Here is a 72,089-nt window from a genome sequence, read left to right as displayed (position 1 = left end):
CATTTTTGACAATTATCGTCAATTTCCCCCTCCCCCTTGAAAGTTGCCCCCTTCCCCCCTTTTGAATATGTGATGCGATCAAGCAAAATCAGTCGGAACTCGGCAATAATAAATTTTCAGTTTCTTATAGGAAAGTAAAAAACATTTACAAAGCTGGATTTTGCAAAAACTCCATTGAAATTGAACAGCCAGTTCCAAAGATATGAGCAATCAAAGAGTTTGCAAAACAATGGAAAACAAAAGGAAATACTTCCTTTGTATGGCTATATCTCAAAATCAATATTTCTGAGTTCCGACTGATTTTGCTTGATCGCATCACATATGTTCTGGCTACACCACTGATGTGTCTTTTCTGCAGGACCACAGTTGCTCTATTGGCATGTTAGTTGTTCAATGATGGCTAATTTAGCATGGGTAAGACCCTCGACATTCAACTTATGTATCGCGATACCCTTACCCTTAAAGAGCGCCAAGCTGGGGGTCACGGCGCGCCGAGCTTAAGTCCTATCTTCGGTTCGACAAAACAAACTTGCTGAAACACTACCAGAGAAAGTATATGACAACATCTTGGGATTCCACGCTATAATACAACAACCAATACCCCACACGGACTGTCATTTGCTGGGTTTGGCAGGAAAAGGTGTTATGTATTTGAACAACATCCAGAGCTGGTGGAGTAGGAATAGATGGTGATTTTGGACCAGTTGAAGAAGACATGTTAAGGTGTTACAGGAGGCTTCTACGAGTGACATGGAAAGACAGGAGAACAAATTCCTGGATCCTCGACAAGATTGGTACAAGTCTAACCATCAGAAGCGGCATAATGGAGAGAAAGCTGAAGTACTTTGGCCATATTGTCAGGAAACATGGAGGTGTAGAAAACAGATTTTGCAAGGGGCTATGGAAGGCAAACGAGGAAGAGGACGTCCACCAACATCTTGGACTAATGACGTGAAGCTGGTTTCTAACCAGGGAATGCAAGGTGCAACGCACTTGGCATCAGATCGAGTGAGATGGCGTACTCTTGTGAAGACCACAGCAGCGCTACACAGCGCCACCTGACACAGAGAGAGAGAAGAAGACATTGGCATACTCTACTATGCAAATTGTCACTCAAACAAAATTCTCACTCAAAACAAATCCTAAATTGCAACAGCCAATACCCCACACGTTAAATGGTGATTTCTGAACAATTATCATCCATGCAGATTGTTTTCTCTCTAACTAGAAAATCTAGAAAAGTGTATAAATAATCGTTAACCCTGTTCTTACATTATCCCACCAGGTGCACCAAATGCTCAAATACAGGGTGTCCCAGAAAAAATTACCTGGCGAATAAATTTGGACGTAAGTCAAGAAATAGACATCAAAAACTCAAAAATCTAAACATCAGCGTGTAGCCCATTTTATTCTGCATCTTATACACCAATTTGACTGGAATCGGTTGATTGATCGCGAAGAAATGAGCGATCACATAACGCATACGTCAAGTTACTTCATTCCAAGTTTGAAAGAAAGATCATTCAACACAATGCACACTAGGGGTTAACTGTCAACGAGATTTTGTTCTGTGAAATCCTTTTCGTTCTTTTTAAACAATCTGTGTCTTGCAAAACATTTAATTAGGTTTTGTTCAAATTTGAAAACCTGCACATTGAAAATGAAAGCTTGCATGTAAATTGATGCTCAGTACTTGTAAATATATTTTTTTGTTAATGTTGATGTAAATGTTGCATACAGAATTATTGCATAAAGAATTCCAGCTGGCTTAAAATAATTTCTCACACACATTAATGTTTTTGGAATATTTCCAATAAATTGTAATGCAAAGTTTAAATCTTTCAAAACTTCAACATTAATGTTGCATTATATCGAAAATTAGACGTAAAGCTGTAAGCACTTGATCATTGTTATTCTTGGCTCAAATGTTCTTTGGAAAGTTAAAATATAACATATTTGCACGACATAAAGAGTTGAAGTTGGAAAGCTTCCAATTGCAAAAATCAAAGTTTTTTCAGACAAACTGTTATTTATCTTCAATGACATAATACCGTCGGATTATAACATAGATAATATAGACTAAATTTAATGAGATACACATAACTTTAGGAAGCGTTGAGCAAGTATGAAAAAAGCGCCTGTTGATCAAACTTGGAATGAACTGCATTGATGCAGGCACTAGGCAATCGTTCATATCTACACAACCAGTCAACCGAATCAAATACAATTTTCGTATGTGGTGCCCAACAAAATAAGCTATGTACTACATTTTTATTTTTTTGATTCTGATGTCTATTTTGAGACTTGCGGAGCCATAACAACAATCAGACTTCAAGGGCAGAGGAAATCCGCTGATATTTATTTTTGCTCTTGCCAAAAATTAAAGAGATTAAAGAGAGTTTAATGCTCTTCATTCATATTTAGCCACAAATCTGGGTTTTTTTTGTTTTCGATTTGAGTGCGGATGTGTGACATTTTAGGCAAAATCAATCATTTCTGGCCTATTACTTCATTATTTTGTACAAAATATCGAGTATTTCAGAGTTATGCTTGGGCGCACTTATGATATGATAGTGACGTCATTTAGATAATGCTGGTACTTATTGTTGGTATCATTGGACAGATGAGTCCTATGGCTATCCTTTGATATCAATATACAAAAATACATCTGTATTCCAGCAATACATTTAAGTTTGTATAATATGCTCTAAAATACCGGCTTCCCTTTTCTTTTCTCTTTTCTACACAAGACTTGAATAAAAAATGTGCACTCACCTATCAATGTTATGGTGATGATGAAAATAAAAGAAACATCAAATTCCATTGTCATATTCTTTTTATGTTCATCTTCTTCAAAGTGTAACGTTGATAGAGAAACAGGTCGTCCTTTAGTAACTCTTAAAGCGCTATGCTGATCAATTGATATCGAATGCTACAGTGGAATCAGTGGACTTATCTAGAAATGTCAGTTCTGCAACTGAATGCCACGTGTCTACTTTGGGTGACGATTTGAGTGGCGATTGGTTACAACTACACAATGACATTATATTATTAGGCTTATCACCATATTATAACATTTGTGAGGAGGACACCTTCAATTATTTTCAAAATTCTGCTATTCACGCGATTGTGTTGTATTTGAATAAACTAAAATTACTAGCTAATTTCTAGACTTAAGGTGGTACTACAAAATTGAAGATTGTTGTTGCTATAGTGATGTAGTGTGCTAGATAGGGTATTGGAAGCAATCCATATTAGAACTAAAAGACCCAGACTGAACCGTGACAAAGGGTTGGACATTGACCCTGTCTGGGACAACCTCCTGACCCCGCGGAACCAAGGGGGCGGCACAACATCTTCACGTTTGACGTCATCAACATCTGTGACGTCATAGGAGGTGTCCTAGAACTACATTACTAGCAACACATATCTTCAGAGCAATAACATCCGCTGGAGACGCTGGTTTACCTGAAGAAAGCGCTCCGGTGAGTGTACCGAAATGTTTGCTTTCTAATCATATTGGTAGTTTTATCATACTTATCAGTTCGTCGTCAATCTTTTTATAATCATTTGCCATATATATTCTCATTGCTGTTATTTTTATACAATACATTTATACAGCTAATGTACAGCAGGTTGGGAAGTAAATAACAAACAAGCAGTATGTTTATAAAATGAAACAAAATGTATGTGTAATTGATAATAATTAAATAAGACCAGCTTTGGTTTTATTAAAATAACTGTTTTAAGCTTCAAATACTAAATTTGATTTGGTTCTAAAAAGTTGACAATTTCTTGAGAATTTGAAATAATATAATATAATATAATATAATATAATATAATATAATATAATATAATATAATATAATATAATATAATTATTGGATTTAAACTTTGACTTACTTGACTTATCTGCATAGGACGTTGTGTCCCTTTGCCCTAAACTTATATTATACTATTATATATTTGTTTAACAGTTTTATAAAATTCATACAATTTACAACAAATAACACAATTTGATCAGTTATGTAAGCCTCTAATTCCTCTAATTTAGAAGATAAATTAATTTGATGAACGTACCTGTATTTTATTTTAAACCGCCCAATGAAAGCAGATATGTTATTTTAAAAACGTTTAATTGAATAACATTTAAATGTCGGATTATATAAAGGTAATGAAAACGTTTTAAAACGTTTTGTGTGAAAAATCACTATAACAAATTTTTTTAATGTTTTCCAAATGTTACTGTAAACTATTTTTGCAAACATTTTTGCCCAATATGCGGCCATATATTTTTCAATTCAATTCAGTTTTTCAATTTAATTCAATTTGTTTCCATCAAAAATACAAATTATAGGTTAATGAATGCGTCTTACTTGTTGATGGTGAAATTTTACAAAATAATGCATGCGTACCGAGATGTTGGTGCGTCCAATGCACGAGCCCCGATTGGGGAGTGCATTAGACGCAGCAACCTCTCAATACAAGTGGTTATGTGGTTCTAAGAGTGTATGAAGAATACTCAATTAACACCAAAATAATTTTTTTTTAAACAAGATGGAGGAGATGCAACAAAAAGAAAATGCCTGCAAAGGTGTTGAACCACCTTACAAAAAATAAACACACACCCCCCTACACACACCCCCACCCACACCCCCACATAACAACAAAGTGCGGAGGCCTAACAAACAAAGATAAATATATCAGTGTTGTTAATTTACCGGCACATTAAAAATGGCAGTTAATCAACCGGTAAATTAGCGTTAAAGGTCAGGTATATTGCTCGGACAACATCATGTCATTGGCAAGGTAATATTATGAGGACAATGAAAATGACTCTTTTTTGGGGAAAATAAGACGTTTAAAATCGATATTCCGCCAACATAAATTATAGATTGCAATACAATAGTCGTGTTCACACATTCGGATATAAGTGAGTTATTACCGGCAATAAGCGACTTATAACCGGTATTAGTGACTTATTACCGGTAATAAGTGACTTAAATCCGACTGTGCGAACACGGCTATAATCACACAGGGAAATCAGATACATGAGCTTGTGGACTTAACACGGTTTATATGCTAGTCTCAATTGATCACGATGAAATTATAACCTCAAATTATTTATTTATTTTTAGGCCTAATATTTCTCATGATATTGATATACATAAGGATTGTAATATCACAATTTACTAATATATAAAAAAGAAGCGGCTGATTTTATCCATATGTTTAAAAAACATAAATGTGTAATACTTAATTTCGAGTTTTTTCTCAGCCCTGGTCTTCATTGCATCAAGGAGGCAACAGGGTAGAGGGCAAAGCAGCACATCTTTTATCCCAAAAAGAGAAAATGACTTGTTGTAAATAAAAAACGAAAGCAAGGAACAGCAAAGTAAGAAAGTTAGACACATAATAAAACAAATAGGCGTAAATAACCAAGAAAATGTAATTGAATACATGAATCCAAAACCCACCCAAGTCCATGGGAAGTGATTTTGAGAAAAAAAAAACATGGGGATAATTTTAATTTCTTTAGTTAGATTTACCTGGTCAATATGGTAAGTTGTACGTGCAAATGGGTGGGTTAAACTGTATTAGGTATGACGTTTAGCATTTCAGGGACTTCGTGGGGTTCATTTTAAATTCTGGACTTATTCATATACAAAGACAATAATGTTGGAATGGGATTGCCAATAGTAAGATAATACAAAATAAAGCACACATGTATAATGTGGATAAGCATTCTGCCATGTAATATAAACCACACACTTTCCTTGATTAAACCCATTTTTTTTCAAAAGTCACTCTCCAGCAATGAATGTGTTACAAGTGGACTTTTATACATACTGGATTTCAATCAATGTACTTGGGTTGATTCTTTCATACATGCTATTTTTCACATGCTCAATAGACACAGAGGATGAATTTGAGTTGTTCTTTCATAAATATGACATGCCTATGTATAGCAACACTTTCCCATGCTTAAATCAATTTGGCCAATGTATGGACTTGGGTGGGTTTTGTATTCATATATTCAATTGCAAGTATGGCAAGAGAAGTCCTATCTTATATCCATTTTGTCCACAAGTTAATGACACTTAACACAATCCAAAGCTCATCGGTAAAGCCCATTCCCTAATCAAGTTTGTTATTTTGTAAGTAATCATTGTGGAATCGCTAATATTCATGCATGGTACGTGTACTCCTTTTCAATCGTTGAATTGCCAAACCTCCTCCGTGGGCAAAGTGAAAAACGGGCACATTTCTTCAAAAGTTTTGAGCTGATTGAGAAATATTTCTTTCGGTTTATTAAAGCTAACGAATAAAGTTTTCTTTACATACCAAAATATATTTGATTAACTGTTCAAAAATAGGAGAAAAAGAGGTTGCCATGAGGGTTTTGTTTTTATTGGGACACCCTGTCTACGCACCTGACTCACGAGCACGACATATCAAGAGCAGCAAGCGTGACCAAATCCTCACACCATTGAAAATGATAGTAAGTATTAAAGCCATATTATGACATTTTCTGAGGAGGACGCCCTGAATACTTTTCAAAATTCTGTTCTTTTACACGATTATATTGTACTTTATTAAATCAAGATACCCTGAAAAAATCAAGCCCCTAGGTGCTGTAGTTTTATCCAAATCCGAGATGTTGAATAAAACGCAGGAACCGTCGTTGTTACGATGGAAATATTAGTCTAACGCATACGCGATGTTCATAACCCTGTTAGTGCATGGCGTGCGGGACGGTGATCTACACAACAAAATCGTACCGTAACATAACGGAAGGAGTGATACGTATTGGCGCCATTGGCGCTGGTAGAAAATTCATTTTGTTTGCTTTGCCTTAGTTGTTCGGTTCAAATTTAAAAGGTGATATATCTGACAGAAAAGCTAACATTTTATGGCTAAGAAATACTAATCTATTTTGTATGATAATGTTATAATTATGGCTTTACTTGAATAGTAAAATTATTACACATGGAGGAACAAATTTTGAAAGTATTTGACGACGGAAAAATATTTTTCGACGGAAACGTTTACAATATAATTACAGGAGAGTCAGTTGATTCTACCTGTGGGGTAAATTGACTCTACATTCAGAGTCGTCGACGGAGTCAAGAAATTTATGATTCTTCAAGGGAGTCAGACTCAGTAATTGCTTGGCTCTTGACACCATGGAATGTATATTCTCCCATTCCAAGAGGAGGGTGGTCAACTAAATTTTCTACATCGTGTCGTTTGACAATAGCCTATGGCGTGAAACTCAGATTAAAGTCTCCTATTCCGGTAAGTCTTTACTTTGAATTGTTATCTTGATATATATCTATGTGTATCATTATTTTGTCTTTTTTTCGGACTGTCGGAGTGAAACTGTAATGGAGTCAGGGTACTCTATTAATATAATCTGGGTTGTTCTAGGAACAGAGTCCAGCCGCTACGCGACTCTATGTCTAAAATGACTCTATATTGGGAGTCAAATGACTCCTGTGTAGAGTCATCAACAGTGACTCTGCAGCGGAGTCAAGACATTTATGACTCATCAAGGGAGTCAAATGACTCCCAGTATGGAGTCATTTTAGACATAGAGTCGCAGAGTGGCTGGACTCTGCTTTTAGAGTCACCTAGACTCCAGTTTGGCTTTCAGTGGAACTTGTCCAATATAAGGTGTGGCAAAACACTTTTACTTCTCGGATGGAATTGGAACTCTCTGAGAATTTTGCCAGGGCACGTTGTCGACATGATATTATTAAGCTGAAATATCAGTTAGATCGGAGCATGTTTTGCCCACCCAGGCAGCAAATTTTCACAAATTCCCTACTATACTTGTTTGCTATTTCTTACTGTATAACTCTATATAGAGAAATCAGCAGGTACAACCTGGGAAACGTAGGCATTTCGGTGACATCATAGCCTATTAAACACATTGGTTACTTTGTTTAGACCCTCTAGAACATTTAACATATGGCACGTAGTCTGACATCGGTTACAGTATTTGTTGTTAAAGGCATGTACCGTATTTCCTCGAATAGTCCCCCCTCAAATAAACACCCCAACCACTTTTTTCAACCAAGATGTTTCAAAATGCTGATATTTCCATGCTATCTTGTGAAGTAAGCTTACCAAAGCTCAAACATGGTCGATAATGGCGTCGGTAATTGGCAAAAATCTGATCGGAAACCCGGAGGTGAAGCGGAAGTTAATCACATAGCAAGTTAAAAGGCCATTAATCAAGGAAATGCATTCCAACATTTGTACATAAACGTTGTTTTAAACCATAGAATAAATATATTCTCTCTGATTTCGTATTCATAAAATGTAAACATACATAAACCAGGTTAAGTTTTCATCGTTGACAATGTATGTGTTATCAACACTAACGAACGAGGAGAGAGAGAGGACTAGAGGGCCTTATATTTGTACACAAGTACGACTATACCCGCATGTTATCGGTGTAGACAAACTTATAGTCATTATTTGCTGAGGAATTAAAATAAAGAAGTTGTAAAAAGTCGCCCAATTGGGCAAAAAATGTGTAAAAAGTGAAAGTCCAAGTCACAAGCTTTAATTTAATGTAGGTTGCACCCTCGTAGCACTTAAAATAAAGAAATTGTAAAATATCGCCCAATTTGGTGAAAAATGTGGAAAAATTGAAAGTCCAAATCACAAGCTTTATCTTCATGTAGGTTGCACTCACGTACAACTTAAAATAAAGAATTTCTAAAGAAAGTCGACCAATTGTGAAACTGGGGGCCCATAAAATATTACATATGAGGCTATGTACATATGTATATAATAATCAATATCCCCTATACACCAGGCACAAAAAGAAACTCGTCAGTTACAGTCATCCTTGCTGTTCAACAACCTGATAATTTGGGATTATTCTGAAATATACGTTTTGCTAATTGGACTTTGCTTTCTCATTTGACACCCTGTTCGTGAAAATGGAAAGACCTTACCAAGACATGCGCCTACAAACCCTCAAACCCCAAAATCAAAAGTTGCAATTTTAACGATTCAACTGTGCCTGTTACATTGTGTGCTTTATTGATTGGAGCACCCCGTGGTGCTTGTATGCAATACAACGATGCGTTCCGATTGAAAATTGTTGATATTGCAACTTCTGATTTTGGGGTTTGACGGTTTGGAGTCACATATCTTGGTCAATTCTTGTTCGATTTTTGAACAGGGTGTCAAATGAGAAAACAAAGTCCAATGTTTATTTCAGAATCATCCAAAATTATCAGGTTGTTGAACAGCAAGGATGACTAACTGACGAGTTTCTTTGTGTGCCTGGTGTAGATCTGTTTGTAGGGGCGTAGATTTGTCTGTAGATTTGTCTGAGGCCGTCGTAGGCTGTACGGGGGTCAAGCTCGGTAGGTGAGTGTAGTTCTGTCCTGGCAAGAAGTTCATGTTCCTTAAGTCATCCGACCCCCGGGGTCCCCTCCCAGGGGAGTCGTCTTTCTTACTCTACATAGGTTGCTGTTCTCTTATTCACAGTGAGGCTATGCAATTTGATATATTGAAATTCAAAATATACACTTTGATTAGGGGAAAGCTAGGGAGGGGAGTATGTAAATTAAATGGAACATCCATTTCAGAGGGAGTGTGTAAATTAAATGGAATAGCCTATTTTGTGGCCATTTCGAGGGAGTATGTAAATTAAATGGAACAGTTAGTGTGTATGTAATTTGACTGGAACATCCTAAACGTTGATGATCTATATTATAATTACGTTATTCTCCGTGGATCTGTTTAGTCCTACGTGTATAAGGTGGATATTAATAACACTATAATTCTCAGGAGCAATCTGTGTACAAACTCTGATGAGAGTTGATTAGTTCCAGTTAAATTGATGAGACACGACCGGCCCTTTGTTTTAATAATTGGGGCCCTAGGGCCCATAGTATATGACTTATGTGGTTCATGAGCATAATATTGAAGTATAATTCTCAGGTGCTCTTGGTAGACTCAAGCTGGGCACTGTAGCTGCTTTATTTACTGAGTAAAGGCCGGCCCTATGTTTTAGCGCTTGGGGCCCTGGGCGCTAATAACAATATAATTCTTAAGACCTTGTTTGCTGAGCAGTAGATTATCAAAAACTGTTTTTAAGGTTATGAAAACGTTTTATACTCTTAATATACCCTTTATATAACCCGACATTTAAACGTTTTCTGACAACCTTTTATAACCTTTTGCGAATGATTTCGAAAACGTTTTGTGTTTGCTGGGTATGTGACACCACACACCCCTTCAAATTACAGTGAAAAGCATGAGTTTATTTTCACTGTGGACCATGAAAATGAGTGAAAATGCGTTCTCAAGGAAATATATGTCATTTTCTAGGGTTTATACAACTCTCAAGTAGATATTCTACTGAGAAATATGAAAAATCGTGAAAAATAGGCCGGTTTTTTTAAAACTACACTTTTCTCGCTCCATTCACTTTATGTGAGCGCTCACGATCCAGCGAGTGTATTAAAAATACATGAGCGCTCAAGAGAGAGAGAGAGTGAGAGAGAGAGAGAAAAAGAGGAAACGATTTAATAATAAATACAACTTTCTGCAAATTTAAACAACATTTTAAAATGTTAACTATAACTGCTCCGACGCTCGAATTTGAGTGACTCTGAATCATAGTCCCATAGAGATATGTGCTAAATTTGCCTTAAGAAAACGTCATTTTTTCTTGGGGCGTAATTATAACAAGTTTACTTCAGAGGTGACTATCTTTGGAATTAAGAGTGCTCAAACCCTTTACAGGTGACCTAATATGACGACTTTAACAAAAGTGGGAGGTGAGAGGAGAAGTGGAGGTGAGAGGTCTATACTTTGAATTTGTTTCTTACATACTCTTCACGACGAGAAGCAACGGCACCAAACGTTATACAGTGCCTCCAGTGTGAGCGGAGGTTCGCCCATCGCCGCAATATATTGAGACATCAACGCCACCTCCATTGGCAGGTGACTTACCGTTTTGCCTGCCCATTAAGCCCGTCACGGATTGCCTTCTAAGCGAGGTGAAGTTGGCTCGAGATTAGAGATTAGAGATTAGACATTCGCAATTGAATAATTATATACGTTCAATATACAATTTTTGAAATTCCTTATTTTTGTGAATTTCGTCCTACAAACAACTTATATGTATAGTTCAAGTCTTCTACAGTTTGTTGACACTATTTTTGGACATTGGAAAATTTTTGCCAAAATATTCACAATTTTGTATCTTCGTTATTTGGCCAAATTTCGACCTAAAATCAAACTCTTGTGTATAGTTTAAGTCTTCAACAATCTTTTGACATCATTTTTGGACATCCGAAAAATTTGGCCAAAAATGTCAAAATGTTGTATCTTCGTTATCTGACCACATTTTGACCTAAAAACGATTGGTATGTATACTTAAAGTCTTCTTAAGTCTTTTGACACTATTTTTGGTCATCCAAAATTTTTGCCAAAATATACAACAATTTTTATCTTCGTTATTTGGCCAAATTTCGACCTAAAATCAAACTCTTGTGTATAGTTTAAGTCTTCTACAATCTTTTGACACCATTTTTGGACATCCGAAAAATTTGGCCAAAAATGTCAAAATTTTGTATCTTCGTTATCTGACCACATTTTGACCTAAAAACGATTGGTATGTGTACTTAAAGTCTTCTTAAGTCTTTTGACACCATTTTTGGACATTCGAAAATTTTGGCCAAAAATGTCAAAATTTTGCATCTTCCTTATCTGACCAAATTTCGACCTAAAACAACTCTTATGTATAGTTCAGGTCTTCGTAAAGTCTTTTGACACCATTTTTGGACATCCGAAAATTTTGGCCAAAATACTCAAAAATTTGGTATCTTCATTATCTGGCCAAATTTCGACCTAAAAGCAACTGTTCAGGTCTTCGTAAGTCTTTTGACACCATTTTTGGACATCCGAAAATTTTTGCCAAAATACTCAAAAATTTGGTATCGTCGTTATCTGGCCAAATTTCGACCTAAAAACAACTGTTATGTATAGTTCAGGTCTTCGTAAGTCTTTTGACACCATTTTTGGACATCCAACAATTTTGACCAAAATACTCTAAATTTTGCATCTTCGTTATCTGGCCAAATTTCGACCTAAAACAACTGTAATGTATAGTTCAGGTCTTCGTAAGTCTTTTGACACCATTTTTGGACATCCGAAAATTTTGGCCAAAATACTCAAAATTTGGTATCTTCTTTATTTGGCCAAATTTCGACCTAAAAACAACTCATGTATTAGTTCAAGGCTTTTACAAAATTTTGGATCTTCGTTATTTGGCCAAATTTCGACCTAAAATCAAACTCTTATGTATAGTTTAAGTCTTCTACAATCTTCTGACACCATTTTTGGACATCCGAAAATTGTTGGCTAAAAATTCTGAATGTCCAAAAATGGTGTAAAAATACTCGAGAACACTTGAGCGATGCATAAAAGTGGGCTTTAGGTCGAAATTCGCCCAAATAACGAAGTTCAAAAATTTTGAAATTTTTGGCTAAAATTTTTGAAGGTCCAAAATGGTGTAAAAATACTCGAGAACACTTGAGCGATGCATAAAAGTGGGTTTTAGGTCGAAATTCGCCCAAATAACGAAGATCAAAAATTTTGAAATTTTTGGATAAAATTTTTGAATGTCCAAAAATGGTGTAAAAATACTCGAGAACACTTGAGCGATGCATAAAAGTGGGATTTAGGTCGAAATTCGCCCAAATAACGAAGTTCAAAAATTTTGAAATTTTGGCTAAAATTTTGAAGGTCCAAAATGGTGTAAAAATACTCGAGAACACTTGAGCGATGCATAAAAGTGGGTTTTAGGTCGAAATTCGCCCAAATAACGAAGTTCAAAAATTTTGAAATTTTTGGATAACATTTTTGAATGTCCAAAAATGGTGTAAAAATACTCGAGAACACTTGAGCGATGCATAAAAGTGGGCTTTAGGTCGAAATTCGCCCAAATAACGAAGTTCAAAAATTTTGAAATTTTTGGCTAAAATTTTTGAAGGTCCAAAATGGTGTAAAAATACTCGAGAACACTTGAGCGATGCATAAAAGTGGGTTTTAGGTCGAAATTCGCCCAAATAACGAAGTTCAAAAATTTTGAAATTTTTGGATAAAATTTTTTAATGTCCAAAAATGGTGTAAAAATACTCGAGAACACTTGAGCGATGCATAAAAGTGGGATTTAGGTCGAAATTCGCCCAAATAACGAAGTTCAAAAATTTTGAAATTTTTGGCTAAAATTTTTGAAGGTCCAAAATGGTGTAAAAATACTCGAGAACACTTGAGCGATGCATAAAAGTGGGTTTTAGGTCGAAATTCGCCCAAATAACGAAGTTCAAAAATTTTGAAATTTTTGGCTAAAATTTTTGAATGTCCAAAAATGGTGTAAAAATACTCGAGAACACTTGAGCGATGCATAAAAGTGGGTTTTAGGTCGAAATTCGCCCAAATAACGAAGTTCAAAAATTTTGAAATTGTTGGATAACATTTTTGAATGTCCAAAAATGGTGTAAAAATACTCGAGAACACTTGAGCGATGCATAAAAGTGGGGTTTAGGTCAAAATTCGCCCAAATAACGAAGTTCAAAAATTTTGAAATTTTTGGCTAAAATTTTTGAATGTCCAAAAATGGTGTAAAAATACTCGAGAACACTTGAGCGATGCATAAAAGTGGGTTTTAGGTCGAAATTCGCCCAAATAACGAAGTTCAAACATTTTGAAATTTTTGGCTAAAATTTTTGAATGTCCAAAAATGGTGTAAAAAATACTCGAGAACACTTGAGCGATGCATAAAAATGGGGTTTAGGTCGAAATTCGCCCAAATAACGAAGTTCAAAATTTTTGAAATTTTTGGCTAAAATTTTTGAAATTTTTGGCTAAAATTTTTGAATGTCTAAAAATGGTGTAAAAATACTCGAGAACACTTGAGCGATGCATAAAAGTGGGTTTTAGGTCGAAATTCGCCCAAATAACGAAGTTCAAAAATTTTGAAATTTTTGGCTAAAATTTTGAATGTCCAAAAATGGTGTAAAATACTCGAGAACACTTGAGCGATGCATACAAGTTGGTTTTAGGTCGAAATTCGCCCAAATAACGAAGTTCAAAAATTTTGAAATTTTTGGATAAATTTTCTAATGTCCAAAAAACGGTCTAAAAATACTCGAGAACCCTTGAGCGATGCATAAAAGTGGGGTTTAGGTCAAAATTCGCCCAAATAACGAAGTTCAAAAATTTTGAAATTTTGGCTAAAATTTTGAATGTCCAAAAATGGTGTAAAAATACTCGAGAACACTTGAGCGATGCATAAAAGTGGGTTTTAGGTCGAAATTCGCCCAAATAACGAAGTTCAAACATTTTGAAATTTTTGGCTAAAATTTTTGAATGTCCAAAAATGGTGTAAAAATACTCGAGAACACTTGAGCGATGCATAAAAGTGGGTTTTAGGTCGAAATTCGCCCAAATAACGAAGTTCAAAAATTTTGAAATTTTTGGCTAAAATTTTTGAATGTCCAAAAATGGTGTACAAATACTCGAGAACACTTGAGCGATGCATTAAAGTGGGTTTTAGGTCGAAATTCGCCCAAATAACGAAGTTACAAAATTTTGAAATTTTTGGCTAAAATTTTTGAAATGTCCAAAATGGTGTAAAAATACTCGAGAACACTTGAGCGATGCATAAAAGTGGGTTTTAGGTCGAAATTCGCCCAAATAACGAAGTTCAACAATTTTGAAATTTTTGGCTAAAATTTTTGAATGTCCAAAAATGGTGTTAAAATACTCGAGAACACTTGAGCGATGCATAAAAGTGGGCTTTAGGTCGAAATTCGCCCAAATAACGAAGTTCAAACATTTTGAAATTTTTGGCTAAAATTTTTGAAGGTCCAAAATGGTGTAAAAATACTCGAGAACACTTGAGCGATGCATAAAAGTGGGTTTTAGGTCGAAATTCGCCCAAATAACGAAGTTCAAAAATTTTGAAATTTTTGGCTAAAATTTTTGAATGTCCAAAAATGGTGTAAAAATACTCGAGAACACTTGAGAGATGCATAAAAGTGGGTTTTAGGTCGAAATTCGCCCAAATAACGAACATTTTTGAAAGTCCAACAACGGTCTCAAATGACTCCAGTACCCTTGATCGATGCAGAAAAACGATTAAAAGTGTAATATTCAACGTAATAACGAATGTCTAATCTCTAATCTCTAATCTCGAGCCAACTTCACCGTGCCGTTTTCTAGACGTTCTGATTAACGTGTACACTACACTGCACAGCACCCGGAGACTGATATAGAGGAAGTGGACGACGTAGAGATGGCGCCACTGCCAGTAACCATTTCTTCTCCACTAGCCGCAGAATCAGAACCACAGCCACGCCCAGTCATCACAACCTGCTGGTACTTCGCGTGACATGAACGAGCCGCTGCTGAGGGAAGAAGAGATATTTTTGAATATTTTCAGTAAGATATAGGTGTTGGATATGCCAAATTACTTGTTAGAGATATTTTGGACGATTCAGATCATTCTCCCAAATGTTTGCTCTGTTATATAAAGTGTTACAGATTATTAAAAGCTGGTCATTCACTCCGGATTTTGGACCAGGCTGATCGCCGATTGGGTCTTGGAGCGGGGTGTATGAGCACCGGTGAGGGTAATGCACGATCATGGCTGATCTCGATATCCATGATCATATCCTCCCGCATGCTCTTGCATGTCGTTGTCTGGCTCTTTTGGTGATTCCGACTCCGATTAGGCGTAAGCGTTCGATCCTTACTGAATCAGAAAAAGTCTGTTGCGTTTGATTTGATTAGTTCTGAAATACTGAAATACAAAATATATTGGTAGTGTGTGTCAGACAACGAGGGTAACAGATTCTCTAGAGACGGACGTGAGATAGCTAAAGATATGGCAGTGGTAAGCTGAGGCTTGAGGCTCTATGCATGTGCGTAGCGCACTAGAAATCACTATTTTGTTTTTGATGTTGTTTTTGTTATAGATTTACAAAACTTTGTAATTTATCTTTGTGTTTAATTTTCAGACAGTATGATTCAAGTTCGAGCACACATGTGCAGCGTGGGACAGGAGCTAGATAAAGATGGTGTTTTGAGATGGGTCTTACCGTATAAAGACCCATGTAAATGCACAAGTGTCAGATTCGGTGGAATGAATCTACAGACACCAGTGAGACAATTCAAACCCGTGTACGTTGACAAACCATGGGTTGGAGACAACGTTGAGAAGATCTGGTATCATTACCAGTTGACTTGCAATGGTAAGAATCTATTTAAAATCTGTTCTAAGTCATACTCCGTGGTTGTTTAACTTTATAGGTGTATGGGTGTACTTTAGTATAAACTACTGGTAAAATGTGATTTTATGACAAAACGATGGTTGACACAGTGTTGCAAGAAATGTGTTTTATTTTCACAAATAAGAGCACGATTTCATTAAAGTGCAGTTATGTATTTACCTTTTTCAGGCAGATATCAATAAAGTATATGATATGTTAATAAATTTTCGAGTGCGGCTTAGGGAGAGTGAGAAATACCTTGACGTGGGCGGGCAAAGTACAGGAGGGCCAAAATTATGTTTTACCGCTTGAAGGGGGTTCAACTTTTCAGGAACGGATCTAAAAGGTTTTTGCAAAACATATAATTATGCAATGCTACATTGATACAGCTAAGACAAATGGTGTCAATTTAGTGTTAAGGTAATTGCAAATTTCTGCATGTTTCGCGCGCTTTTGTCACAAAAATGTGTAATTTTGCCCTCTTCCCATATTTTACCAAGTATTCCAATGATATGTAAGCATGGTATGTAAACACCTCCTTTCAATTATATCAAAATGTACAAGCATTATGTTATGCATATGCCTATTTGGAGCGTTTAAGGGATGGGGTATGAACGTTTGGACAGTATTTATTGTGGGACATTTTAGCACATCACACATGTCGAATTACATTCTGAATACGAAGCATGTCCTTCTGATATCAAATAATTTGGATTTTTTGAAATTAGCAATGTAATACACATTTTATGGCAATCGATTACAAATTGATATTTTTGATATTTAGCAGTACTCGAAGTAAACTTTATAAATCTGATGATGTATACTTAAAGTGTATGTAGGTGGGATGAAAAACCGACGATCAATTGAAAATTTTACCTTTCGTATTGAAGGTATGGATTTTTTTCCCCCAAAACACACAAAATAAGACTAGGTCTTTTTGGGGAAAAAATCCATATCTTCAATATAAAAGGTCAAAATTTTCAAGTGATCATCGGCTTTTCTTCCCAGCTATATATACTTTAAGAATTATCATTAGATTTATAAAATTTACTTCGAGGACTGTTATATATCAAAATGTGAAAAATATCAAATTTTAATAATTTGTCATAAAATTTGTATTATATCGTGAATTTCAAAAATGAAAACTATTTGATATCAGAAAGACATTCTTCATATTCAGAATCAGAATGCAATTCGATATGTCTGATGTGCTCTCATGTTCCAAAAATACTGTCGAAACGCTCAAAACGCTCTTTCTAGATCCCTTAATCGTATGGTGAATATGACGGCCATTTTGAACTTCTCGAAATGGAACAGAATGTCAGTCATGATCTACAATACGTTCTTGTTCCCGTTCCAATAAAAATGACATGTTTTGGGGAGTCATTAAAATGTTATCCTTTTTTTGTCAAATGGCACCCATTTTAGATCTGGCAACCATATTGGAATACCATTTAATATTTATCATTAACATACATTTTATTTTAATTTTCAAGCAAAACTTTATCAATAGTATACAGGATGTCCCATAAAAAAATTACGGGGTGAATAAATTTGAGAATAGGTCGAGAAATAGACATTGCAATCCAAGAATTAAAAAGGCGGTGCGCAGCTCATTTTATTGTGCCTTATATACGTACATTTTATTTGATTCGGATGAATGGTTACAAAGAAATGATACATAATACCGGCACCAATGCAATTCATTCCAAACTTGATCAATAGCCGTTTTTTTATATTCGCTCATATTCGCTGAAGGTGGACCTGAATATAACTTTTGATTTCCCTTCGCATTGATATGCAGTGGTTACATTATATAATATATTGTGGAATATTATGTTTAATGTTTTTAAAGTTAAAACTTGTATATACATTCATTATTCATGACATTATTTGAAGCAACAGTTTGTCTGTAAAAAATTCTGCAATTGAAGACCCTGGTGGAAGAAGGACTCAACGACCATTTTGGCGAAAATGAGTTATTGGTAATTTTGAAGTCATTTAGGGACGATTTATATTTTGGCAAAATATTTAGGCATTTGACCCCTTCAAAATGATCAACCATGTATATGAAATTACTTGTTACGTTGTAAGGATCCCGATTATATATACTTAGCTATATGTCAGACTTATTATGGTTATGGAGATAATCACGTCAGGTCACTCAAAGGTCAAGTGGGGTCAAATGTTCAAAAACGTCAGATTTGCATGGGTGATATATCAAATTGTTCGTTTTACCTTGCATATTACACATATATACACTTTTTTGTTATTTGAACTTGATTACAAGAAATCGATAATTTATATGACCCTGTAAATTGGTACAAGTTATTATCTCATAAACATAACAACTCATACCAAATATGAACTTCAAACTATAACGTGTTCTGGAATGTATAAATGTTTGATAGCCTATATCTCAAAACGTATATTATGGTCGTTGAGCTCTTCTTCCACTATAGTCTTCAATTGGAAGCTTCCCAGCTTTAATTATTTATGTTGTGCAATATGTTATATTTTAACTTTTCAAAGAACATTTGAGCCAAGAATGGCACTGATCATGATGATTAAGTGCTTATAGCTCTACGTGTGATTTTTGATATCATGCAACATTATGTTGATATTTTAAGAAATTAAAATTTTGCGTTACTATTTCTTGGAAATATTTTAAAAACATTAATGTGTAAGAAAACTTTAACTTTTTAGCCAGCTGGAATTCTTTATGCAATAATTATTTACGCAATAATTATATTAGCATTAACGAAGAAAAGATATTTACAAATACAGAGCATCATCTGACATATGCAGGCTTTCATTTTTAATATCGTGCAGAAATAACATTAAATTTGAACATTAAATTCGTTCTGATATACCAGAACGAAATTACAACAGTGGTCTATGGAGCAGTGTAATACACATAATCATGCACAACTCACTAACGTAAAATCAGAATCAACTGAAATGTTGGTAATAAGCTTTTTTTCGTGGATATCTAGTGAAAAATGTCATAAGAAGAGGATGCTAGGATCACGAAATCCTCCTTTAAGGAGAACGAAAAGGATTTCACCGAACAAAAATGATATAAAGCCCATTGACACGTTTAGTATAGTGCCTTAGGGTCAAAATCGTTACACGAGTGACAAAAGTGCCAAATTTGGTACACAGGTTGGTGCGGCCTAAAGTTTATAAAAATAAGCGCCTCCAAAAATACAGACTTTATTTTGGCCGTTTTAGAGCAAATACAACAACAATTCTCTGGTCAAAAGTACAATACATACATACATCATCATCATTTTATTTTCATTCAAATCAACATACAAAATATGTATAAAAGACACAACATTTGAATGAGGAGATGCTCAAAAGGCCAAAAGGCCTAAAGCGAGCACCCCCTAAAACTGCCCTAAGTTACAACATACAATTACACAAAGTTACAAACAAAAGCAAAAAATAGAAAGAGGAGAAGAACATGGAAAGAAAGAAAATATTTATAACATTTCAATAAATAGACATTCCACAGTTCACACAAGAAATTGATAGTTGGGGTGGAGATGGATGGGGATGGGTGAGGTCATTAAATAATGCCTAAATATTAGATGTAATTTTTTATTAGACTTTTCTTTATTTGTAACATAAACTGGTTTACTGATCTTGCCATTTTTATATATTTATCAGTAATATTCCATTTCCTAGGACCGGCAGCTCTCATTGTTTGTGAGCAAATTCTGTTTTTGTATGACATATATTATAGTCGTCGTATCAATTAACTGATGTCAAGATACCGCAGTTGTCATACAGAAGGACAGCAAGTCGTACAACTTAACATTTCAAAAAGTTTTTTTCTTCTTGAAAATTCCCCTATCATTTGTGAGTTGATGTATCTTGACTCTGGCATGGCAACCATTGGAGTGGTGTTGGTCAGATTGTAGATGGTTTCATTTGGAATACGATCCACACGCTTGATGTTTCACATGACTGACTCTGTAGCAAGATTTTGTTGATCTTGTTTTCCATATCCTTGGTGATTAGCCATGACTCGCAACCGTACAGAAACACAGTAACACAAGTTGTCTCAAACAGCTTGATTTTTGTTTCGATTGGCATGAATGAGCTTCACCAAAGGCGTCCCATTTTCCAGAAAGCTGCCCAGGCTAGTGCTTTTCTTCTTTTTAGGTCATCAGCACTAGAGCCTATTCTGGAATCCAAATACTTGAAGTCTGTGACATGGTTGATGGTACTACCATAGACTTCAAGTGCTGGCTGGGCGTTACAGTCAAATATTCTGTCTTAGGTGCGCTGATGACAAGGCCTGGATCTAGGTAACAATTCCAGCGTCAATTCCAGAAGTTGACTTCTTCAGAAGGTAGTCTACCAGGATAATGAACAGGAATTGTGCCAACACATTACGTTGAAGCACTCCATTTGTTACTCTGAAAGGCTCTGAGATACTTTCATCTATCGTATTTGGAGTCCTTGTAGAGCACCTGGATGGCAGACCACAATCTTTGGTATTCCATAATGCAGCACTGAAAACATGATGGATATGCCTATTGGTGGAGTCGAAGGCTTTTTGAAGTCCACAAAGTGTCTGTCAAGGGAAGTTGGTACTCCTTGAAGCCTTCCATGATCCTCCTCAAAATGTGTATTTGCGGAGCCCAGCTGCGACCTGACTTAAAGCCAGCCTGGTTGCTTCTCAGTAAAGGGTCAATGTGCGGTCGAATCCTGTTCAGAAGGATCTTGCTGTGCACTTTTGCGGCAATGGACATAGGCGAAATACCACGGTGGTCTGTCATGAGAGAGATTACGCCTTTCTTTGGTAGAGGAATGATTACATTTGTGACCCATTGACGTGGCGCTGTCAGCGTTGAGAATACTTCCATACAGCCATAGCAACCACTATTAGCCAAGTGAAATGGCATCAATTAGAACCTATGTGACCTAGAGGCTGGATTAATGTATTTGTTATTTCTACTATATCCTGCTTTCAGGCTAAAATGAACTATCACAGGGTGATATGACCACTCACAGAGTGATAGTGCTCCTTCTAAAGCTACTATCACTCTGCGATAGTTCATGAGATACTCTTCATGCTCTTATACATTATATATTGTCTATATATTTCCTGCTCTACAACATATTTACTTCAGACATGTATGAACTTCTAATGAGCAAATCATTGTCTTCTGGAATAACTGTACATTTTCAGATTGGACGGCATGGGGAACTTGGGGTAGCTGTTCTGCATTATGCTGTGGTGGGGAACAATCTCGCACCAGAACATGTATTTCAAGTAGTGGCTCTTCAACTGATTGTGACGGTGCCGACAGTGACACACAGGCATGCAATATGCAGGGATGTCCAGGTAAGATTAGGCTCTAAAATGTGGATAAAGGCAAATGTTCGCTGATACTTACTCACCAGTGTACTTCGTGTATATTTATAAATGCGCTTTTATAAATACGCACGTGACCAGATGGCCAGTGCCACATTTGCATCACATCATTGAAACTCCCTGTCAATTACTGAAATGGCGACCATTGAGGGAGTGGCTACAGTTGTGACCTTGTTTCTGGCTAGCACTGGCAAGGAACATTGGCTGGAGGTTCGATGCTAATTTGCAAGGATAATTGATATCGGAGAAGCAATATATTACAAGACGCATTGTTCCTTTGATGCTGATTAGATTTACCCCCCGGCTTATGATTATTGCACAGCCCCTCCCATGTACAAACATAACTATTTTGGATTTATTTATTTATTTATTTATTTATTTATATATTTATTTATTTATTTATTTATTTATTTATTTATGTATTTATTTATTTATTTATTTATTTATTTATTTATTTATTTATTTATTTATTTATTTTTTTTTTATATACGTGAAATTTACGTCAAAGTGTCATATAAAGCCTGAACGTGATGTATGGTATACATCTTCCTCAACATCTTCCAGCCGGGATGATTAGATCATGTACAGTCATCCACGTGTTTATACTCTAAGTTGTACGTCAAAGCGTGTACAGATTACCGATTTAGCATGCGGCGACAGAAAAAAGGATACGATACATGATTTACCGACAAGTGACTCATTTCGTAATGCGATCATGAATTTTGAAGAAAAAGAGTTTCCACAGGCTTCGTTGGGACTCGAACCAGCGATTCTAAACTTCCTTCGATTACGCGTCTAGCGCTTTACCGCTCGTCCACGGTGGCAGTTGAGCGGATGAGTGTAATGAAAAAAGATAAATCTCATAATGCCATCTTTAGCCTTTTGATTCCTAAAATAAGACGCGTTTTGTAAAGATAGATTAGCTGTTTTATGCATAAATAGCACGAACGTTTGGGAAAGGTTTCAAATAAATAATAAAGACACTGATGTGATGATGAAATTTGCGTAAGTCGGGAATTATCTGCGTCGGAATGTTTTGTTTTGGTTTTAGGAATTTGACCTTAAAATTTACGACTTCATGACATTATCATTCGAAATCAACAAAAGATATTTCAACAGTATATGGCCTCATTCTTTCTCTAGAATGTTTTGTACACGTTTGTGAAAAAGCTTCAACAATGGTTCGCTGCATAATGGTAAAATTAGCCTTGACCTAAAAAAGGGCGAGAGGTACCATATTTACGGATTCAGGCTAAATTTAAAATTGATATAAAACGTTTGTTTTTTTGATCGATTACAAAAATTCATTTTTGTCGTATAAAGAAATTGTGTCTGGCGTGAATTACACTACAGTTTTTATTCCTAGGGCTCTTTGACTTCTTCAAATATTTTTTTAATGATAGAGTGAATCCCTGGCCCTCTATAATTACGCACAAAAGATCGAGTCCCCTTAACAACACTTGTTCACATTATTTTTCTATAGCTGTACGCACTTTGCCTCCTTCCATAATAGGCGTTTTGATAACACTAATAAAATGTACACTACATAATCATGTTAGAATAAATAAAAGTATAATAATTTTGTATTTGTAACATGTTTAAGCCTAGTAAATAATAAGCATTTGTAATTGTTTTGTTATTTTGTATATTTGCTTATGCAGGGGGCCCATAGGAAGAAAAAATGTGTTGAATTGGGCTTTCCGTGTTGAAGTAAAGCCTAATATAATAAAGAGGCTAGCAAATGTTAGCATATTAAATTTATAGAAGTTATTAATTTACAGTTTTATCATTTCACTTTGCAGTCTGAACGTGAAGTGTCACTGAGAGAGGTAAATCAAGTTCAAGAGTTTGTCAAAAACCCTTTGAAGGAAAAATATAAAGATGGCGTTGTTTCTATTATACTTATCGCTGATCAAAAACATGAGGGCGTTTTTGGATTTTGCAAATGGTTACGAGCTAAAAATGAGGGTGATTTGCAATATTCAATATGGTTTATGGTGCGGTTATGGTACAAAGCGTGTGATCTGCAATAATAATTCAAAAGGCATTTTGATGTTTAAAATGTTAATGTTTGTGTGTTTTTGTAATAAAAACCACTTTAGGAATTAAATAATTAACATTCTGAAACATTTGAGAACGTTCCTGCAATCTTATTGGTTCTTACCCAGCTTTACCCGTGTGATATGACATGATATCACACGGGTCAGCGCGTGTGCGTCGACGCGATACGCGTACTCGCTATTTGGACCAATCGAATGCACACAGCAACAACGGGACTGGTTGATTTTAAGCCCTGGGTAATTCATTTGAATTGAAGTGTTTAAGAATGAGAATAAAGGTATTGTTTTTAGCCGCTGGAGTGCATCTATCGTCTCATATAACACGTGCGACATCATTATTTTAAGTAAAACAACGAGGCGATTCTCTACTTATCCAATTAAAATACTTTGTATGGTAAATATTTAAGAAGTTGTTAGTGCTCTTGTATTGCAAATCATAATAATCGGTATTGCGGATCAGCCCTGACCATGATTAGGTGATTCATGACGGTATTTATTGTTGAGCAGGAAATTGACCATTTTGAAAACACCATTAGTGCCAGCAATTTGAAATTTGTTTATGAAATGATCAATCATTGTATCAAGTAAAATATCAGAATTCCATCTTAACCTATACATGTATATACATCTTATTCGATGCTACAGATATTACGAACGCAGATACCGGATGTTACGCTGACAATGGAGGGAGCACCTCTGGACAGACGACCCCTGGATCGACCACCCAGGGATCAACCACCCAGGGATCAACCACCCCTGGATCGACCACCCAGGGATCGACCACCCAAGGATCAACCACCCAGGGATCGACCACCCAGGGATCGACCACCCAAGGATCAACCACCCAAGGATCAACCACCCAGGGATCGACCACCCAGGGATCAACCACCCAAGGATCAACCACCCAAGGATCAACCACCCACGGATCAACCACCCAAGGATCAACCACCCAGGGATCAACCACCCAAGGATCAACCACCCAGGGATCAACCACCCAACGATCAACCACCCAGGGATCAACTGGTATGTTGACTTTTTAGTCACCAGTCAGCCACTTTATTGGAACATGCACTTTTATATCAGTGGCACATGCCTCACCAGATGTGCGTTCAAAAACAACATACATATAGAAACGACTCTGGCTTATATAACTCTCCATCCAGCAAGAAACTCATTGAAATACAAGCTTTCAAATCAATATCACTATCAGAGGCCTATTGAAATTCAATTAATATACCATGCAGATCATGACCTTGGCCCAATAAATGTTAGGGTTCCAATTAAGATAAGCAAACATTAGTGGTTAGATAACAGGAACTAAATTTCGCCAGTTGGAAGTAATAGAGTAAAGCCCGAAGTGGATTTTTCATATATGCAGTAATATGCTCAGCCTTATCACAAAATAAATAAACAATAGCATTGACCTTACCCACCAATCAGTAAAGCCTATTATAATCATGTGATTGCTCAATCCAATAGTAAACATGCTTAGAAAAAAGGCAAAAAAATACTCCTGGCTGCCATTGTTTCAATACAAGATAAGATGTGCTAAAAAGTCCTTGTCATGTGGGGCAGGATAAGATAAAGGGATACAAAGACACAGTGTATGTAAGGGATAAACTGTGCATTTCAGATATGGGTTCAAGTGGGGGGAAATGTTCACTCCGTGAACAAAAACATTCGATTATACAGTATAGCTAGCAACGTAGAATTCATCACATACAAATAAATATATTAAATATCAGTAGCATTCAAACTGAATTCGGATCTTCACTTCCATGATCTTTTTACGAAGGATTGCAGAATTGATCAAAGGTGTGATAGAAATCCTCTGCCTCACTTCCAAGGGTCATATTATACTTTACATCTAAGTTTATACCAGAGATGAATAATTCTCAAATATCGATACCATTTAAATTGATTAGCTCTTTAACTGTACTCATCAGCCCTGATTGTGTCAAGTGAATGACATGTGAAAAGGAAGTGTTTTACATCCTTGCCATCAATATTACATATTTTTTAAATATCGTCATTGTCTGTAATCCATTTACAAATTTTACTGTCTAACGGGAGAATTTTGAATTTCCACGAGGCGCCATGAAAGTCGGTTGCAACTAAAATTTGTCTCCATATATGGAGCGTCTTTAATTGCTAAGTAATCAATGAGTAAAGATTTAGTTTGAGCGTCCTCTTTCCATTTATTATTAAAGATTTTATATATACTACATTTATTCGAATTCACCCAATGTGGATTACGAGGAGGTTTTCGACCTGTGCGCAATCGATGACGTCATCTAAATGACATTCGTTTAAGATATTTGGGACACTGTTTAAAAAAATTGCAACGCAGCTTGTTAAGCTCGGTATTTAAGCTCATCGTCGTGTTCAAAAGCAGTTTTGACCAACGATGAGATTCCAGATTAATAACACGAGCAAAATATTTTACTTTTTCTTAAAGAATTCTGAATCGTAGAAATAGGGACTCATCCCAAATCGCCATAGAGCGCTGCACGCGGTGTATTACGGGGGTTTTGAGAATGTAACGCGCCATCTGGAGCTGAAGATTTTCAATCTTCTCAATATCGGATTGACTACTGGGAATCCACACTGGACTAGCATAATTAGTTGACGGGATCGCTATTTTTCTTCATAATAAATCACCATAATAAACACGATTTAAATGTGCAATAAGTCTATTACCTTTTTTTGAACGTGACCATGATCTGAGAGATATATCATAACATAGAGATACTCATAAGAGTCAACTGCTGAGATGAATTTATCGCCTAATTTTCACAAGTTATATGTATCGATACGTTGGCTTATTATTAAAAAGACCAGAATCATGGAAGATGCAAAAATAAAGCAAGTATTGGATTGGAGCTTCCTCCTTTAACACATGCTTAGGCCTACCAGGGAGGCCTACTTGTAACTGCGCTACCAAGCAAACACAAAGACGTTTTAAAAACGTTTTAAAATAAGTTATTCGGGCTTTTGGTTTAGGTAAAAACGTTTTAATACAATACAAGTGGAGCATAGAAATGCAATAATTACGCAACAATGAAGAAGACATATAAAATGATGGGAAACCAAAGATGGTAGGGACAATTGCCAGATGAATATAGTTAGATTAATACATTTGTAGAGAAATAAAACAATTACACATTGCTGTTTAATGTGTTATTTTGATTATCAAATAAAATAGAAACTTAGTATGTAGATGGCTTTGTATACGAATACCATTAGAATAACAATAAGACAATTAAAACAGGAGTGTAGATGTCGAGCAATATGACATTTTACCCCGTGTACAACCAAATATGTGCAATTTTATCCAAAAATTAGGTTTTTGAAGACTAATTCTATAACGATCAGACGAATAATGATGCGTCATTCACCAATATTGGAAAATATTAATGGTTACCCCTGCATGAACTTTCGTGACCTTTAGCGGTCACTAGGTGGCAAATTCAAAATGCCTCCAAATCTTAAAACCACACATAAAGACCAGTAGATACTAGTTGTAGTCCTACTAATTCATGGCGTAATGGAAGGCCCAGGGGAAAGTTATCCCGTATTTGCGAGACTATACATGCCTTCAAGGTAACATAAACTCATGTTACCGTCTGGCTATGTATAGTCTTGCCTGTTGACTGATCTTTTCCAGGGAAATATGACATTCCAATCTTCCCCTTTAAAATTAACTTTGGACCATGTACTTCATATGTGTAAATTATGATGCTTCTATCAGAAAGTGCACAAATATTTTGCTCTTTCACCGTGTTATTAATTTAAACATCTCCATGATCTCATAGATTTTGATATCAGGATGTTCCTCTCCACTTGGAATGGGGGGTTTTGAAATTCCTTCAACACAAGGCTTTGGCGGGCAGACTCGATAAATACTACCGATAAATATAGTGTTTTGCTCGAACCGACGAGTAGTTAACGGCAAACTCAACAACAATATTTAAATAACAAAGCGCAAACCGCTTACAGACTTTCCCTACTCAAGTTAAAAAAAAAAAAAATCAAAATCCTTTCTCCTAAATTTTAATCAGATTTATCAGAATGTTCTTCTCCACTTGGAATGGAGGATTACCAGATTCCGGACTCGCGAATCACTAGCGAGATGTACAGCACATTGCAGAACCACAAGGCGTTGGCGGGCAGACTCGGCAACACCAATTATTGGGACAAAGATACACATCCACCTAGCACCTATATGCAGGTGTACCTTGGGTTGACAACGCAAGTTGCTGGTCTTGTGACACAAGGAAATAATGTAAACTGGGTGATGAACTACTTTGTGCAGAAGCAGAGTTTCGGAGGAGAACTACAATATATAACGCAAGATATCGATGACTCCAAGAAGGTACAAAGCATTATTAACTGAAATAACGTTATTTAAGGGATGTGCTTCTGTAACGATACAATGAAAATTAATTTGTTGAACTTGCTTTATAATAATGAAATCAAAAGTAACTTGTTACATGCACCTCAATTTTATGAAGTAATGTTATGGAACGTTCTTAAATACCTTGGTGGGGGAGGCTGGAAAATGTTTTGACCTTCCAAAAAAGGGGAATCAAAAAGTTTTTGACGTGGCAAAGTGGGGGGTCAAGAAAGCGTTGACACCCATAAAAGGGGGTGGGGGTAAATTACAAAATTGTCACAATAAAGCCCTTTGCAACCCGATCATGGGCGAAAATAGTGTACAATACAAAGATTTTGCCCGCTACGCGCGCACATCGTCCGGTAAAGCCTTTTTGGAATCTCGGAGACATGTACTGTCTCTCTAAAAATAAAACCGGTATATATGTATGTTAAACAACTGCAATTGTTTTTCGTCTGTGCCCCGGAAATTTAAGTATACCTTCATTTTGTGTGTGGGGTGGGGTGTGTGTGAAGGGGGTACAAAAAGTTTGGGTGTATACAAAAGGGAAGGGTCAAAAACGTTTTGATTCCATAAAGAGGGGGCTTCTAAAAGTCTACAGACGGGGCGTCAAAAACGTTTTGACATACCGAAATCAAAATTTTCCAGACCCCCCTCCCCCCCCCCGCAAACCAAAATATTTATGAACGTTCCTTTAGTGGTTATTGTATGCCCTTTTTGTGCCGATTAAAACAAAATCTAGCTTACGAGGCTGGATTTGACTGTTTTGGGTTGCTTGAACATGTTTCATTTAATTTAAATTTGATTCGTTCAGTGAACTTTGTTGTATCACATTATAATTACCGGAATGCAATTAAGGTAGAAGTAAGCTCAACAAATCAATGTACATAGCCGGAATAATTATTGGTACAGGTTTGATTGCTCTGAGAAAATTGCCTTTTTTGATGGTATTTATACTGATGTTGAAGACTATAATGAGGTGATGCTTATGAGATAAACGATGGTGGTAGTGGGATCCTTGATGAGTATGATATGATAATATTCATTATGATGATGACGATGATGTTAATCAGCGTCATATCGTGAGTCATGGGGGAGGCACCGTGACTAATGGGGCACAAATCGTTTTACGGGAACTTTCCTATAGGATATTGTAAATTTCAAATCGATGGGGGGACACGTGCCCCCGCCCCCTATGACTCTACGTCACTGATGATAATAATAACGATGTAGACTACAACGTGTCTTAGATGATTACACGAGGAGTAAAGAACCAGGTACGCTTCAAAAGTGTGACGCAGAGACACTTTTGCTAAGCTTGTTTAACCATAACACATTTCGTCTCGTTTATAATTAGCTTTTCCTAGGAAACATCGACGGGAGCGGACATGTTACCAACATATTTGACAGTCCGATTGAGACTATTCTTATTCGTGTAGAGCCTAATGATTGTAATGGTAAATGCAGTTTGCGGTTGGAAATACTAGGTTGTAACAGTTCTCTAGCTCTGGCAAAAGGTATGTTATGCTATTTAAAATCCTGAAATCTTGACTCACGCTACGTTACTGTATCTGTCTCTATCTGCCTGTCTATAGGTCCATTACGCCGCAATTTCTTTACGGTGCGGTGCCGATGTATCGATTACTTTTTGTCGCTACTCAACCAACTCGTCGCATTTCCAAGTTAAAATGTGTTTGAATTTATTGCGATACCGCAATGCAGTATTTTGCAGTACGATGCAGTGTGGCACCGCACCGCACCTCAAAGCAATTGCGACGGAGTATCGCCGCGCTCCGACGTATTGTCTATGGGGTGTATCCAGATTTGGGGTCAAATGTCATTAAGGAGTCATTTCCGGTATAAAACGAAATACATTTAATTATTAGCTAAGAAAACATAGGACAGTAACGATATGTTTACATAATATTATAATATAATATTCACTTTAAGATTCAACATTTTCTACATATTAAGTGCTGTGATCATCAGAATAATGCCAAAAGGGCTCTAGCATTATGTTCATATACGATTGTAATCAGATTTGGCTTAAACATGAAGGAGGGGTCTGTTTTGGGGTCAAAAAGGGTATAATTCTAAAGTTTGTCCAATTGAAATGAAAATTAGTATAATATGTGATCTTGATAAGGTTTAAAATATATTAGAGGTCATTTCAAGGTCACCAGAGGTCAACCAAAGGTCAAAAGGGGTCAAATTCTAAAATTTGTCCAATTTAAATGAAAATTAGTATATGTGATTTTGATATGATTCAAAATATATTGGATGTCATTTCAAGGTCACCAGAGGTCAACCAAAGGTCAAAGGGGGTCAAGTTTGTTTAATTTGAATGAAAATTAGTATATATTATGTGGATATGATGCTAAACATGGTAAAGCTCAACCAAAGGTCAAATGTTTGTATCATATAGATTGTTATTAAATTTTGAGCCTACATTTTTCACGAAAAGATATTCATGTCCATGGTCATTTAAAGGTCATTTTAAGTTCACGGCTACACTTCGTAGCCTTATGAGGCTGCAACATATCTAGTTCTTAGTCTAGCCAAGCTCGGCTAGACTATTGCTTTTCATCGGTTCCTTTCTTCTTAGTCTAGCCGAGCGACGGCTAGACTCCTGTTTCTCAGCGGTTTCTTTCTTCTTCTTCTTCTTCTTCTTCTTCTTCTTCTTCTTCTTCTTCTTCTTCTTCTTCTTCTTCTTCTTCTTCTTCTTCTTCTTCTTCTTCTTCTTTCTTCTTCTTCTTTCTTCTTCTTCTTCTTCTTCTTTCTTTCTTTATTTCTTTCTGTCAACCTTTAACATAATTTTCATTATTTGACCGATTATAACCAAACTTGCGCACAAGCTCCACTACCCCAGCCTTTACATATGACATGACCCATTTGGGGTCAAACGTCACGCATGAGTAATTTTGGCTAAATATGTGATTTTTACCAAAAATGCTTCTTCTCCTACAGATTACGTGGTACAGTAATGAGATTTATACATTAGCCTTGGCTTTAGCCGGGGCCTATGGGGTCCTCAAAGATTTGGGGTCAAATGTCATTAAGGGGGTATTTCCGGTACATAACCAAATACCTTCAAAATGCTTTTTTTCTACAGATTATATGGTTACTGTCTCTGTCTCTATCTGCCTGTCTATAGGTCCATTACGCCGCAATTTCTTTAAGGTGCGGTGCCGATGTATCGATTACTTTTTGTCGCTACTCAACCAACTCGTCGCATTTCCAAGTTAAAATGTGTTTGAATTTATTGCGATACCGCAATGCAGTATTTTGCAGTACGATGCAGTGTGGCACCGCACCGCACCTCAAAGCAATTGCGACGGAGTATCGCCGCGCTCCGACGTATTGTCTATGGGGTGTATCCAGATTTGGGGTCAAATGTCATTAAGAGTCATTTCCGGTATAAAACGAAATACATTTAATTATTAGCTAAGAAAACATAGGACAGTAACGATATGTTTACATAATATTATAATATAATATTCACTTTAAGATTCAATATTTTCTACATATTAAGTGATGTGATCATCAGAATAATGCCAAAAGGGCTCTAGCATTATGTTCATATACGATTGTAATCAGATTTGGCTTAAACATGAAGGAGGGGTCTGTTTTGGGGTCAAAAAGTGTATAATTCTAAAGTTTGTCCAATTTAAATGAAAATTAGTATAATATGTGATCTTGATATGGTTCAAAATATATTAGAGGTCATTTCAAGGTCACCAGAGGTCAACCAAAGGTCAAAAGGGGTCAAATTCTAAAATGTGTCCAATTTAAATGAAAATTAGTATATGTGATTTTGATATGATTCAAAATATATTGGATGTCATTTCAAGGTCACCAGAGGTCAACCAAAGGTCAAAGGGGGTCAAGTTTGTTTAATTTGAATGAAAATTAGTATATATTATGTGGATATGATGCTAAACATGGTAAAGCTCAGCCAAAGGTCAAATGTTTGTATCATATAGATTGTTATTAAATTTTGAGCCTACATTTTTCACGAAAAGATAATCATGTCCATGGTCATTTAAAGGTCATTTTAAGTTCACGGCTACACTTCGTAGCCTTATGAGGCTGCAACATATCTAGTTCTTAGTCTAGCCAAGCTCGGCTAGACTATTGCTTTTCATCGGTTCTTATTTCTTAGTCTAGCCGAGCGACGGCTAGACTCCTGTTTCTCAGCGGTTTCTTTTCTTCTTCTTCTTCTTCTTCTTCTTCTTCTTCTTCTTCTTCTTCTTCTTCTTCTTCTTCTTCTTCTTCTTCTTCTTCTTCTTCTTCTTTCTTCTTCTTCTTCTTCTTCTTCTTCTTCTTCTTTCTTTCTTTCTTTATTTCTTTCTGTCAACCTTTAACATAATTTTCTTTATTTGACCGATTATAACCAAACTTGCGCACAAGCTCCACTACCCCAGCCTTTACATATGACATGACCCATTTGGGGTCAAACGTCACGCATGAGTAATTTTGGCTAAATATGTGATTTTTACCAAAAATGCTTCTTCTCCTACAGATTACGTCGTACAGTAATGAGATTTATACATTGGCCTTGGCTTTAGCCGGGGCCTATGGGGTCCTCAAAGATTTGGGGTCAAAGGTCATTAAGGGGGTATTTCCGGTACATAACCAAATACCTTCAAAATGCTTCTTTTCTACAGATTATATGGTACGGAGATGCGACTGACACATATTCATTGACATTAGCTGGTGTCTATGGGGTCCTCACAGATTTTGAGTTCAAGGTCACACAAGGGCAAAAACGGTTGATTACTGAAAATTACATTAAAATTCAATATTTTCTGCATATTAAGTGCTGTGATCATAAGAATAATGCCAAAAGGGCTCTAGCATTATGTTCATATACGATTGTAATCAGATTTGGCTTAAACATGGAGGAGGGGTCTGTTTTGGGGTCAAAAGGGGGTAAAATTCTACTCAACCAACTCGTCGCATTTCCAAGTTAAAATGTGTTTGAATTTATTGCGATACCGCAATGCAGTATTTTGCAGTACGATGCAGTGTGGCACCGCACCGCACCTCAAAGCAATTGCGACGCAGTATCGCCGCGCTCCGACGTATTGTCTATGGGGTGTATCCAGATTTGGGGTCAAATATCATTAAGGAGTCATTTCCGGTATAAAACGAAATACATTTAAGTATTAGCTAAGAAAACATAGGACAGTAACGATATGTTTACATAATATTATAATATAATATTCACTTTAAGATTCAATATTTTCTACATATTAAGTGCTGTGATCATCAGAATAATGCCAAAAGGGCTCTAGCATTATGTTCATATACGATTGTAATCAGATTTGGCTTAAACATGAAGGAGGGGTCTGTTTTGGGGTCAAAAAGGGTATAATTCTAAAGTTTGTCCAATTTAAATGAACATTAGTATAATATGTGATCTTGATATGGTTCAAAATATATTGGAGGTCATTTCAAGGTCACCAGAGGTCAACCAAAGGTCAAAAGGGGTCAAATTCTAAAATTTGTCCAATTTAAATGAAAATTAGTATATGTGATTTTGATATGATTCAAAATATATTGGATGTCATTTCAAGGTCACCAGAGGTCAACCAAAGGTCAAAGGGGGTCAAGTTTGTTTAATTTGAATGAAAATTAGTATATATTATGTGGATATGATGCTAAACATGGTAAAGCTCAACCAAAGGTCAAATGTTTGTATCATAAGATTGTTATTAAATTTTGAGCCTACATTTTTCACGAAAAGATAATCATGTCCATGGTCATTTAAAGGTCATTTTAAGTTAACGGCTACACTTCGTAGCCTTATGAGGCTGCAACATATCTAGTTCTTAGTCTAGCCAAGCTCAGCTAGACTATTGCTTTCATCGGTTCCTTTCTTCTTAGTCTAGCCGAGCGACGGCTAGACTCCTGTTTCTCAGCGGTTTCTTTCTTCTTCTTCTTCTTCTTCTTCTTCTTCTTCTTCTTCTTCTTCTTCTTCTTCTTCTTCTTCTTCTTTCTTCTTCTTCTTCTTCTTCTTCTTCTTCTTCTTCTTCTTCTTCTTCTTCTTCTTCTTCTTCTTCTTTTTCTTTCTTTAGTCTAGCCGAGCGGCGGCTAGACTCCTGTTTCAGTAGTTTCTTTCTTCTTCTTCTTCTTCTTCTTCTTCTTCTTCTTCTTCTTCTTCTTCTTCTTCTTCTTCTTCTTCTTCTTCTTCTTCTTCTTCTTCTTCTTCTTCTTCTTCTTCTTCTTCTTCTTCTTCTTAGTCTAGCCGAGCGGCGGCTAGACTCCTGTTTCTGGGCGATTTCTTTCTTCTTCTTCTTCTTCTTCTTCTTCTTCTTCTTCTTCTGTCAACATTTAACATAATTTGCTCTAGCTCCTTTATTATTTGACCGATTATGACCAAACTTGGGCACAAGCTCCACTACCCCAGCCTTTACATTTGACATGACCCATTTGGGGTCAAACGTCATGCATGAGTAATTTTGGGTAAAAATGGGATTTTTACCAAAAATGCTTCTTCTCCTACAGATTACATGGTACAGTAATGAGATTTATCCATTGACCTTGGCTATAGCCGGGGCCTATGGGGTCCTCACATATTTGGGGCCAAAGGTCATTAAGGTGGTATTTCCAGCACATAACCAAATACCTTCAAAATGCTTCTATTCCTACATATTCTATGGTACAGAGATGCGACTGACACATATGCATTGACATTAGTTGGTGTCTATGGGGTCCTCACAGATTTTGAGTTCAAGGTCAAACAGGGACAAAAATGGTTGATTACTGAAAATCACTTTAAAATTCAATATTTTCTGCATATTACGTGCTGTGATCATCAGAATAATGCCAAAAGGGCTCTAGCATTATGTGCATGTACGCTTGTAATCAGAATAGGCTTAAACATGGAGGAGGGGGCTGTTTTGGGGTCAAAAGGGGTAAAATTCTAAAGTTTGTCCAATTTAAATGAACATTAGTATATGTGATCTTGATATGATTCAAAATATATTGGAGGTCATTTCAAGGTCACCAGAGGTCAACGAAAGGTCAAAAGGGGTCAAATTCTAATATTTGTCCAATTTAGATGAAAATTAGTATATGTGATCTTGATATGATTCAAAATATATTGGAGGTCATTTCAAGGTCACCAGAGGTCAACTAAAGGTCAAAAGGGGTCAAATTACAAAGTTTATTCAATTTGAATGAAAATTAGTATATGTTATGTGGATATGATGCAAAATGCGGTGAAGGTCATTTCAAGGTCATCAGATGTCATTTCAAGGTCACGGCTAGACTTCGCAGCCTTACTAAGGATGCAATATATCTAGTTCTTCTTCTTCTTTCTGTCAACATTTAACATAATTTGCTCTAGCTCCTTTATTATTTGACCGATTATGACCAAACTTGGGCACAAGCTCCACTACCCCAGCCTTTACATTTGACATGACCCATTTGGGGTCAAACGTCATGCATGAGTAATTTTGGCTAAAAATGTGATTTTTACCAAAAATGCTTCTTCTCCTACAGATTACGTGGTACAATAATGAGATTTATACATTGACCTTGGCTATAGCCGGGGCCTATGGGGTCCTCACAGATTTGGGGTCAAAGGTCATTAAGGTGGTATTTCTGGCACATAACCAAATACCTTCAAAATGCTTCTTTCCTACAGATTCTATGGTACAGAGATGCGACTGACACATATGCATTGACATTAGTTGGTGTCTATGGGGTCCTCACAGATTTTGAGTTCAAGGTCATATAGGGGACAAAATGGTTGATTACTGAAAATCACTTTAAAATTCAATATTTTCTGCATATTACGTGCTGTGATCATCCGAATAATGCCAAAAGGGCTCTAGCATTATGTTCATATACGATTGTAATCAGATTTGGCTTAAACATGGAGGAGGGGTCTGTTTTGGGGTCAAAGGGGTAAAATTCTACTCAACCAACTCGTCGCATTTCCAAGTTAAAATGTGTTTGAATTTATTGCGATACCGCAATGCAGTATTTTGCAGTACGATGCAGTGTGGCACCGCACCGCACCTCAAAGCAATTGCGACGCAGTATCGCCGCGCTCCGACGTATTGTCTATGGGGTGTATCCAGATTTGGGGTCAAATGTCATTAAGGAGTCATTTCCGGTATAAAACGAAATACATTTAATTATTAGCTAAGAAAACATAGGACAGTAACGATATGTTTACATAATATTATAATATAATATTCACTTTAAGATTCAATATTTTCTACATATTAAGTGCTGTGATCATCAGAATAATGCCAAAAGGGCTCTAGCATTATGTTCATATACGATTGTAATCAGATTTGGCTTAAAGATGAAGGAGGGGTCTGTTTTGGGGTCAAAAAGGGTATAATTCTAAAGTTTGTCCAATTTAAATGACAATTAGTATAATATGTGATCTTGATATGGTTCAACATATATTGGAGGTCATTTCAAGGTCACCAGAGGTCAACCAAAGGTCAAAAGGGGTCTAATTTTAAAGTTGGTCCAATTTAAATGAAAATTAGTATATGTGATCTTGATATGATTCAAAATATAATGGAGGTCATTTAAAGGTCACCAGAGGTCAACCAAAGGTCAAAAGTGGTCAAATTGCAAAGTTTGTTTAATTTGAATGAAAATTAGTATATGTCATGTGGATATGATGCAAAACGTGGTGAAGGTCATTTCAAGGGGGAGGCACTGTCCCAGTGCCGAGGAGCTGACAAAATCACTGGGGAGGGGAAAACAGGAGTGCGAGTGGGTAATTATAGGAGGGTCAAGTTTGAGAGAGCGAGTACAGATAGAGGGGAGAAGGAGGGGGGAAATAAGGAGAATGTAGAGAAGGGGAAACAGGAGGGGAAGGGGAGAGAGATTCTGAAGGAGGGAAAAGAAATAAAGAATATGTATTTCATTAGGCTTTGCGAAGTAAATTGGAATAAGAAATTGACAAAGCTGACGAGCCTTTATTAAATAATATTATATATATAGGCCTATAACTATCGTAAGAATATTAATTGAAACGTATAGGGCCTAGCTAGTTTCAAAATAATATGATAAGGAGATTAACGCTGGGTCCCAACATAGTCCATGTTGAGTGGTATCGCGAGTTCATCCATGTTTACTCAAACGAAGCTCTTAAGGTAGAGTCTTTTGTCTTGAAGTGGGACTAATAACCACTTGACTAAACAAAAGAGAGACATTTGGATGTAGTCGGTTACAAGCTCTTACACATGCCCTTCTTTTGAACGCACATTGATACACATGTCCCGAGTTTAAGCGACAAGACGCTGTTGTTGCAGTAACCAACCATACGTTTGCGTTGGAGTAAATTTGAGCAAGAAATCCAATCGATATTTCTGAAGTTGCCGTTCCAGTTAAAGTAACTTCATTCCGCAAGGTCTCTATTGACAAAAGAATACCCGGAGACTGCTTGCTCTAACATCACAAGTGCCATCCAGACAGCGATGCACAGCAACATCCCACAAAAGACTGTCCGTTCTTTTGTTAATCATCCTGAGTGGTGGAATGAGGAGTGTGATGAGGCTTTAAAGAAGAAAACTGGCAAATGGAGAAGATGGAAGGCGCTTCAAACACCTGAGTCTCGCCTAGAGTATAATCAGGCACGAAACACCTACACCTCTATTTCCCGAAAAGCTATATCCTCCCACAAAATACGGGTGCGAGAGAAGATGACTACTGAACTGAAAACAGGGTCAAAGAGCTGGCGGTGGACAGCACGTAGACTAGCTGGGAAGGGTGGAAAGTCTGAAATTCCAGTACTAAAGGCAAATGGAAATACACACATCTCTTCAAAAGACAAGGCAGAATGTTTATCTTCCCTTTTCTGTGAAAAATCTACCATCTCTGAAGAAGACAACAACAAAAGTATCCCAGAGTTGCACACTAGGACTTCTTCCTTCTGCTCGAAGGTTGTGTTCTGGCCCAGCAAAGTTAAGAAAGAGTTACTGAAGCTAGATATCAACAAAGCTTCTGGCCCAGATGATGTTCCTGCTCTTGTCCTGAAGATGGCGGCTCCTGAACTTGCTACTCCACTCGCTCGCCTCTTTATATTATGTTTTGACAAAGGTTACATGCCAGCTCAGTGGAAGTGTGCGCATGTTATCCCATGCTACAAGAAGGGTGATAAACATACACCTGGGAACTACAGGCCCATCTCTCTGCTGTATATTATGTCAAAAGTGATGGAGAAGCTTGTTAGTAAGAAAATGTGGAAACACCTGGATGAACATCATCTGATCTCCCCTCGGCAGTTTGGTTTCAGGGCTGGTCACTCTACATCAGATGCTTTGACATATGTCTCGCAATGTCTTGCCAACTCGCTCAACAACAGAGGAGAAGCACGGGTCGTCTGCCTTGACATCAGCAGAGCTTTAGACCGTGTGTGGCACACTGGTCTGCTTGAGAAACTTTCTGCACTAGGGTTTTCAGGTACTCTTCATGCTTGGCTGACGGACTATCTCAAAGATAGATCACTGAAGGTCGTCCTGAATGGGAGGGAGTCTGGATCGAAAAGAATCAATGCTGGGGTACCCCAGGGCTCCATACTAGGCCCCCTCCTGTTTATCATCTTCATTGACGACATCTCACAAGATCTAAACAATCAGTCCATCTTGTACGCAGATGATGCTACCATTATGTCCTTCATCAAATCTAGAGAAGATAGACTTCCTGCTGCAGCATCTCTCAACCGGGATTTGGCCAAGATCGAGATATGGGCTAAGACATGGAATGTCCTGTTTGGTGCTCCCAAATGTAAAACCACTACCATCTCCAACCGAAGAGATGCTGATGGCAACCATCCACCACTTCACTTTTTTGGTGTAACTCTTGAAGAAGCTGAAAGCGTGGACCTTCTAGGTCTTACATTGAATAACAACTTGTCCTGGAACCAAGTAGTCACCAAAATGTCAAAGACAGCCGGTCAGCGACTGGGACTCTTTAGAAGAGCTTCGCCCTATATTCTACCTGCACAGAGAGCCATCATCTACAAGGCCATGATACGGTCAAAAATGGAATATGCCAGTAGTGCTTGGACTGGTGCAACTCCCACCTCACTAGCTCAGCTTGACTCCATCCAAAATAGAGATAAGCGTGTCATTGGTCAAAAAGTAAACATACTTATGAGACCATTTTTGGACCACAATGTACATAAGGACCAGTGATTACACTGACAAAATTTCATCTGTATAGCTCTCTCACTTCTTGGTGATGTCAAAAACTTTTGGATACCCCGTCGTATGCATTGATATTAGCTGGTGTCTATGGGGTCCTCACAGGGGACAAAAAGGGTTGATTACTGAAAATCACTTTAAAATTCAATATTTGCTTTGATCATCAGAATAATGCCAAAAGGGCTTTAGCAGTATGTGCATATAGGATTGTAATCAGACTTGGCTTAAATATGGAGGAGGGGTCTGTTTTGGGGTCAAAAGGGGAAACATTTTTAAGTTTGTCCAATTTGAATGAAATTAGTATATGTGATGTTGATATGATTCAAAACATAATGAAGGTCATTTCAAGGTCATCAGAGGTCAACAAAAGGTCAACTGTTTGTATGGAATTGATTGTTATTAAATTTTAAGCCTACATTTTTCACGAAAAGATAATTATTTCTAAAATAATTTCAAGGTCATCAGATGTCATTTCAAGGTCACGGCTAGACTTCGTGAACTTACAATGACGCAATATATCTAGTTACACAGCCGTTGACTACGGCTGTGTCTTTCTTCTTCCAGGATCTTCTTCTTCTTCTTTACACAACCCGAGATACCTTTAAAATGCTTCTCCCACAAATTACATAGGAGAGTGATGCCACTTATACACATGCATTATTAGTACCCAGTGTCTATGGGGTCCTCAGAGATTTAGGGTCAAAGGTCATTAAGCCGTCACTTCCGGTATAAAACGAAATACCTTTAAAATGCTACTGCTCCCACAAATTACGTAGGACAATGACGCCACTTACATTTATGCATTGTTATTACGCAGTGTCTATGGGGTGCACACGGATTTGGGGTCAAATGGGTCACTTCCGGTATAAAACGAAATATCTTCAAACATTTTTATTAACCAAGAAAAACATAGCACAGTAACGGTATGTTTATACATGGATTGATATTACCCAGTGTATGCGTGGTATTTTTTATTTGGGGTCAAAGGTTATTAAGGGGTCACTTCCGGTCTAAAACGAAATTCTGCAAAATGCCTCTTCGGGCACAAATAACATATAGCAGAGTGATGCCACGTGCACACATGCATTGACATTAGCCAATGTCAATGGGATGTTCAGAGATTTTTTGTTCAAAGGTTATTAAGGGTCACAAAATCACGGCTATGTTCGTGGTCTTAGACCACAGTTATGTTCATGTCTAGTTCTTTATTCTTCTTTTGTCGACCTTTACATTTACTCTAGCACTCACATGCTTACACTGATTTTGATCTAACTTGGTCACAAGCATCATTGACTATGCCCCTACATGTCACATCAAACTCGTTTGTCAAAGGTCACGTAGGGGTCATAGGGGTCAAAACGTTGATTTCAACTCAAAATGCTTCTCCCACAGATTACGGATGACAGTGACGCCACTTGCACAGATGCATCGTCATTACCCAGTGTCTATGGCGTCCTCACAGATTGGGGGTCAAAGGTCATTAAGGGGTCACTTCCGGTATAAAACGGAAAATATTCCATTTTTTTGCTAAGAAAAACATAGGACAGTAACGATATGTTCACACACAAATTGTAGTTACCCTGTGTATATGTGGTATTTTTGTATATAGGGTCAAAGGTCATTAAGGGATCACTTCCGGTATAAAACAAAATAAAAAAATGTTTCTTCTCTCACAAATTACGTAGGACAGTGATGCCACTTGCACACATGCATTGTTATTACCCAGTGTATATGGGGTCTTCGCTGATTTGGGTTCAAAGGTCATTAAGGGGTCACTTCCGGTATAAAACGAAAACCTTCAAAAATGTATCTGCTAAGAAAAATATAGCACAATGACGGCATGTTCATAAAAGAATCGTGGTAACCGGTATTTTTGTGTCAGTTCCTCAGAACTGACACCTTCTAATACAGGTTTGACGATCATCTGACAAATAGAGTATGTGACGTCAACATTGATATCGATATTAATTAGGCTGTTCCAGTTAAATTACATACCCATTGGCCATTTGTTGTTACATTTAATTTACATATTCCCTCTGAAATAATGGCCCCAAAATAGCTGTTCCATTTAATTTACATACTCCCTCTGGAATAGATTTCCCCTAATCAAATTGCATATTGTGAATTTCAATCTATCAAATTGCATAGCTTCACTGTAAATAAGAGGGATTTTTTTTTAACTTTTTTTTTTTTTTTTACAGAATTTTTTTAATTTATTTTTTAATTTATTTATATTTATTTTTTTAAATTTTATGGGGGGTACTCATTTAATGTGGTAATTACTATTATTACAAGATAAAAATATAAACATTTCAGTTGAAAACCGCTAATGTTAAATAAGAAATTAAATAAAAAGAAATGAATGCAAACCAGCCCTTCAATACAAATAATTATGCAATACATGTATTTCCATCAAAAGTCTATCTCACGTAATTGAATAATAATAATACCCGTGTCCGATTGAACTGACACCAATTTTTCAGGAATAATTTGTTTTCAGGTCATTAAGGGGTCACTTCCGGTATAAAACAAAAACCTTCAAAAATTGTATTTGCTAAGAAAAACAGTAAGGACAGTAACGGTATATTCATAAATGAATTGTGGTTACAAAATGTAAATGTGGTGTTTCAAAAATTTTTATTATCTAAGGACAACATAGGACAGTAACGGTGTGTTCGCACATGAATTGTGGTTACCCAATTTATTTGTGGTATTTTTTATTTGTGGTCAAAGGTCATTAACGGGTCACTTCCGGTATAAAACGAAGACTTAAAACGAAAAACCTTCAAAAAATTGTAATTGCTAAGAAAAACATATGACAGTAACGGTGTGTTCGCACATGAATTGTGGTTACCCAATTTATCTAGGCTGTCACTTCCTGTCAAAAACCAACAATGTTCAACATTTTTATTAGCCAGAAAAAAACATAGCAGAGTCACGGTATGTTCACACATGACTTGATACTACATAGTAAATAAATTGTATTTTTTCATTTGAGGTCAAAAGTCATTAAGGGACCACTTCCGGTATAAAAGGAAATACAGATGTCACATGATCAACTTCCGGTCAAAGTCATCCACTTCCGGTCAAAGGCCAAAACTAGGATTTTCACTAAAAATGCTACTCCTTCCACGTATAACATAAAAGTTCAAAGGTCATTAAGGGGTCACTTCCGGTAAAAAACCAAAAATGTTCAAACATTTTTATTTGCCAGAAAAAACATAGCAAAGTACCGAAATGTTCGCATGACTTGTTATTGCATAGTAAGTATATGGTATTTTTTTCATTTGGGGTCAAAGGTCATTAAGGGGCCACTTCCGGTTAGAAACCAAAAAAAATTGATTTTCACTAAAAATGCTTCTTCCACATATTACATTGCACCGTGACGTCACTTGCACACATGCATCACCTAGAGCCAGTGTCTAAAAGCTATGCAGAGAATTGGGATAAAATGTGATTAAGGGACCACTTCTGATGTTAAAAAAATACCTTCAAAGATACCTGGCAGCTGTACATGTCCGCGGTCGCAGACGCAACCATATCTAGTTGCACTGCCGCCATCAGGGGCAGTGCTTTCTTTTTACCGCGGTATTTTTCTTTCTTTCTTCTTTCTTTCTTTCTTTCTTTCTTTCTTTCTTTCTTTCTTTCTTTCTTTCTTTCTTTCTTTCTTTCTTTCTTTCTTTCTTTCTTTCTTTCTTTCTTCTGTCAACATCATAATCAGCCATCGTAGCCACACGCTTTCAGCCATGTTGATCATAGTTGGTCACTAGGACCATTGAGTGGTGCCACAAATGTGACATGATCATTTCCGGTCAATGGTCATCTACTTCCAGTCAGTGGCCAAAAACGTGATTTTCACTCAAATGCTTCCCCTTCCACATGCTACATAGCACCGTGACGTCACTTGCACACAAACATCATCTATGGTCAGTGTTTAAAAGTTCTTCACAGAGTTGGGATCAAAGGTCATTAAGGGGTCACTTCCGGTCAAAAACCAAAAATGTTTAACATTTTTGTTAGCCAGAAAAAACATAGCAGAGTCACGGTATGTTCACACATGACTTGTTATTGCATAGTAGATATATAGTATTTTTTTATTTGAAGTCAAAGTTCATTAAGGGGACACTTCCGGTTAGAAACCTAAAATTTTGATTTTCACTAAAAATGCTTCTTCCACATATTACATAGCATGCATCATCTATGGCCAGTATCTATAAGATCTTTACATAATGGGGATCATAGGTCTTTAAGCGGTCACTTCCGGTATAAAACAACATACATTCAAAATTTGTTATTAGCTACGAAAAGCATAGGATAGTAACAGTATGACCACATGCGGCATGTTCACGCAAGAATTGTGGTTACCCAGTTTATACAGGGTGTCCCAGATAATTTATACCGTGTTTGAACAAAATATCAAAAATATATAGCCAACAGTATATCTAATTTAATAAGCGCAATACAATGCCACACATGTCTCCTACTTATTCTGTGACTTTCATGGAAATAGCTTGATTCGTTTTGACGTGACATTGCTATTACTGAAAATGGACGAAAACTGCATGTGTGTAATACCATCATAACACATGGATCCTTTGTCACCATCGTCCTGCCGCACTGTGCATAATATTGGAGAAATCCTACGTTCTTCGATAGGAAATACACCAAATTTGGCACAGATGTAGAGCGACAATGCTAAATAATTCTTGATATGGGATTAAGTGAAACATTTCAATATGACATCAGATATTTAGGTTGAAAAACATACTTTTTTTGTGATTTTTACCACAATTTTTACCCAAAAATGTCATTATTACAGATGATATAACTTCCTCAAGGATCCGCCGCAGTAAATTTTAATCTTCTTTGTTACGTAGCTGTGGGTTTGCCCATATACTGTGGACATAATGCATGCTGTGACACTAAGGACGAACCTTCTCTATACTTTTATGAAAAATCCATCTCTGCCAGTATTTCAAATGATGAAACTCGCACACCTCAATGATTGTCTTCAAAACTGCCGCCAAATAAAGAATAGTTCAAGGTCACTCAAGCGTAGCAAATCCTTTATTCCATACAATGATTGCTTCGTAACATCATAAATAATCGATAGATATCGACTATTTAGTAGAAGTAAGAACAGAACACAGCAAAATACTGCATAACATTACTTTGTGCTGAACGGTTAGTAATTTTACAGATTTTCAAAATAGGTTGCTTTGTCAAAACTTAATTTACCATTTTTACGCAATCCTCTCTAACCTCTCCTAGAAACGTCCATTTTTTAAAATCTAAAAAATCTGAGAAAGCTAAATATATGTTGAACTTAAAATGTAAAACAATATGACCAATAGAAATGCCCTTCATACATAACAAAATCCATCTTTCTCGGTATAAATCATTCTGGGACACCCTGTATGTAATATTGTTGCGGGGTCAAAGGTAATTAAGGGGTCAGGCGGAAGTGCATGCTCCCTGTCGCTGGCGACCGCAACCATATCTAGTTCTTCTTCTTCTGTCAACATTTACATTTGCTCTAGCACTGACATGCTTACATCGATTTTGACCTAACTTGGTCACAACCATCAGTGACCATGCTCCTACATGTCACATGTAACTCGTGAGGTCAAAGGGCACGCATGAGTCAAAGGGGTCAAAACCCGATATTTCAACTCAAAATGCATCTTCTCCCACAAATTACGTAGGACAGTGACGCCACCTGCACACACGCATTGCAATTACCCAGTCTCTATGGGGTGTACACATATTTGGGGTCAAAGGACATTAAGGGGTCACTTCCGGAATAAAGTGAAATACCTTCAACAATTTTTATAGCTAATAAAACATAGGACAGTAACGGTATGTTCACACATGAATTGTGGTTACTCACTAAATATGCGGTATGTTTTTATTTAGGGTCAAATGTCATTAAGGGGTCACTTCCGGTATAAAACGAAATACCTTCACAAAATTTTATCATCTATGGAAAACAAAGGACAGCAACGGTATGTTTACACATGAATTGTGGTTACCCAGTTTGTATTTAGTATTTTTATTTGGGGTCAAAGGGGCTCACTTCAGGTATAGAACGAAATAGCTTCAAAAATCACTTCACAGCGACGGTACATTCACACATTAATTTATGTTACATACGTGATAAATCAACGTGTTTATACGTGATAATTTTTATTTTGGGTCAAAGTTCATTGAGGGATCACTTCCGGTCCGAGACGAAAAACTTTAAAAATGCCTGTTCTGCCACAAATAACATGGCAGAGTGATACCACGTGCACACATGCGTTAACATTAGCCAATGTCTATGGGATTTACGTAGATTTTGGGATCAAAGGTCATTAAGGGGTCACAAAACGGCTGTGTTCGTGGTCTTAGACCACAGCTATGTCTAGTTAAGTTTGAATCACAAAACCGAAAATGCATATTAACCAAGTCGCTGTCAAAGCAAATAGGACACCAGTGCCTCTTAGAAGTAACCTCTCTTGTTGTGATTAGTCAACAAAATCCACTTTTTGTGCTCTAGTCCATTCACTACTGGAGTACTGCCACACTATATGGGATCCTTATCAGCAGTCAAACACTGACAAAGTGCAAAGATGAGCAGCTATAGGTTCGTGTTCAACGACTAAAGTTGTCAATTCAGTGTTTCAAATATGCTTGATTGACCTGATTGTGATAGCCAAGAAACCCGGTGAACCAGTGCTCCCCTTCAGCTTGTTGATATGGAACCCCACAGTCTTATACCAAATAACATTGCTCATCTCCCATAAGCCAGGGGATATATTAGACTTTATTTCAACACGGAAAGCCCAATTCAACAAAAGTTGTTCTTCCTTGGGGCCGTGCATACAAACATATATACATGTACAAAATAACAAACAATTACAAACGCTTATATTATCTAGACTTACACATACAAAAATGTATTACAAACTCAGTCAAAATTATTAATTGTCAAAAGCCAAAATGATACTTATGGTTACATACTTACCATGTTTACAGGCATAGCTTTATGATTTTTTAATGTTGGAGAATTTTGGATATTATTTTCTAGTTCATTCCAGCATACAGCACCTCTATATGACAGCCTGCGCTTTTTGTACTCTGTTCTTGGCAGGGGAATAGTTACATTACTTTGGCTTTGACGAAAATTATAGCTATTGTTTACATGACTGAAAATATGACTCAAATAAGGAGGTGCAAGATGATTCAAGATTTTGTAGGTTAAAATTAAACAATTTGAGTTTTACAGTAGTTGATTTAAAACAACAGTCACAAGACTTACTATTTGCAGAGCTGTGGTAGCTTGCGACCTGCATCTACAGGTCTTCTTTAGCCACTGAAGAGATTATTCCACTTGACTTGCCTCTTGACTACCAGATATTGATTGGTTTTGGTCAAGTGACAAAATATTGTTGTAAACAACTGGAAGATCATGGCGCCCCCGGTCTCTGTTGAGGTCGCTGCCAGTTCTCCTTATTTGGATCGCTTCTCTGACCCCTCTCCTGAACCAGTCTTCTTCACGGTCGATAATGCGTACGCCATCCCAGTCGATGCTATGGTGATCCTTAGTGATGTGCTCACCAACTGGGGAAGTGGGGCGTTCATGCATGTTCGCTAATACGTGTTCTTAATGGTCTGGCACTTTCCCCTACATATGATGAAGAACAGTCTAAACATTTGAGGCCATAAACGGCCCCCGATTTGTCCAGCTTGTCGGTCTTGTCTTTGGGAGCTACAAGAAGGGAACGTATAGTGTTCTGGGGCTTAACATGGGTTACAATGCCATGGGATCTTAATACACGCCTCAGACTTTCCGAAACACCGGCCAGATATGGGATGGTAACCCAACCTTTGACTTGTTGTTCAGAGTCACTATTGCGAACGTGCCGTTTGGCATTGGTTTTGTTGGTAGCTGTGTCCAATGTCCATTTATCGTACCCACATACCGCTAAAGATTTGTGAATGCTATTGAGTTCATGGGCAAGGTCCTCCTCCTTGGTGACAATAGAGGAAGCTCTATCAACGAGGGTACGTACCACACCCAGTTTGTGCTGCAAAGGGTGGTGGGAGGCAAAGTTCAGGTATTGATTGGTGTGGGTAGGCTTGCGATAAATCTGAAAAGACAATGAGCCGTTCTCTTCGCGTTTGACCATGACGTCAAGCATGGGAAGTTGTCCATTGGATTCGCGTTCCATGGTGAACTTTATGGATGAATGGCAGGTGTTTGATTTGAGTTTTGTCTGTCAATTAATGGTTTCCAATTAAGTTCAGCACGGACATCTCTGCTAGGTGTGTCCCATTTTGCACCAAGATAGTTCTTGTAGCCCTGTATTGAATAACTTGAACTTTCTTTGAAACAGTAACACCACAATTTCCCCATATAACACTACAATAATCTAAGTGTGGCAGAACAATAGCATTATACACAGTACATAAAATATCATTAGGAGACAATTTGCCTGCATTGTTTTAGCATGAACATACCTTTTAGGCTTTTTTTACGTACATTATTGATTTGCTCATTCCAAGTTAATGTGTCATCAATAATTACACCGAGATGTTTACATTTATTAACTTTCTTTATAGTTACACCATTTATGTTGATAGATAATTCATTAACACGGTTCTTAATTGTATTTAGTCTTTGTCTAGACCCTATTAGCATAAATTCAGTTTTATCAGTATTCAGACTAAGTTTATTACTTTGTAACCAATTATTTATAATTTATAAATCATTATTAATACACTCCATGATATCATTTGACGAGTTAGAAGCATAGTACAACACAGTATCATCTGCATACATATTAACTTTACAATGAGAAACATAATTTGGTAAATCATTTATATAAATTAGAAAAGCGAGTGGTCCGTCAATTGAGCCCTGGGGTATTCCACAAACAGTTTCTGTAAATTTATTTATTTTATTTTTGATAGACAAATCCAGAGAATAAAACTCACGTTTCTTAGCTTTCGATAGCAGGGTATGCCATCTTGATCACAGGTGCTTTCCAGGCTCACTGCATCTCCCGCGGGAACTGGTAGTCTCGTTCCTACGATGTGATGTATGCTTAATCAGTGAGTCATATACGTGGTCAAGAGAATACATTCCAATGTCTCTGTTCATGGTTTTGTTGCCCCCTCTGCGAATACATATTGCTTCGCGGATCTTTCTGGTGTGTTGATTTGAGTCCTTGTCTATGATTTTCGCCCCCTCCCAGTTGATAACATGGTTTTCCTGAGAAATGTGGTCGGTAATGGCGGACTTGTTTTGTTCTGTCAATGATTCTTTTCTTTTTGCTCTGGTGTAATTTCTGTTGCTTGTTATCTTCTCGGCGTCCTTTTGATGTTCTTTCAGTCTTGTTGCAAACGCTCTACCTGTTTCGCCCACATACATTTTGTCACATCCTTTGCAATCCACTCTGTATACCACTTCACAAGTCTCGTTGGGATCCCGCTTATCTTTTGGATGCACTAGAAGGCTCTTTAACGTGTTGTGGGGTTTCATGGCAGTAGCGATCCGGTGTTTCCAGAAAATGCGTTGGAGCTTTTCTGACAGTCCTTCAATGTATGGAATGACGACCATTCCTTTAGATGGGTCGTTGTCTGATTTTTTGGTTTTTGCGTCTTTCTTAGCTTTGTTTTTCATTTGTTGTTTGACCTTTTCAATTGTCCATTTTGGGTAGCCGCAGTTTGCAAGGGCTATTCCTATTCTTTCCTCCTCTTCCTTTTTGTCTTCATCTTCAGTCACTATGTTGTGCATTCTATCTAAGAGTGTTCTTATTACGCCGAGTTGTTGGTGTAGAGGATGTTGTGAGGTAAAGTTAAAGTACTGGTCTGTGTGGGTCTTTTTACGGTAGACCAATAACTTGACTGTTCCATCTTGTTTTCGAACGATCAGGGTGTCAAAAAATGGTATCTTTCTATCGTCCTCCTCTTCATGGGTGAATTTTATGTTTCCGATGGGGTCTATGGTATTGAGGTGTTCGGTTAGCTGCTCGGTTGTGCCCTTTTGGATGATTTCGAGGATATCGTCGACATAACGTCGCCACAATTTTGGTTTGCAATCTAGTGGTGCGCTGGCAATGGCCTGTTCTTCCAACCACTCCATATAAATGTTGGCGATGATGGCACTTACTGGGCTACCCATAGCTGTCCCGAAGCGTTGGTGATATATGTTGCCACGGAAAGAGAAGTATGTAGTTGTCACAGTAAACTCAAGTAATTCCATGACGTCTTCCACACTGAGATTTGTGCGTGACGGAAGAGAAATATCTTGTTCTAATTTCGTCTTGATGACTTCCAACGCTTTTTCTACCGGAGTGTTAGTAAAAAGAGATACAACATCATGTGAGTTGAACATGTCTTCTTCATCTATGTAAATGCCTGTTAGCTCTTCCGCGAGAGATTTTGAGTTGGTCACGTGGTGTTCAGTGTTCCCTGCAATTGGTGCAAGGATCTCTGCTAAGGCTTTTGAAGTTTGATAACTTACACTGCCGATACAATCTACAATTGGTCTTATTGGGTCACCCTGTTTGTGTATTTTTGTAGTGCAGTATAAACGAGGGGTGTTCTCGGCTGTGGGATAAAGTAACCGGTACTGTCCTTCCTCAATCTTCTTTTCAGATTTAAGCCTTTGTAAAATGCTGACAAGCTTCCTTTTGTAACTTGGAGTGGGGTCTTTTTTGAGCTTTTCGTAAGTTCTTTCATCGCTCAACATGGTTTCCTCTTTGTTCTCGTACGTGTCTTTTGATTGCACAACAGTACATTCTGTTGAGATCTTTTGACTTCTGAAGCTCTTTGAGGGCAATTTTTTCATCTTTGGAAATGTTTGAAGTGGGTATTTTGGCTGACTTAAGTGTGCCTGCAACTTCCATACGTAAGTTTTGTGCTTCATCAGCAGGTAGTTTTGCACAGGCTGTCTCACATGCCACGATGAATTCATCATTGGGAATCCTATCGGCTGACACAGCAAAGCCTAAATAAACCCCGTGATAACAATTTCTGTTGAGGATCGGTAAGCTCTTTTTCTGATATATTTCTTACCCATTTGTGAAGTTACCCATATGTGAAGTAGCTGATATATTTCTGAAGTAGCTGATATATGTGAAGTAGCTGATATGTGAAGTAGCTGATATATGTGAAGTAGCTGATATATTTCTTACCCATTTCTTCCCGCGGGAGATGCAGTGAGCCTGGAAAGCACCTGTGATCAAGATGGCATACCCTGCTATCGAAAGCTAAGAAACGTGAGTTTCATTCTCTGGATTTGTCTATCAAAAATAAAATAATTATTACGAACAATCCTACAGATGAAACTTTTCAGAGTTTCTGTAAAGTCTGAAAGAGTCCCATTTACAGATGTACATTGGGTGCGACCAGAAAGATAACTAGTAAACCACTTAATACAATATTCGCCTACTTTATACATTTTAAGCTTACTCAAGAAGATATTATGGTTTACGGTGTCAAATGCTTTCTTCAGATCCAGCAGACATACTCCAATTAAATTACCTTTATCAATTTCATTATACCAGTCCTCTGTGATGTTTACTAGAGAAGAAGAAGTGGAGTGAGATGGCCGAAAACCAGATTGGTTTATATGAATTAAACTATTTACATTTAAGTACTTGTACAGTTGGTCGAACACAGCCCTTTCAAAGAGATAACAACTAGAATTGAAATAGGTCTATAATTGCTAGTATCATTGGGATCACCAGCTTTAAATACAGGAATCACCCTTGCACGTTTCCAGCATGTGGGAAAAGTACATGATGCAAAAGAATTATTTATTAAATAAGTTACAATTGGTGTTATTACTGGTGATACTATTTTCAGTAGTCGAGATGGAATGTTATCTAAACCAATAGCTTTATCATTTGCTAACTTATTGAGTTGATTGAATACATAGTCATTTGTTACATTTACAAATTCAAAATGTGACTGATCAGTTTTGCTGCTTATCATTGACTTCATAATTACAAAAGTCATTTTTAGCAATCTTACTTGCAAGTTTAGGGCCTATGTTAGCAAAGAAATTGTTCAATTCATTTGCTTTATCTTTAGGTTCAGTTAGTGCCAGGCCGTTTTCAGAGTTAATAACAGATATTTTTGTATTTTTACCTTTAGATGGAACAATATGCCGTAGATGTTCCCAGCTTTTTTTAAATATTATTCCTGTGTGCATCAAAACCTTTTTTAAGAAACTCTTTCTTTTTATCTCTTATAAGTTTGTTAGTTTCATTTCTAATTTTACAGAAATTTTCCCAGCATTTGTTATCATTACTTGATTTAATAGCAATTTGTTTAAGTTTGTCACGTTTACGCATCATATTTAGCACATCATCGGTAATCCATGGAGAACACTTTTTACGAATTCTATGCTTTTTAAAAGGTGCATGCCTGTCAATAACTTCAAGAAATAATTTTTTCAAATAGTTCAGCTGAAATGTTAACATTACCAGTATTAAATATACTATCCCAGTTTGTTTGACACAAATCATTTAAGAAGTCAGTTTCATTGAATTTCTTGTAAGAACGAGATGTTCTGAAGTTATGTTTATCTGCACGCATTTTATCATCATCATTTCATTTGTTAGTTCATTACATATCCTGTGTTTTTTACCCCATATCGCATATGATATTGAATGGTCGCTTATACCTACATGAATTACTCCAGAATCACATATCTTAGAAGGATTTGTACAATAAATAACATCAATGAGTGTTTTACTATTCTTAGTTATTCTGGTTGGTTCCTTAATTAATTGTACGAGGTTCATATTATTACAAATTTCTTTGAGTCTATTTGTATAACAATGAGGAGTGCTTGTTAATAGATCACAATTTAGATCACCCATAAGTATATAATCTTTACCTTCTGACTCAACTACTTGAAGAAGATGATTAAGATGATTGAATAGATCAATAGAAGACCCAGGCACTCTATACCATAATATAACCATGGAGGTATATAAATAAATGGAGAATGATCGCCAGAATTCTAATCTCTTAAGTGGAGATTATCCGATTACCTCTATTCAATGAGTCACCAAACTTGAATGACTAGCCACTTCAGCCAAGCTATTGATCTCCACGATGGTTATGAGACTCTACCATGGTTCATTGATCGTCACTCCCAAAATTTCCTCATAGGAATTGACCCTACATTGACCCGTACCGGAAGGCTTGTAAAAGAGACTGTATAATGACGTCAGCTAGTCAATTAGATGTTCAAAGTCGCCAGTTTTGATAGCTTATAGTTTCAATGTATGATTGTGCGAAAACCCGATGAAATTTGGATGTTCTGTTCTCAAGTTATGAAACTGTTTTCAACACTAGTTGTGCAGTAACTAGACAAATATACTTAGTTTTCATGTTCATATATTAAGCTTTTAAGGGGTCTGAGGGAGTTCAAATATAGTGCGAATGAAAGCAAAACGTTTTTACCTTCCGATTGTGAAAAAATTATGTTGGGCCAATTTGGGCCAATTGAGTTAAGAGCGAGAAAAATTTACCGGAAGTACTTCGGAATTCAGCTAAAATCTTTTCATCATCATTAAACTTCTCATTTTATAATAAATAATTATCAGTATTTAGGCCTAAATTATTATTAATATTATTAAGGGGCATCATTTTCTTTGGAGGGGGGTTCCAAATATGCATATACCGGGGGGGGGGTCATAACTTTTTGGAAAGAAAAATAGGGGTCATAGCCTAATTTAATTTTTCAAGAATCATGACCAAAATGTAGGGGGTCACAATATGACCACAGATATAGGCCTACAGATAGGGTGTTTATTTTATTCAAAAAGACTGATTTCAATGCAATTTTTTGGCGAAAATGACATTTTGATATTAAATTTTCTGAAGCATGAGCACTTTCCAATAAACATTATAAGTAACTGCATTTAGCACCCCATTGAAATAAATGACCAGTGAAACAGACTTAACAATGTAATCAGCTTAGCATAATCAATATCCCCTGAAATTGCCTATTCAACAATAATTGGTCATAACCAACGTAGTACAAAAGATGCTTGGCTAGATCATTCTCCATTTATTTATATACCTCCATGATATAACTATAATGGGTTTCCTTTTAAGAGGCATTAGTTCAATAGTAAGCAGTTTAAGTTTATTTGAAGCTAAATCATCTCTTTCTTTGTGAATACAGTTTTTGTTTACATAAAAAGCTACACCGCCACGCCTATTATAAAATACTTATAATCTGATATATGTTCATTTAAGAAAGTTCCATTACATCAATGGGATTATCATTAAGTATATGTTTTAGCTCATCAATATTACCAGTAAGACTGCAAATGTTTAGGTTTGCTAAAACAATATTTTTTCCATGTGTATTAAGAACTTTGTAGGGATTAAAATTATTCAAGTGATTAATATTATTACTATTGTTGTCTTTACTGATTTGGTTTGAATTGTCACTTGATATATTCAAACTATTGTTGCTTTCAATGCCCATACAAGCTTCACTAATATCATTTAAAACATAATCAGTATAGCTGTCATTGCTATTTTCAGTACTATTTTCATTTAAAAGGTGGATGCTAGTTGTTAATTCATTGATCACTTCGTCACCATTATCATTAGGATCAACATCATTGCCATTCTTTACGTTATCATAAACATTATTTCTCACAATTGTATTTTCATTTTTGACACTATTAATTTCTTCATCAAGATGGTTTATAGCCTGCAGTATTCATTAAAATAAAGCATACCAGTAGATTCCTGACATTAAACTGAAGATGTCCATATAAAATGTAGGTAGCAATCCAACATAAAAACAGCAAAATTAAGTGAAATAGTGGGAGCTCCAAAGATCTGTGTGCACTAATGTTGCCAGTTGCCAGTATTAAAGATAGACCTGTCAACTAGACCCGAGACAAAACAAAGCGCTTGGTATTTCTTCTACACCCATGTATCCAAAAAACAAGAACTGTTACAAAGAATTTTACCCGACTGGAATGTTTTACCCGACCATTTACAATGCACCTCAACGTTAAATAACTTCAATGACCAGCTATAGACCATCGACCAGCTACAGCTAACTGCACAAACGTCCGAGTAGCATAAATATTAGCCTTCCGACTCATTGACGCGCTTAAAGCAATAATATGTGATTTGTATAAAGAATATATTCCTATTTAAATGTTAGTTTTCACTGATCACATTGTTCCCTTTTAATTTAGAGCCAAATAAATTGAAATACAATGCGTGTGTTTAGCTCGCCGATCGTGCATGTACCGTTTTATTATTGAGCGGAGCTTTATGCAGCTGGGACGTATAAATAAGACGTGAGACGAATATCGATATGCACACAGTTTAGGTCACTGATTCAATGATACACATGCAGCAGGCGTGTTAACCATCACTCTATCGGGGAATTTAATTTGTGACATGGTCAAGGGAATGAATCGGATGTCGCTTATAGTGCTTTTGAGATATCGGCAAAAACAGTGTTCAAATTCTTTTATTTTATATTGTTTTCAGCCATTGGTAAATAGCTCATACATAAGTCGGTAACCAGATGTCCGATTTTGATGGGGTTTACATCAAAATGTTGCATTCGTAAACTATTTGAAAATTGCCGACATGGGACTCATTCTCCTTTGTCATGTCACATTTGACACAAATTAAAGCACTTAAGTCTTTCACATGGTATATTATTTACACCATTGGGCATCATAATTTAGAAATTCAATGAAAATTTAGGGCGTCGCTGTGCAGCAAATCACATATTATGGCTGGGATAACCATTGCAGGTTTTTAGGCAAAAGCAAGCAGACGCAGAGTAGTCACTAACAACATTTTTTTCTGTGACTTTTTTTTACCTATGACATCTTGAAATCCTCTTGAAATCCACTGATTCCTGGAAACGTCGCTAAAAAGCAAAGGGTAAATATAATGACACGAAATATTCTTCAATATTTTCCCCATTAGCTTGCATGATACCTTCTGGAATTGAGACAGCAACGGGAATAGCAGACCGCCACTCTATAGTAGACCTGAATGATGAGGGAACCAGGGGACGACTCAATAACCCGCGCTACGCATGGACACTACAAACACCTCTGTTTTCGGAGTTGATGCAGGTTAGTGAACGAAAGAACAATTGGAACTCAGTCGTTTATTTTTAAAACTTGCTGGTCACCGCTACCGCGTGACTCTAATTCAACATACACAGCATAGTAATCTGAGGTCCCATCTTGTACTGCCACCTCAATCACCTATATAACAGGGCTTACTTCGGCATGGAAAAGAACTCAAGCATCGGAATTAAATTGTCGTCTTATCAAATGAGGCATGTCTCATGAAAATGTATATTCTGATAAAATCTTTCCTAAAAGCCTTTCCACGGATTTAAATATCAATCGATGATCTATATAGTATAGTTAGAGTAAAGGCTGTCTTGATTTAATAATTCGTCTCAAAGCCCCCGAGCGCATTAGTAAAAATCGCCCCTTTTTTCGCGTTATTCCCGCTGAATTGAGTAAATTTCAGGGTTTTTTCCGCTGTTTTATATTTCCCCCGATCCACCACACAAAAATCTCACGTCTGACATCGTAAATCTCAATAAAATTAAATTCTTTATCTTGACCACAGTGCAACCTCTTTGAGAGATGAAATGGTAGTCTATTCTCACCGCAAATACACACAATTAAAGTAAAATCGTCGTCGTCGATCTACTCATATCTGAGTATTCGTGACCTTTCTGATGAAGTTTCTCCACTCATATCGATCTTGTGCTTTGCTGTAAATTGACATTTTGGTTAACGAAACAATTCCATCTGTCCAGCTGAGTCTCTGTCTTCCTCTGCTTCTCTTCCCCTCAACTTTTCCGAACATTATCACTTTCTCTAGATTGACTCCTGCTCGCATGGCAACATGTCCAAAATACTGTAACTTCTGTTTCCTCACTGAGTTGATGAGTGAGACTTTCTCTCCTATTTCATGCCGAACACTCTCATTTGTCCTTTTGGCGGCGATGGGATGCATAGAAGTTTTCTCCAGCAAATATCTCAAACGCTTCAATCCTTCTTTGATCTGCCGCATTGATCACACACGTTTCACACGCATATGTTGCGATCGGGAAAATCAAAGAGGAGACAAGTCTAATCTTTGTTGACTTGCTGATGCTTCTGTCCTTCCATAACTTGTGCATGGTGCACATTGATGTTTTTGCCATTGCTATGCGACGTCTGATCTCAGTAGAGCATCCGCCTTGGTTTGAAATCATGGATCCAAGGAAGTTGAACTGTTTGATAACCTCAATTGCTTGGTTTCCTGCATGGATAGTGATGTTCTCTTCTTGTTGGTTGATGACCATCACCTTGGTTTTGCTTACATTTAGAAAAAGGCCAAAGTTTTCACTCTCCGTTCTCACTCTTTCAATCAGCTCCTCAAGTTCACAAGCACTCTCTGCTAGTAGGGTAGTGTCGTCCGCATACCGTAAGTTGTTGATGGTTCTGCCTCCGACAGATATTCCAATGCTGCAACTCTCAAGAGCCATTCGCATAATATACTCTGCATATGCATTAAACAGATGAGGAGACAAAATGCATCCTTGTCTCACCCCTTGCTCGATTTTGAACCAAGTACTGTCACCACATGTTGTTCTAATAATTGATTCCTGATCGTGATAGAGTGCCCTAAGCAGTTCTACCACATGTTTTGGGAAGCCCATTGATACTAAGGTGTCCCACAGTTTTTGATGTTGAACAGTATCAAATGCTTTTGAATAGTCGATGAAGCACATGTAGACTGAACTGTTGAATTCAATAGCGTTCTCTGTAATATTTCTGATGTTTGCTATTTGGTCTCTTGTGCCTCTGCCTTCCACAAAACCGACCTGCTCTGGGGGGAATCTCACGACGCATGTGCTGGTTGATCCTCTCAACCGTAATGCACAGCATGATCTTACTTGCATGGGAGATTAGAGAGATGGTCCTGTTGTTTTTGCATTCTCTTTCGTCTGCCATTGTCCCACTTCCTCTGATATCCATGGCGATCGGATTTTCTTTGGTTTCGGCAAGTTGTTCTGTGCTGCTGTAGAGATTGCCTTCTTGTTTTGTTCCCATAATTCATTAGGTGTCCACTCTTCTTCCTGTTCAAGGAGTATCTGAAAAGAGTTCCTGACTTCCACACGGTACTGTTCATTAATACGATTAACATCATATCTACGTGGAGGAGTGTCCCGTTTGACTGACTTAAGCTTTGATCGAATTTCAACAACCAGAAGCTGGTGATCTGAGCCACAATCTGCTCCTGGGTATGTTTTTGCTACCTTCACACTCAACCTCCATCTTCGTTTGATTAAGATGTAATCTATCTGATTTCTGGTCCTCCCATCTGGAGATATCCAGGTGTAAAGCCGTCTAGGATGCTGTTGGAATAGCGTATTTGTTACGCTCAGCTCATTTTCGTTGCAGAAATCAGTTAGTCTTTCCCCTCTCTCATTAGCTTTGCCCAGTCCAAACTTTCCAACGGCATCATTGTTAACCAGGTCATTTCCAACTTTGGCATTGAAATCCCCATGATGATGGTAATGTCTCTATTAGGAATTTTGTTGATGGTTTCTTGGAGTTCATGGAAGGAGGAATCAATTGTCTCATCATCTGCTATCATCTGTCATACTTCTCACATTCCATGTGCCAAAACGATTATTATGCCTTAAGTTTAAGATTTTGTCCTTTGTTCCAGCCCTTTCATCAGCCTGTGAAGCGTCATTACATGACCTTCCAAAGGTACACGTTTGTTGCCCGTTCCTTTCCCCTCCGGGGCCAGAGGTATCGCCTTGGTTTGCCGGGCTGGTGACTACCCCACTCTTAGAAGACTTCATCAGTTAGGTTGTCTTGGGAAAAATAGTGAAGTGGGTTATTGGCAATACTGACTCACCATTATGACAATACTTGCCACAGTAGCAGCAAGAACCTTGATCTCCATGACCAGAGAACTCCCTGGCCAGATATTCACATCCCAAGATGTTAAAAACAACATACTTTTACTCTATGATTGGGGAGACAGAGCGAAAGAAAGAAAAGATGAAAGAGATGGACACAATACCAGTTAACACTCACAATGCCTGCTCCTGTAAACAGTATAACTGAACACGGTGTACAGGGGATGGCACACAAGAAGGTGCCCATGTGGCGCTCGCCTTCACCATCAAACTGGGGATCTGTATCCTGTACCCCAGAATGATATTACAGTCGGTAATCGCCCCTGGGTTCAGGCGCTAAACCCTATACTAAGGACAAAACCCATTGTCCTAGACAAAACCTGATGTTAACCATCCTACCAAGCCAACTAGTTTGACTCACCTATCCTTGCTAAATGAAAAATTATAGCAAGAAAATATTATAGAAAGAGTGAAGGTTGGGAGCAACCTCATAGATAAATGGCAAAATCCAGCTTCTGCTCCTACTGGTGCAGGTGCGGGCAAAGGGTTATTTTCAGCTCCTCGACACTGGGACAGTGCCTCCCCTTTGAAAAAGTAAAAATAAATAAATAAATAAATAAATAAAAAATAATTACCGCATCCGTATTTGGTTTTCAACATGGGAAGGGCTTTGAGGGATTTAGATGGCCTAATGACTGCTACGTATTGGGCTCTATACATTTTTATGTGTTTTGGATGTTTACAGTGTCGGTAAAGCTCTTTTATTTTATTTTTTCGCATATATGGACATGAGCTGACCTCCAATTAATATTTATCGAAGAAAGAAAAAAAAAAATCGAGTGGGTCTATTTTTTGTTACGTATTGGGCTCTTTACATTTGTATGCGTTTTGGAGGTTACACTGTCGGAAAAGCTCTTTTATCCGGATTTTTTCGCATATATGGACATGACTTGACCTCCGGTTAATATTTATCGAAGAAAGAAAAAAAATTCGAGTGGGTCTAATTTTTTGTTACGTATTGGGCTCTTTTAATTTTTTTATGCGTTTTGGAGGTTACACTGTCTGAAAAACTCTTTTATCCGAATTTGTTAAAACCATAGTGCAGTTATGTCCATGGCAAATTCACCGTGACCTTTCCAACCATAAACCTGCTTAGTGGAGATTAAACCGATTATGCAGTACTAAACCATTATAGTAATTGATTGTCCAATGCAAATTTATTAGCACGTGATAATATTAATCCAATGAGCGATCGAATTGTCCGCTACGGTCGACTAATCCAATCGATAATGACGCTATTGACATGTACGGGCGGAGCTCCACTGACCGAGTTTTGAGGTATTTTGCAATGGTTTGCTGTCATTTACTCATCAAGGCGGTCCCCCGTTATTATAAGGACTATGCTAATGATTTAAAGATTGACATGTAGAGAATAAACCATACTTGATTGACAGAAAGTACTAAATTGTACCTATTACGGTTTCGTGACACCCCTCTTCCAAATGCGACCAAGCCAGGGCGGCCCGGTGAAGCAAAATGTGCATTGGAATAACACGGGAGTTTGGATATAGATGGTAGGATTTCTTTCTCATACAAATGTATGGTCCCTCGTTATTGAAGCATGTACCTGGTTCAAAATTCAGAAATTTTGAAAAGAATAAGTAATTGAAACATAGAGCAAGTACTAAAATCATAGCTTTTATACTTTTTGATATATGACGCTAACTAGTTCATCTCATATATCTACAACACAGCGCTACCAGTAGGGGTCAATTGCCTATTGTGAGTGCCCCTGTGTTGTGTGCATACATGTAGGCAACAATAACTGCATGATGCACCGAACACACTTTGAGATGAGTGTAGTGTGAGATGTGTGCAGTCCCACACAGACTGTCCTGGACTGTCCCACAATCTTGGTTCGGTTCCATCTTTGGATAATGGAATGATACATAATTACATACGACCTATGAACAAAAAGTTTTGTAACCCCATTAACCCGCCCCAGTTTCAAATTCCGCTTCTAAAATAGGCCTACTCCGTACCAAAAATCCATTCTTCTTTCTCCACAAATCAATGTCAATGATTACACACACTGTCGGATCATGCGGCGATCTTTTGTGCGTAATTATAGAGGGCCAGGGGATTTACTTTATTTGAAGAAATCAAAGAGCCCTAGAAATAAAAATTGTAGTGTAATGATTGACAGACACTATTATTTCTTTTAATGAAAAAAAAATGTAATCGAAAATCCAGTAACCAGTAACCAAACATTAAACTGATTAATAATGTTACATAGTATTATTTGTAAATTAAATCAAATACTGGAACATCTGACGTCATCACAACATCTTCAATCAGATGCCTGACGAAGTCCGATGCTTTCGGAGGCAACGTAGCAAAGTGAGTTGCAAATTTTAGTTCCAGTATTTGTGTAACCTCCAAAACGCATAAAAAATGTATAGATACGTAACAAAAAATTAGAACCATTCGATTTTTTTTCTTTCTTCGATAAATAATAACAGTGGGTCGAGACATGTCCATATATGCGAAAACATCCGGATAAAAGAGCTTTTCCGACAGTGTAACCTCCAAAACGCATAAAAAATTTAAAGAGCCAAATAATTAAACCCACTCGAATTGTTTCTTTCTTCGATAAATATTAACTGGATGTCAGGTCATGTCCATATATGCGAAAAAAATCCCGATAAAAGAGCCTTTCCAACAGTGTAACCTCTAAAACGCATAAAAAATGTATACAGCCCAATACGTAACAAAAAAATAGAACCACTCGAATTTTTTCTTTCTTCGATAAATATTAACTGGAGGTCAGGTCATGTCCATATATGCGAAAAAATCCGGATAAAAGAGCTTTTCCGACAATGTAACCTCCAAAACGCATAACGTAACAAAAAATTAGACCCACTCGAATTTTTTTTTCTTCGATAAATATTAACTAGAGGTCAGGTCATGTCCATATATGTGAAAAAAATCCGGATAAAAGAGCCTTTCCGTCAGTGTAACCTCCAAAACGCATAAAAAATGTATAGAGCCCAATACGTAACAAAAAATTAGAACCACTCGAATTTTTTTCTTTCTTGGATAAATATTAACTGGAGGTCAGGTCATGTCCATATATGCGAAAAAAATCCGGATAAAAGAGCTTTTCCAACAGTGTAACCTCTAAAACGCATACAAATGTATACAGCCCAATACGTAACAAAAAATTAGAACCACTCGATTTTTTTTTCTTCGATAAACATTAACTGGAGGTCAGGTCATGTCCATATATGCGAAAAAATCCGGATAAAAAAGCTTTTCCGACGGTGTAACCTCCAAAACGCATGAAAATGTAAAGAGCCCAATACGTAACAAAAAAATTAGACCCACTTGAATTTTTTTCTTTCTTCGATAAATATTAACTGGAGGTCAGGTCATATCCATATATGCGAAAAAATCCGGATAAAAGAGCTTTTCCGACATGTTAACCTCCAAAATGCATAACATAGCAAAAAAATAGACCCACTCGATTTTTTTTTTTTCTTCGATAAATATTAACTGGATGTCAGGTCATGTCCATTTATGCGAAAAAAATCCGGATAAAAGAGCTTTTCCGACAATGTAACCTCCAAAAGGCATTAAAAAAAATGTATAGAGCCCAAAAATCCAGAGGAAAAACACTGACAAATATTTTGTTCTAAAAATACTCAAAATGACTCTAGAAAGAGTCAAATGACTCAAAATTAGTTACTGGGTCAATATAAAGTAATTCTATAACAAAAACATTCACTAATATCCATAATTTGCTTTAAAAATAACCAGAGCCCAATACGTAACAAAAAATTCTATGTCTAGAGACAAAACACTGTCGAAAAATGTTTTCTAGAAAGACTCCAAATGACTCACAACGAGTTACTGAGTCAATATAAAGTAATTCTATAACAAAAACGTGCACCTAATCATGATAATTTCCTTTTAAAATACGTAACAAATAAATTCCAAGTCTAGAGATAAAACACTGTCAAATATTTTGTTCTAGAAAGACTCAAAATTAGTTACTGGGTCAATATAAAGTACTTCTATAAAAACACATGCACATAATATCCAGAATTTGCTTGAAAAACAACCGGAGCCCAATACGTAACAAAAAAATGTATAGAGCCCAATACGTAACAAAAACCACTACAGAGGGAGGGAGTATGAATAAAGTAACTTTAATCAAATTTTAGTTTTGTTACGTATTGGGCGGGATGAATTATTTTTTGCCACTTTTTGTTCTAGGTAGAAGAGGTTGAGCCCAATACGTATCAAATTGTTACGTACTGGGCTTTTGTTACGTATTGGGCTCGTTGGAGTGACATGAAAACCAGCACTACAGCTCTGTTGTTATTGTGTTGTAATTTTCTTCGGAGATGGATCATGAATATGTCGGTGACCGGAGTCATGTTTATGACCCCTTATCGGGGGCTAAAATGTTTTATCCCCCCCCCCCCATCTCGGGCTGAAAATATTTATGATCCCCCTTCCGCACACATACCCGAAACAAATTGTTCCGACAAGGTCAAGATATAACCGCTCTCTTTTAACAGCCCCCTTATACTGATTTTTCAAATTAAAATGCAATATGTATTACCATATATCCAAAGATCCAGGGGAATTAATGAGGTGTCCCTGGATCTCGAACAGATAATAACTCATGCAAAGGAGAAATGAATGAATGAATGAATGAATGAATGAATGAATGAATGAATGAATGAATGAATGAATGAATGAATGAATGAATGAATGAATGAATGAATAAATGAATGAGTGAGTGAGTGAGTGAGTGAGTGAGTGAGTGAGTGAGTGAGCGAGCGACCGAGCGACCGAGCGACCGACCGACCGACCGACCGACCGACCGACCGACTGACTGATTGACTGAATGAGTGATTGAATCTATTTGTCTTACTTGTATTTCTTTCCTTTTCGTTCAGGTACACTTTACTGACTCAATGTTTATATCGGGTGCCATTTTACAATGTAGGCCGCTTGGAACCTCGAGTTCGTCCATAAACTGTGTCACCAGTGTGTTGATTAAACTTGGCACCGATATCAATTCAATGCAATATATTACTTATCACGACACCGGTATGCCTAAGGTACGTAACTCAACAGTATTTATTTTTTAATGAATTTTAATGAATCCGTTCTTCGACAAATGTAATGTGATGTAATGTGATGGACCTCACAAAATTTTACGAATCGTCACTAGACTCTAATTAAAATACTTGAATTAAGGGTGGTCATAACCCTGGAATTACGGACACTTTTGGGCTTTGTTGGTCTAAAGAACAGAATTGACATTTAGTATGGAATATTTGTTCGCAAAATTCCAAGACTGGTCTGGAAGGGGTCTGCATAAACCGCACGGGAGACGGTGTAAACTAATTTTTTTACAGAAAATGTGCTTTCCATTAGAATGTAATGAATTAGCCTAAAATGGCGGTTTTAAAGAGACTGTATTGGATTTTTATGGGGGGTAACATTTCTGAATTTGATATTATCAAATTTATTGAGGTTTAAGGTGATATTTACTGAACTTAAATACCAATAAGTGTTCATCAGGACTAAAATGCACTTGTAATCTACAAGTTTTGAAAGTGGGAGGAGCTTTAAAAATATGGCTCTGAAAGTTTGAATGGTCCCCTAGGGCCAAATGTTATAAACTAACTGTACAAAAAGAAGCAGTGTGATTTCATTGGACAAGCCACGCAGTTGTAACGTTTGACCCCAGGGGCTATTCAAACTTTCTGAGTACGTACCACTTTCAGAGTCATACTTTAAGCTCTTCCTATGTTAAAAATGGTACATTTTAACTGTGATAAATAACAACTGCTGACAAAGTTAAAGAAATATTAGCTCAAACCACCTACGAATTTGATAATAACAGAACAATTTTGCATAAAGTTCGAAATTGTGTCCCCCACAAAGTTCGAATTCAACCTCCCTAAATCCCCCCATTTGAGGCAAATTCGCTACATTATGAGCATCGTAATGTAAACTTATGGAAAAACACATTTTTTATCAAACAATTATTTCGCACCATCTCCCGACACATCCCAATCAATATTTAGCCCCCTTCCAGACCAGTCTTGAAATTTTTGCGAAAAAATATTCAATACTATATAAATGTCATGTCTATATATAAAACTATACATATTTAGAATGGCAAAGACTTGATGAATTCATCTGAGTTCTTGAGTCGAAATTTTTTTTATTAATTTTTAAAAAGAAGATCAAAATATTTAGGACCCGTTTTTAATTATTATTTTTTTACCAACTTTGAGAGATTTGCACCAAAAATGGTAAAAATATGCTAAAAATTTGCCCAAAATTATAAAAAATCATGATTTTTACCAAAATTTCAAACATTTTTGGTGAAGTTGATCAAAATTCAAAAAACTAAAAAAGTAATATTTCTATCTAGTTTTATAATATCTAAAAAAAATGACTCAAGAATTTTGTTGTTACAACCGGTTTTTTTTATTTATTTATATTTTTGTTATTTTCTCCACTTTTGCCAAAATTTGACCTCACAGATGAATCTATCAAGTCTTTGCCATTCTAAATAATAATAATAATAATAATAATAATAATAATAATAATAATAATAATAATAATAATAATAATAATAATAATAATAAAAAACGAGATTTCTAAGAGGCGCACTAATACACGCAAATGCGGCCTCTAAGCGCCAGAATACAATAAAATATAACGAACTGAATTGCAAGAAAAATACAAGCAATATAACTGTTATTTAATTATTGTATTATTGTTATTTAATTATTATATTATTGCAATATAATTGTTATAACAATAAAATTGTTATTTGTGCTGTTTTTGATGTCTACCCTGGATGGGTGGTGGAAGCTCTATAGTCCGACGGTGCTTTATTCCGACGATTCTTTAGTCCGAAGGTCCTTTAATCCGACGGTTCTTTATTACGAAGGCTCTTTATTCCGACGCTTCTTTATTTCGAAGGTTCTATAGTCCGAATTTTAAAAAAGGTTCCCTAATCCGAATATTAAAAGAGGTCCTTTAATCCGAATTTTAAAAACGGTTCTCTAGTCTGAATATGAAAATAGGCTCTATAGTCCGAATTTTAATAAGGGTTCTATAGTCCGAATATGGAAATAGGCTCTATAGTCCGAATTTTAAAAAAGCTTCTATAGTCCGAAATTGCAAAACGGTTCTATAGTCCGAAACGGATACCGTGTTTTTAGTCCGAATTGGTAAACAGGTTCTATAGTCCGAATTTTATTTTCATCATTTGTTTCAGTGTCAAATCATCAATAATGTTAAATACAAATCCGATGAAGTTTAGCATGGGGGCTTTTTCTGGATATTTTCCGTAGTATACATTAACTTTTTTCATTATTCTGGTGGTATTTTCTTCGTTTTTATCTGTTATTCATTCCGTTATAATATTATATACTAGTAAGAGACTCAACACTCTACGGTGTATTCGAGCTATATTTTTAATAGCGCTATCCTGCGATGCATGTAAATGCTGCGGCTTTAGTCTAAAACAAATTAGTTTACAGAATAGTTAAAGTAATTCTTGATTTCGTTCGATATTTTTTCATTCGTTCTTTCTTAAAATCCCTTTCTCATTTTGTTTGTTTGTTCTATATGTAGTATATGTTAATGTTATAAACATTCGGACTATAGAACCTTTTTACCAATTCGGACTAAAGAACACGGTATCCGTTTCGGACTATAGAACAGTTTTGCATTTTCGGACTATAGAACCCTTTTTTAAATTCGGACTATAGAGCATATTTTCATATTCGGACTTGAGAACCGTTTTTAAAATTCGGATTAAAACACCTCTTTTAATATTCGGATTAGCGAATGCTATGAACACATGTTCGGACTAGCGAACCTTCGGACTAAAGAACCTTCGGATTATAGAAGCGTCGGATTATAGAGCAGTCCCCGCATGGGTTTGGGTCTTCCCAAACCCTGTCCTGGGTTTCATGTTTCCATTCTTTGTGTTTTGAATGAATAAAGAGTGATTGATATATAAACACATTATGAAACAATTTAAAACAGATATAAAAAGATGGTTAAAAATAGAAACTTGATTTAAAAACAAAGATGAGAGAGACTCTAGAGCGACACGCCTTGATGAAGATTACAGAGCAAAAACACAAAGAACCGCAAAAACCAGACATCGGGCGTGTCGCTCGCAAGTCCTCAATGGCAGAAACATTTCTCACGTTTATATAAACGGTTCCAAAAAATAAGCCCCCCCCCCAAGAATTTTTGATATAATCCAAAAACGGCTTGATCAATTCTCTTGTTTTAAAGTTTGGAACACAGGCTGATTAGTTATGCATCAAGTGAACGGTGTTTTCTTGTTATCTGTTATCATCTTCACTGAGAAATACAGCTATTTATAAAATTTTCGGCCAAAAAAAGCTGCACTTTTCTACATAGGCTTTTTGTGCATGAATTTTGGTTTCAGACCTCTTTTACTTGAATAAAATTAATCAAAAAGGAATGTTTCTATATTTTGTTTTGTTTTTTATTAAAATAACTTAATAACTTAAGTTAAGATGTTCATGAATTAATTTTGTCACTTTTCAAACATGTTTTATGGTTCAATGAGTAATCATATAGCCATTTATGAAATTTTATTCATCAACAAAAGTTGCACTTTTCTAAATTGGGTTTTTGTATGCATTAAAATGCGTAAATGTAAAAAGTTTCTAATTTATTTTATTGGGAACGAACAACAGTAACGACAATGATAAATCTTGTGTTCATTGATAAATTTAACCAATGGACCAACAGATTCCTGGTTAGATCTTTTATGCTGGCCCTATACACTTGTTTCATTGGTCATTAGTTGAATGGTTCAAAAACATTTATATGGGTGGCCTTTAATATCAAGACTCAACTTGTTACAAGCGGACAAGTGAGGAACCACATCACCTTAAAGGACTTTGAAGCAAATCCTGCAGCATGCGGGGAACCAGCTTGACCAATAGCAGAGAGGAACGATGCTTGGAAGCCATCTCACATGAAGGAAGGCCTATTCATTATTGAAAGACATTAATAAGCTGCAGCATTCAATATAATTTATTCACTGAACCATAGAAACTGTTTTTGAATGTGTGTTTTGCAATGAAGATGATAAAAAGTAGCAACAAAAACCCGCATAACTAATCAGCCTGTGTTCCAAACTTTAAAACAAGAGAATTAATCAAGCCGTTTTTGGATTATACTAAAATGTCTTAGGGGGGACTTACATTTTTGGGACCGTTTATTTAGACCAATATTTTAGCAGTTATGATGTCTAAAAGTTTCCATCTTAGCATCGTCCAGTGTCAGTCAACAAGAAACGGGATTCACCGGTTACGTGGTGAAGCTCATCAGTATGTTATACCAGGATCATGAATCTTCAATCAGGACAAGTAGACGTGACTCAGAATGGTTCCAAATTGGCAGAGGTGTAAGACAAGAGTGCATTTCGTCTCCCCCATCTCTTCAACATCTATGCTGAGAGTATCATGCGAGGTGTTGTGAAAGGTGGTCAGTGGATCACAAATCTGATATATGCAGACGTCACAACTCTGGTTTGCAGTAGCAGAGAGGAATTGATGGATATATTGGAAGCAAACAAATCAGCAAGTGAACAGAGAGGCATGATCTTCAACACAGAGAAGACCAAAGTAGATAGATTTAAAGTTTATAGATACAGGCAAATTGATACAGATGCAAACGTTTCCTTCGAGGATGATCTCATTGAAGAGGTGACAAGCTTTGAATTTCTCTGCTTCATCATCAATACCAAAAGGTGACTGCACCCAGAAGATAAAGCAAAGATTGACAATAGCTCGGAGTGTAGTTTCCAAATTGGGGAAAAGTAGACTTCCTCCATCCCTCAAGGTCCTTTTGCTAAAATCAACAGCATTTGCTATGGCGTCATAATGAACCCTGGACGATGAATTCATCAAATAGGAAGAAACTGGATTCTTTTGCGCTGAAGACATCAGAGTTCTTAAACGAGATTGGTGTCTTGTTGACACACATCAACTGTTATGGCACAAAATATATTATGCTTGGTGATTTCAATATCCATGTGGACACCCCAGATAAATCTGGCAGACATTTCATGCCATCAAGCAGGTTTTTGTCAACACATCATTGGCCCCACGCACATATCAGGAAACACTTTAGACTTAATTCTGTCCCATCCTGAGGATTGTCTACTTATGAGTACTAGTGTTGGCGGAGCTGTTCAACTCCGCTATTTTTATTCTTTACGAGTTTCATACGCTGTTATGTATATATTTACAAGCGGTGCTGACAACGTAATGTAATGTAAGAAAATAATACTAGTGTTGTTAACACTAAGAATACTCCGTATCTAACCCCCGCCTAACAACGGCCAATGTTGCTCCTTGAAATAGTATGTTTATACATTCCATGGTGTTAAATATTTTAATAGTAAAAAGAGGGCAGTATGATATTTTAAATAGTAAATAGAGGGCAGTATGATAGGTTTGTTAATACAAATGCTTTTTGTTTATATTAAACAGAGCCTTAAAATTGTTGCAGCGAGCAAAAGTTTTGGCGAGGGATAATGCCATTAGCTCCGTTGCTAGGGAATGCCATTAGTTCTGCACGGATGTTATTTTTAATTCTTATAGTAAAAATAAAATAATTAGAGAGGGCGGCCTATCTGCTGTGCCCTAGCAGGACATCAGTCAATATGAGACATTAAATTTTAAATGCGAGGATCCAGAGGATTCATGCCTGAGAAAATATATAATAATTAAAGAAATGAAGCTCAGACAAACTGGCATTATAATAAAGGAGAGAAAAAATCAGAACCATTCGGATTCGAACCAGAGCGCACCCACGATTACATGTCGTTGAGTTCACCACCACACGCCATAACAGCTCATGGCGGATCTGCCGGCGAATTGAACATGTAGTGATTTTATTCTCTCGAAAATATCTCACGGCCAATGTAGTTTTTTATTATAATTAGAGAGGGCGGCCTATCTGCTGTGCCCTAGCAGGACATCAGTCAATATGAAATGAAAATATGAAATCATATATTCTCCTTATTATCTAAATACACTTCTTATTACTGAATTTTTATGACTTAAGTGGTTTTTAGATATACCACACCCTGTAGTGGCACACCATACAACAAAATTAAGTTGATTCTACCAAAACTGCATAGAATTTGAAATCCAGTTATTGTAAATTGTTGAGTCTTTTACTTGTGGTAATTTGTAATTAGTCCAAATGTCAGGAAAACGCGTTATAAAGCTATAAGTTGTATCACGATAAGTTGCATCTTGATTAAACTTCAATGATGATGGAATACTCATAATTATATATTATATAATATAAATATGTTTCTCGTAATAACAGACGCCAGTAAAGGCAAACCATTTAAATTGCAAGAACAATTGGAAAAACACAAAATTGGTTTACATAGAATTGATTTGTGGGTTGGCTATTACAACATTTACTAATATCAATCATGCAGATGGGCACAAATTGGCGAAGACTCTCAAATGTTCACCGTTGAGGCAGGATTGTACAATTTTGATGACTTAGTTAAACAATAACAGTAGTAAACGGCGTGACCATTAAAATAACAAAATTCAGCCATCTCAATTATTGTCTAACATACCACTATCCGCTGCACCATTTGGGTTATTTTATACAATTAAATTCAATAACCCACAGTTCAAACAATTGCAAAGTGATGTTCATGACTTGGACTTTGACTTTAAAATAGAGTGGGGCAATGAAGTTGCGCACAAACTTAACAATCATGGACAACCCATTGAGTTAACGCTGGAAATTAACCCTGCACGCTGAAAAAAACCCAAATATGTATGGCCATTTCAGAACACAAAGCACATTCAAGCATTTGAGGATATGAAGAACGTGTGGAAAACAAGGGTACTGAGTGGAATACCGGGCAAAATCTTGAATTAGGTGGGAAGCAAATTACTGGTCTCGCAGAGCCTAGAATGAGAATAGATACTGCAACGGCTGGTTATGTTAGCAATTATGCTTCAGCCTTGTATAATAGCAAGGTTGATTGGGCAGGGCGTACGATGATTGGTCCATTGAGCCTACGAGGCCATAAACTGTTCGATGTTGGGACACCGACGGATGAAACTGATGCAGCAAATAAGGAATACGTTGATACATTAATAAAAAGTAAACATGTAGTTATTCCATACGACTTAGGAAGATACATTGTTTTACCGCATAAAGATGGTAGTAAGGCATACTTTTCTGTTAGAGCTAGGAAGAAAATTAATTTAACTGATGCAAATGAGGTTGAAATTAAGAATAACATTGCAGATAGTGCTGAAAATAAGTATAACAATCAGCCAAATAACATAAGAATAACTAAAGACATTTCTCTGCTGCCAAATCCTGATAAAGATCTAGGTATAATGGAATTGAATACCCCTCTTCGAATTAATTTTAGGCTTGCCGTATTTTTGCCTTTTACGGCACGACCTAGAGAATTCCCACCCAGGAACATAAATTACTCTGTTTTAACATTTTATAACTCTACCAACCAAACTACTAAATATCTAGCAATTCAGTGGACGGCGGATAGCTTCAATTGTGTAATTACTGATGATGATACGACTTAATGATATAGTTCACAACGTAGATACTGCACAACTAAATCATATAGCGATAGAATATACAGGAACTAAACTTTATTTTACAAGAAATGGAAAATTACCGCGAACACACATCACAAGCAAGAAAGAAAATTCGCGATGACTTCGCACTGAGAGAGAGGAAGAAATTCGTGAGGAGGCAGAAAAAAGGACTTCTGAAAGGCCAAAAAATGGCGATGACAAACCTCCAGAATATACTAAAACATACAAACACAAAGACAAACACAGATTTAGTGCAAAATTAGTATGTTGTTCTTATAACAATTTGGAAATAAATTAATTTCTATATATACTCATGGCAAACATTTCAATCGAGCAATTTGAGCACGAACTTTCATTCAAGCAATTTGATCAAAAACTTTCAATCGCGCAATTTGAGCAAAAACTTCAAGAACAAAAAGACTAATTTGATGCTATCAAATGGCGAGATATTCAAGAAGGCCAAATGTATGCACTTACAAGTGTTGAATACTTTAATACACAGTACGGAGAGGGGTGCGTTGTAGTACTTGATGGTAATAAAGTTTGGGCACCTTCCGTTTGGCTAAAAGACTAAAAACAGATGTTAAACCATTTCCCCACTTTGTCAGATCAACAGGTTTAATGCAAAGTACAAAGAATCCCGCACGCAGGTACTATGGTTTTGATTTAGTGTAAAAGGTTTTTGAAGCAAAATCTGCTATTATTAAATGTTGAAAAAAATTAAAACTTTTTTTTTTAAGTATCCTATAATATAACATGTCAACTGAATACGGCCACAAACTTAATCCTTACCGCAAAATTCGCATACCAAAAGGCGTTAAAGGCACACGACGTACTTTGATCGATTCGCAGCGCCTTGGTCAGGTCGCTCTCGATGATCGTCCTACAATTTTATCCGTTTTGGGCGGTTTAAAGATGATTTTAACCAATGAACTTTTATGTGTGTTAGTGTTTGATACCTGGATGATTATGTTGCAGCAATTTTTATATTTTGTGTGTGGATTACCTGCAATTCCGTTGATTTTTATTTCCACTTTCGTCGTGGATCAGGTATGTACTGACTTTATTACATGTACTGTAACCAGCTCCATTGGGAATA

The 72,089-nt window shown here is 36.7% G+C and overlaps 2 protein-coding genes across 2 annotated transcripts; both read right to left on the bottom strand.

The window, feature by feature from the left end:
* Positions 1-46,962: 46,962 nt before the first annotated feature.
* Positions 46,963-47,556, bottom strand: LOC140170514 (uncharacterized). The gene has a single exon (XM_072193869.1). The coding sequence runs from the start codon at positions 47,554-47,556 to the stop codon at positions 46,963-46,965; it is 594 nt and encodes a 197-aa protein (XP_072049970.1).
* Positions 47,557-47,608: 52 nt separating this feature from the next.
* On the bottom strand, positions 47,609-50,180 carry LOC140170513 (uncharacterized). The gene is made up of 2 exons (XM_072193868.1): positions 48,383-50,180; positions 47,609-47,757 (listed from the first exon to the last, which is right to left on the bottom strand). Exons 1-2 carry the CDS (start codon positions 50,178-50,180, stop codon positions 47,609-47,611), a joined length of 1,947 nt encoding a protein of 648 aa, XP_072049969.1.
* Positions 50,181-72,089: the final 21,909 nt, after the last annotated feature.

The sequence above is a fragment of the Amphiura filiformis genome, chromosome 14, assembly GCF_039555335.1.
Source record: "Amphiura filiformis chromosome 14, Afil_fr2py, whole genome shotgun sequence".
NCBI lineage: Eukaryota > Metazoa > Echinodermata > Ophiuroidea > Amphilepidida > Amphiuridae > Amphiura > Amphiura filiformis.
The sequence above is the reverse complement of the archived record's forward strand: the minus strand, read 5'-3'. Positions and strand labels throughout refer to the sequence as shown.

Coding starts and splice junctions, on each gene's coding strand:
- LOC140170514 (XM_072193869.1), bottom strand. CDS start 47,556: ATGGAACGCGAATCCAATGGACAACTTCCCATGCTTGACGTCATGGTC.
- LOC140170513 (XM_072193868.1), bottom strand. CDS start 50,180: ATGAAAAAATTGCCCTCAAAGAGCTTCAGAAGTCAAAAGATCTCAACA. Junction 47,758..48,382: donor CAGTTCCCGCGGGAGATGCA/GTGAGCCTGGAA, acceptor TGCCACACTTAG/ATTATTGTAGTGTTATATGG.